The sequence below is a fragment of the Tachypleus tridentatus genome, chromosome 11 (assembly GCF_004210375.1).
Source record: "Tachypleus tridentatus isolate NWPU-2018 chromosome 11, ASM421037v1, whole genome shotgun sequence".
Lineage (NCBI taxonomy): Eukaryota > Metazoa > Arthropoda > Merostomata > Xiphosura > Limulidae > Tachypleus > Tachypleus tridentatus.
In genome coordinates, this window is record NC_134835.1 from 68097916 (window position 1) to 68170004 (window position 72089).

At 32.7% G+C, this 72089-nt stretch overlaps 1 protein-coding gene across 3 annotated transcripts; it reads left to right on the forward strand.

The window, feature by feature from the left end:
* Positions 1-31060: 31060 nt before the first annotated feature.
* LOC143232375 (uncharacterized) lies at positions 31061-54533 on the forward strand. Of its 3 annotated transcripts, XR_013017510.1 has the most exons (4): positions 31061-31338; positions 45025-46816; positions 51231-51399; positions 51652-54533. XR_013017510.1 is itself a non-coding variant. In XM_076467718.1 (3 exons), exon 2 carries the CDS (start codon positions 45045-45047, stop codon positions 46581-46583), a length of 1539 nt encoding a protein of 512 aa, XP_076323833.1. In that variant the 5' UTR covers positions 31061-31338; positions 45025-45044; the 3' UTR covers positions 46584-46607; positions 51652-54533. The 3 variants fall into 3 exon arrangements, 1 of the variants encoding a protein (XP_076323833.1); XR_013017509.1 differs by lacking the exon at positions 51231-51399; XM_076467718.1 differs by lacking the exon at positions 51231-51399 and having other exon boundaries at positions 45025-46607.
* Positions 54534-72089: the final 17556 nt, after the last annotated feature.

Consider the following 72089-nt stretch of genomic DNA (forward strand, 5'->3'; position numbering starts at 1 on the left):
CGGCGATGCTGTTAAATTGCTGAGGTGTTTTCAACATTCAAGTACCCATACACATGTCACTAGTAGTGTCAGTAAGAATTAATGGAGAGTTTGTTCTCAACACTGGCAACGAACTATTTCGTCTTGAGCGTGACGTAAAGCGAGTTATTCACGGCACAAATGACTTAGGTTCGTTTCTTTGCACTTTACCGCTGTTAATGGTCTATTCGAGTATTCCCAGTTGCTATATCTGCTCTCTTCCTGTAACAAGGGAATGCAAACAAGAAGACAGGACTCTTATATGCTCCTCCTGGACGGCTGCGTCACTCCGAATGTTTAGCACTTCCACACGTTTATTTTCTTTCCATAATGACATTTAGGCGTTAATGTAAACCTAACTTTTTGGTCCTTCAGTAACCAGTTAATAAAAGTGTAATTGTTCTTCAACAAAGCAAGTAGTTGAAAACATCCGTTGACCGTGTGCAGAAACTCAGGAGCGGAGAAACTTATGGTACATTTTAAAGACGAAGGAGTAAACTTCCACGGGCAGAACCTTAATAGTTCGTTTTAGTTATGTCATTAAATCACTGTGGTTGTTGTCTCTTCATAGTAAGAGTAATAACCTCTTTTCAAATGGAAAAAAAAAAATTAAAAACTCGTTGTACTTACTTTAAATTACTTATAAGCAAGAAATGGAATAATTTTCTAGCTGGATTTTTTATTTAAATTACGTACCACATTAACACGTATTATACGTATTACAGTTTAACAAAATTAGCATACAATAGGTGGTATATTGCTGTTTTAACCATTTATCAACTTGTTCTTTTCCACTTTACCAGAATTGAGCTCCTGATGCTAAAAAATCTCTTTTAATCGAGATAGAAAATAAAGTTGATTTAATTTAGAAAAAAAAAAACAATGTGCGTAATGCAAAAATATGGCACTTATTATGAACGGGATTGAATATCTTCAAACGTAGAAAAGTATGGCACTTGTATATGGACAAAAAGTATCCGTTATCATGTGTAGAGTAATTAGATATATAAGCTATTGGTTTATATAGCAGAAACCTTACATCACCGTGACACTTGTAAAGTTATTGGACTAAGTTTTGTTGCTTATAAAAATGTTTTACACGCGCAAAGCTAACTGTGTTAAAGGAGTTAACTAAGTAAGGATGTGATATAAAAGAAAATATTCAAATGTTATAGAAGGACAAGCTGTGTAAGTATATAGTGTGTAAGACAAATAAGAAAGAACGGGCGAATACTTGGCCTCCTTTTATTCAGTAAGCAACAATATGAATGGAACACATGGCTACTGTTTTTCATGATTGTTCATGAATGAATCATGTATTAAATATCTACTCAGATTTTACTGGTCCTGCGAAGAAATAAATTATCATTGTTTCAACTGGCGGGGGAGGCAATCAGTAAAGCACATACCTCCACTACACAGTTCTGATCACATTCCGCCCTCAAAAGATACAAAAATATGTCCGTACCCCCGTCGTTACCATTTTTAGCAGGATTGTTTTGTTTTGAATTTCGTGCAAACTACACAAGGACTATCTGTGCTAGCCGTCCCTAAATTAGCAGTGTAAGTTTAGAGGGAACGCAGCTAGTCATCACCACCTACCGCCAACTCTTGGACTACTTTTTTACCAACGAATAGTGAGATTGCCCATCACATTATAACGCCCCCACAGCTGAAAGGACAAGCATGTTTCATGTGACAGAAAGTCGAACCCGCGACCATCTGATTACGAGTCGAGTGCCTTAACCACTGGGCCTTTTTGGCAGGGTAATGAGGAATAACATTCTATCATAAGTCCACCACTTTATTGAAGAACAAAAAAGTATGAAAAATCGGTTCCCATATGAACAGCTAGGGAATTCCGTAGCCTTTTGTGACCTTGACCTTGACTTTCTAGAAACTAATCACTACTAAGTTTGGTCATTTTCCAAATGTACACCAAATTTTGTCCAAATCCATTCAGCCGCTTTTGAGAAATCTTGTTGACAGTGAAACACAAAATTAATTACACATGGTTGAGAGCATAACCTTCACCAACGCTGGTGGCGGAAGTAATAAATAGTTATTGAATGTTTTATAATAGTATTTTATGTTTTTCTATTTTTGGTTATTCATAATGTATTCTTATTTGGGTTTTTATTTCACTGTCATTTAAGAGTTGTATACCCTTTCTTTTTATCGATCTACTCAACGTATGTTCGTTAATTTATTTTATAGCACGTTGTTTTGCAATTAATAAGATAATTTAATCTTGTTTTATTATTTTTGAAACAGTGATGCGTTTATAACTCTATCGGACAATATGTATTGGTGTTGTTGTTGCTGTTGTTGTTGTTACATGATTATTAATTCTGCGAAAGAATTATTTAGATAAAAAATAAAATATTAACGTTAATAACTGTTTCATTGTTTCTTAAATGCTAGATACAAAATGCAAAAAAAAAGATATTTCACGTGTGCTATGTTTCTATATAAATTGCACTAGAATAAATCAGTATTACATTATTATTACAGCAGAAAAATTGTACTAATATCACAAAGATATTTTAATGAGTCAATCGCATGACATAAGTGACTTTTAATGTCACTGTTTTTTGTCGATTACGTTGAGTTTGAGTAAAAAAGGATAAAATCACAAAGCTATGACAAATCAATATGTCAATGTAAATTCAACAAATTTTAATATAATTGCAAGAAGTAAGAAATAACTGAAATTATCGAAAAACCTTTGAAAAAATATAACAAACATTATGATGATGTAACCAATAGTAAAAAAAAAATCGTTTTAACCCAGTTTGAAATCATTATAGTGTTCGTATCACGGTATGTATACGAAAATAAGCTGATAGAAACGGACAAGCTGCTTACGTTCAAGCTTGTTAAATTCAACCTTAATATGCTGAAATTAAATATTTCAACACAAATTAAGATCGCCTGCTGCATGTGTATGTGTGCTTGCATGTTTTTGTAATATGGCAAACAATTTATAACCCCGTAAAATTTTGCCTATTTAGCTACAGTAACTACTTAAAAATAAATAATCATTACTTCTAATTTTGATTTATTATTGGCTACTCTAACAAGCACAACAATATTTTATAGCTTAATGGGAAATACATTTCATTCATAATATAATTTAGAGTATTTAGCTGATGATACATTTTTGTGAGCTTATAATTCACAGATTTAGGAAGATAGCTACATATTATGGTCATTATATATCCAAGGTGTCTAATAACTAACTCTAACGCGTTTTCTGTAGAACACTGTGAGATGTTGAATTGAGGAAAAAATGTTTTAAAAAGTTTGAACAATTTTGTAAGGTCCTAGCATTTAAATACTATCATCTTTATAATGCTTTCTTATAATTATTATATATGAAATATAATTATGGGAAGTAAAGGGCATGCGATGTAATACATCATTCTAATGATGTTATAACCTTCTGCCACACATGTAATAAAATAAATGTTTTATTGAAATGATTATTTTTGGAGCCTAAGACATATTCGACGTTTTATCGTATTACATACAGCAAATCTCTTATTCTTATACGACAATCAGTGTGATAACCTAGATATAACATGTACAATCATATACATATATGGACTGTTCCATGTAAACGACAAACCAGTAATTTTCAATAACATTTTATCTGAAATTAATCTTCTGCAATTTCATTTTATCGTGACCAGATTTAGTTACTATTTTAAATATACTGAGTGATGTATTCCATAAAGCAACAATGAAACTTCATGTAATTCTTAATTATATCTTAACGTATATTTGTCTCCAGTAAGTATTTTCCTTATCCTATAAAAAATTACAGCAATGTTCTTCAAAGCCTACTTAGAGAACTTGCAGAAAAAAATAACAGAGGCATTATTGCCGATTAAGATACTTTAGATCTTATAGAAATATATATTTAAATTTTCATTGAAGAGCGCCACATAACAGTACAGTTGAAAAGCTCAGGAAATCACGTTTACTTTTCGTGTTTTTGTCAATATATATCGTTATAAAACGTTTCCAGAACAAAACGTCCAATACTCACGCCTCCGGTGACTTCTGTAGTTTTTCTGAAAAAGAAAGACACTAAAATGCGTCAGCAAATCCAGTGTTATCAACAAAATTTAACTCGTCACTACAACTAGTAGATTACAGAGTGAAGGTAACTTTCATCGATGTCAGCATTCTTTTAGTTTCTAGTGTTACTGAAGCACAAACAGAAGATTTGGTGAAAGAGAAATATATTTATTCCCAAAACTAGTCTAGGCAGTAGCAACACATAAAGCTTAAGTCGTAAGTGGAGAAAGAGAGAGAGAAAACTTACTTGTTCCCTAGGATATCAAGACTACATGATAATACATATAAAGTTGAAGAGGGTCGACATTTTCAAACTTGATACCTATTGAATTCTATTAACGAAGGTCAATCGTGACAAAAGAGTTACTTTTTTTTAACACTTCAGTCGTTTTTTTCCTGGAAGAAGATAACCCAGAGTATCAAACCTTGTGAAATAAAATTATTTCAGTTAATAAAAGTGATGTCACTATTTTGTTTTTTAGTGCCATATATGCAAATTACTTCGACAGAAGTTATGTTTGTTTTAGACTTATGGTCTCTTTTGGTTACCTTACTATATTAATATAAGTTAAGAAGTGGTTCTAGAATTCATATATTGTATGTTATTATTACCTTCCATCACATCCACTATATATGAATCGTAGTGTTCGTTAACTTCTGTATTTATATTAGAAAAATTTGCTATTTCCTTCCATCACATATTTCATATATATGACCAGGAAAAACTCATTTTATATTGAAAGTTGAGAGGAACGTATGTTAGTATAATGCCAAGGAATAATCCGTGCTAAATAGTACGCAAAAAATAATCAGTTCATTTTAACATTTTTCGGTTGGACAACTAGCAAACGTAATTTTTCTGTTATTTAGTTCACATGATTATTCCTAGGATCTAATATGTATGGAGAATGTTTAACATTGTGCACTGAAGAAATTACAGATGTTATTTGCGTAACATGTTAACATATCCTTAACTATGCGACGTACCTAGGAACAACAAATCTAAATTGTTCTGCTGTTTACGTTTCTTAAATACGCTCTATTAAATGTGGCTAAATATCTCAATACTTATATTCCGATTAATTTTGGCTAGAACCAATATGATAAGATCAAAGCTACCAACCAATATTTTGGTAAATGATTTTATTTTTATATCTACTTGAGTGTGAATATTAGGTTCTGAATTAATATAATAAGTAACAATTAATTTCATATTTTAAGATCAAGGATAATTTAGAAAAACCAGAACTGTATTAATATTTTAAAGTACAAAACTTATTTACAAACATCTTGTCATATTGTATATAATATTATAAAGAGTTAGCATATGAGTGGTGACACTGAAAATCCTATAGTTAAAATGTGTGTGTGTGTTTTCTTATAGCAAAGCCACATCGGGTTATCCGCTGAGCCTACCTAGCGGAATCGAACCGCTGATTTTAGCGGTGCAAATCCGTAGACCTACCGCTGTACTAGCTGGGAGGTGAGCATTTCCCCGAAGTTTAGTCAAGTGAAAAACTGGAGGGCTGAATAAAGAAATATCGTACGAATTTGTATACACGCTACTCAGAATTAAATACACTCTTGTGTATTTTAGTGTGTATACTGTCAATTCAGCTTGTCTGTAATTTGTTCTTTATTCTAGTCTTCTAATACTGGATTTATGTAGAAGAGAAAGATTGCGTATTTTACATGTTTACTTAATTTCGTTGTTAAAAGTATATTTTATTATAATTTATATCTTTTACGGTGAGTAAGATTAATTTTCAAAACGTGTACAATGTTTCGATCACTAGTACGATCGTTATTCTGTTACGTATTATAATTTATCTGGAACGAGTCTCCGATTTATTATGTTATGCACGTTACATGTTACGATATCAAACAGTCGGAAATTTTAATTTTAATTTAGGTGTCAACTAAATATCAATATCTATCAAATTTATGATATTTGCTAACAAGAATGATACACACAATTTTCGTTCTTAACGCAAATATACTTTAATATACAAACAACAATGCAAGTTACCACAGTTATTGCAAATAGTTATTACAAATAATAGTTTACATACAAGAGTTTTCTATCTGGTCTGGAACTGGATCTCTTATCGACGTTCGTGGAGAGCGAAATGAAGTATCCAGTTAGACACATGTATTAAAATTTCAAACAGTACAGAAAGTCCGAAACAACTGACATATCGTAGTTCATCGACCTGTGGACTGCTGCACATATTTAATAAAAGGCAAACGGGGATATTCATATAACTAGTCTGATTACGTAATCATGATGATGCAATTAGTGTTTTATTATAATTGTGTAAAATATATTATTTTATTGTTATTGTTATTATTAGAAACCAAAGTAGCATGGCTTTAATCAGGAAAATGACTAACCCTAATAAACCTAAGCACTTAAACAATGGCGCAATTACAGAGCACGAAGCCTGTTAACTGATGAAAATTCGAATAAAATGGGAAAAATATTTTCTTTTCAGATTTCAGAACAGTATACTTTAGAATTAATTTACCTCATTTTCATCAATATCATACAATTATCTTTTAAATTACTAATAAAGAACGCACTTACAATATGATCACAACTCAATACGCATAATATTAAATGGAATGTTACGCAGTTCATTTTTAAGAACTCTCTAATATTGTTTGCACTAAGAGTAATGAATGCATATTGCATACGTGCTCCCATAACAATCCAGTGAAACATTTACGATACAACAAATTACTTATGTGAAACATTAAACATTATACGTGTATTTCACGTTATCCGCACACTGTACCATCCTTATGCACGTTATCTGCAAATTGCAAGCCTCATTATATGCGTATATTATGGAAAATAGACAGGACTGTTATACGGTCATGAGAAAAAGAGAAGTTTGGCAGGTACATGTTGCCCATATTGTACTCATAAGAATATTATCGTGTGTTCTACACATTAATAAACTATGTTGGTAAGTCTTAGCCTTTCTTGATAAATGTAGTCTTTGTTCTTATTCAATTTTTATTGTATTCAGTACTCTAAAGAATCACCCTAATCCAACTGGTTATCAAAAAGTATATATTATAATTGAATATCACGTCTGATATCCATTAAGAAAAGAACAAATTAGCTGATGTATTATGTAAAATAAAATTGTATCTCCATTCAACCATTGTAACGTACATATGCAAGAGGATTTTTCAACTGTATTTGTTACATACAAGAAACCTTATGTACTGAAGTTCACGAAACGAGGTTCTAGACACACCTTAACTTACTGCCTATTTAAAGAGCAGTTTAAGAAACGTATACACAACTTAATTGTGTATCTCGTAAAGCTCCAAGAAGGGAGAGATAAACACCTTTAGACCACAAATTATTTTTAAACCATGCTGATGTATAACTTTAATTATGATCATTTTAAAACCACGCCATGATTTTAGACTAATATAATTTTATATACAAGATTGTTATTATAAACTACGCTTGTAAGGATAATTAAGTTACTTATGTAAATATATGTCTAAACATCAAATGTTTAAACATTTTGTAAATAATTTTTTTCGGATATAAAGTGATAAGAATAATACTGCTGAAGTTTGAGCACATCTTTGTAAACCACGGGACAATTCACAAATAGAAATACAGCCATAATTTTGCACAGATATTTTTCAATATTAAAAACACAAACACATTTTAACCAGAAAATTCACAAAAACGTAAGTTTAAGCTCACTTTAAATAATATTTTACAAGTGACCTAACAGAAGTTAGTTACCTAGAAGTGAGTAATAAGTGATACATTAATTGCACAGTGCAGTTGAAAGTACTGATAGGTTGGTCAATCTATGACTTTTCACGATTTAGATACGTCTCTTCTGAGCTGTAGGTAAATGAGTAAACCACTTACAAGGTTACTTAGTAAACCTAGCCTGACCTCCTTTACAGTGTCACAATAAACAAGATATTCTTTACAGGGAAAATTCATTCATTGTTTATTGTGCTTTTTAAACACACGAAATATATTCTGGTTATCTAGCAAACCATCACAACAGAAGTGTATAGAAAATATGAAAACAAAAGTAAAACATAAAAACACTAGCACACAAAAAGAATAAAACGAGTGCTAGAGAAAGGGGGACTTGGATTTGTTTCTCTGACAACCATTCCTTTCAGTAGGAAAGGTTTTATTCTGATATGAAAGTACTATAAGTAACTAAGTGATTCAACTGATTACATCACGTGTCTTTAAAACTCTTGCTGCTAGACTAGTCAGCAGTAATAAGATTCACATATATTGTGAAGAAACACTACACTGCTCGTCACGCACTAAAACACGTGAAGCTAAATATACTAGATTTAAAATCTTCTTATCCAAAAAAATACAAAACAAAAACAACTTACTACGACTATCCTAACAACGATTAAAAAGTTGTTATACCCGAGAGAACGTAGAAAGACAGAATTATGAGGTAAAAGTTACAGTATCAATTTTAAAGTAGTAGAAAAATTAGAAAACAAAATAATATCTTTATGTTCATTTAAAAGAGTAACTGCTAGCCATGTATTGGAACTCAAGGCTTATTTATTACATAACTGAAAAGTATAACAAGTAATATTTGTAATTCATATAAATATACTGATATTTTACCACTTTACACAGGCCGGGAATGACCAGGTGGGTTAAGGTGTTCGACTTGTAATCTGAGGTTTGCGGGTTCGTATCCTCATCGCACCAACTATGCTCGCCCTTTCAGCCGTATAATGTGATGATCAATCTCACGATTTGCTTGTAAAAGAGTAGCCCAAGAGTTGGCGGTAGGTGGCTAACTTAGGAACGATGAAATTCAAAACAAACTACTTTACACGCATGCGCAATATGTTCTTCGTATCGAACTGATTCGCACCTATAATTAAAGAACATGAATAATGTCATTGTCGTAATAGATGGGTAGTAAAATATACTGCAAATTTTCCTGTAAAAGTGTTGATTTTACAAAGATTTACAGATACAGTTGATATATTTCTATCAAATATATTATTAGTAATAGAAAAACGAGAAGAAGCTTCCGAGAATTGTGTTGATGATATGTAGTTTGTTTGTAATTAAGCACAGAGCTACACAATGGGCTATCTGTGTTAAGAGCCATTGAGAGGAGGTGATAATTACTGAAAGAGACACACAGTACATTTTGTTACCAAGCTTACAGTTCTCCACTGTTAAAGCGGTAAGACAACGGACTTACGACGCTAAAATCAAGGGTTGGATTCTCCTCGGTGGACTCAGCAGACAGCCCGATGTGACTTTACCATAACAAAACATACATACACATACAAAACATACATACACATACAAAACTTACATACACATACAAAACATACATACACATACAAAACTTACATACACATACAAAAGATACATACACATACAAAACTTACATACACATACAAAACATACATACACATACAAAACTTACATACACATACAAAACATACATACACATACAAAGCTTACATACACATACAAAACATACATACACATACAAGACATACATACACATACAAAGCTTACATTTAACTCAGGTTCCTTAACACATATTTTCTAACTAAGGATGATCACAAGTTGTCATAATGAATTAAGAGATAGCAGTATCAGTTTCTATACTTTAATGTTACAGATACTCGTAATGAAATGATTGAGTGGGCGATCTTTTTACACAACTTTTGTTTTCCAGAATGACAATAAGAAAAAGAGGAATTAGGTTCTTGACGCAGTCTTGATGAACTGAATTATTACTGTTGATGACCGCATAGAGAAGAATGTTCAAATTCTAAGTAATTCTGATGAATTGAATGAAAGTTAGATATCCAAAACGTTTTACTGAATTATTACTTCTGGTTATCGCAAAAAAGGAGAATGTTCAAATTTTAAGTCATCCTGATCAACTGAGAGATAGATACCCAAACTGTTTTACTGAATAATTATTACTGACTCGTCATATTGTGACTACGACCATGAAAAGTTACATGTAAAACATTCTTTTCAAGTTAAGATAAGAATAAGAAAATCAAAATTTAGAAGTTGTCTTAGTAAATAGAGATACAAGGGATAAAAATAGCACTATTGACATGAATTAATATTGACACAATAAAAAAAAGACTTTCTCAATAACTTTTGTGTAACAACATTTGGAAGAAAAGAAACTTGTGGAGGTTGTCTCGAAGAACAGAAATACAGGAAACACTACTGTTGATCATATTGTTATTGATGCAATAGAAAGATAAATGTGATTACGAGAAACTCATCTGAAGTAAAAATGTGTTCTCAAGATGGCTAGTAAGGGCATTAAAAGTTAATTAAAATAAAGTACAGAATAACGTTTCGAACATTTAGGTCATCTACAGGTTAACAAAGAGAGTTAAAGTATTAACACCTATACCAGCCGTCTTGAGAATACAGAAAGATAAATGCTTATTTTGTCATCAGTAAAGAAGAAATAGAAAGGAACTTCTGAAAATTGTTTTAGAGAACTACTCAGTACAAATTCCAAATCTCTTCGTTTTTGTTCTTTTTTATCAAACTATAGATACATGTTTTACTGTGGTATGTTGCAAGGTCACCCATCTGACAGCTTCTGCTGAGTTACAATAAGAGTTGATGATGAAAGTCAATAAAACGTGTTTAACTTAAAACACTGAACGCCCTCTCCCTACATCTAGGCGCGTGTAAAGCAGAATTCTCTTAAAACACAGGCCTCCAGACAGTAGGATATTCATTAACGAATATCACATTCACGTGTTAAGCACGTTTAGCACATAGAATATTTCGTGATTAATTCACAACAATCTCCTATCTTGTGTGCTCTTTACAATAAATACCAAAGGCGCACACTGAGCAGATTTCTTTGGTCAGCAGAATACAGACCCTTCGTCTTGTATTGCCTTCACTACTGAAAGCCAAGGTCGCGTGCTGAATGGTATCCTAAAGTCGTCACATATACGTCTAACGTGCGCCATCCATCTTCTATTGTTTATTTCGGAGATATAAACCGATTTCGTTTTTAGTTTGACATTTGGAACGAAGCCAAATTGGCAGAACCAGTTCTTAACACTTATCCTTCCTACCGTAATAGTTCCAGCTTCATCGAAGTTCATTGAATAACGACAACAAAAAAATCACACATAAAAACTGCAAGATGCATTACAGCCTTTGTTATTTAAAACGAAAGAGGGTGGTGATCAACACGTTAAAGTGTACATGCGGTGATTCGGTAGGTTGATTTGATTTATCGACTTCTTTGAAAATCCGTAGCTTTTAATCATAGGTGGCTTTAAATATCGTAGTTGTCAACGAATAACGTTTCAGAATACGATAAGCAAAGTTTTTCTCTTTCGTGATGACAAGAAACCCACTTGGAGTAAGAATGTATTATAATGAAACCCGTATTTCTTAAAATTTGCTGAATTATAGCACACACATAAACAGTCTTTCTTGTAAATTACTGATGATTTTATTCCTATATTTTTCTCCAACCATACAAGATTGCTGATTGAAATAAAGGTATGACAGTGTGCAGGATATTGCGATAAAATGAGCACTGACCAGATGATTCTTGCAGTAGTTTCACCCATTTCTAGGATTGATATGATGTTTGAAGATGACAGAAATCCTAATGAAAATATTTTGCAAGTGTTTTTAAACAACACTGTACCACGCCCCAAATTTTTTGTTAAATTTATTAGCCCTAATGTGACACCGATGAAATTAATTCCTTAAAATAACTCGTTTTTTTAAGACATAACAATTTTAAATGTGAGATTTTCTTTTTAATCACCATCTATATAGTCTTTTATTTGCTTCATGAGCGCCTAACGATTTGTATTTCAAGTCGACTCGTTTTAACATGGACGACTTAATAAAACACTTATTACTGCACAGGCTTGAACATTAACCACAAGCAGTTTGACAGGCAGCTGTGTTGAATGTAAATTACTGTTAAAATGTTCGTTCCATTGTTATTTTTTAACTTGTGCCATTATTTACTCTTAAGCACTAAGTCAACTTCGAAGCTGTATGTTTTGTTCCGAAAAGCTAAAATCAAAGCTTTGTTTCGGAAGTTGCATTAGTTATTAGAGAGGGCCTTTGTAGACAAAACAAGCATCATTTACACATCAAACTTGTCTTAACCATCAACAATGATACATAGAAACAAGAAAATGATATTCCAAGTAAGTAAGAAAACGAATTTGCACTATAAGAGGCCGTGGAAAGTAAACTAAGCTTTAAAATATTGACAATAACCTCATTGGCTCACGTGCACTCAATTCAGCAAAGAAACAGAAACTGATATAGCTGTTTGCTTAATACAGTAGTGCCAAAAAATAAAACACCATAAAAACACGCTTCACAGCATGTATTTACTTCTTAGGATTAGGGGTTTTACGTTGATTCTTCTGACACACCTTAAGAAAATTGATTTTGTGAAATTTTGCACAAAGCTATTCAAGAGTTATGTGCTCTAGTCGTCCACATTGTAAAGTGCTAGACTACAAGAAAATCAGTTAGTTACCCTCGTAAACTATTGGGGTATTTATTCTTTGTCATCAAAAAAACGGAATTGACTATCATATTATAACGACATCCTCACGACTAAAAAGGCAAGAATGTTAGGTGACGGATTCAAGTCCACAACCTACAGATTTCGAATCGAGGATTCTAACCAACAGACCTCACTTCCTATACTTTAAAAAATAATAAAAATCAGATTGTTTTTACATATCTCATATTTGAATTCTGAATGGACAATGGTCCGGCATGGCCAAGCGTGTTAAGGCGTGCGACTCGTAATCTGAGGGTCGCGGGTTCGCATCCCGGTCGCACCAAACATGCTCGCCCTTTCAGCCGTGGGGGCGTTATAATGTGACGGTCAATCCCACTATTTGTTGGTAAAAGAGTAGCCCAAGAGTTGGCGGTGGGTGGTGATTCCCTCTAGTCTTACACTGCTAAATTAGGGACGGCTAGCACAGATAGCCCTCGAGTAGCTTTGTGCGAAATTCCAAAAACAAACTGAATGGACAAACAAAAAACTGTGAAAACAACATCTGTGTTCTAATATCAAGCAGTTTGTTTCCAGTCTTTCTGTAACGTTTGCTATTGTATCTTTAAAAATCTAAATACAGAGAATTACTTTTAGATATTGTTATAAGTAATTGTTATTCTACAAGCGAGAGAAACAAATATAACGTTTATTTCTACCTAGAATTTTTATCTATAAAAACATTTAACATTGTTAAATAGTCTTGAAAATGGCACTAAATCTACGGCTAATGTTGCAACCAACCTTTCATTCTCCATTGGCTTTTACACTATCGATCTTTGTTCTTTGAAAAGTAGGAATCCCTATGTATTAACATATAATATTTCGTTATTGTTTGCCAAGTCAGTCTATAAACGCTGGTTAATGTAAAGTACATGTCGGGAAATTAGATGAAAACGACCTGAAAGTTCAAGCAGATCATTATCTTCGTGTTGACTTCTTTTCAATTTTAAGGGCATGTTGCCAAAACTTAACGATCATTTTACCAAGTTTAAATTCTAATCAGAGAAAAACTTACTTAAACTGAATCTATAATAAGAGGCACTTATACTTCGAATCGAAGAAGTAGACGGAATGCGAAAATAACATTTTTTTCCTGGTCATGCATAATGCATTAAAATTACTAATGAACTTCAATCCATCTGAAGGGCGTCTATGTTTGGTCTACGCATTAATATGAAACCTACGACTGATTAAGTTGTATAAGTCGTCAATATAATAAAACATTTTAAAAGGCGTGTACTTGCTGATATCTGCAGTAAAGTTACCTGAAAATCATTAGGGTTAGTTGAAAATTTAGAGTTGTCTTGACATCGGAGAATTTTCCTTTCAGATAAGACTGTATTGCTTTCCCATCGAAAATCATTACATATGACGTATATAGTGATCTTAATCGTTCAGAGTCTGTCTTAATGTCCAAGAATATGTTATTGATGTTTCCTAATGTGCTGGATGTTAGACAGGAGCGACAGTTTAGATGTCTTCTGTCTTGGATCCTCTTTACAGCTTAAACACGAGAAAAGTGTCTCTTAAAGAAGGGAGCAGAAGGTATTGTATAATGGGCTAGTGACAGCTTGCGCCGTTTCCAGGAAACAATCCCATTTAGATCCTTTCTCTGTATCAATAAGCTGGAGTCTCACATTACCCTTACTAGAGCATCAAGAGGTAAGACTCTACGAAAACGTTCACTGTTCCTAAACGACTTAGGAAAGCGCAAAAGAATGTTTTGATCGAGACTACCAAATTTCCTTTTTATTTAGCCAGCTTTTTTAAGTTGAATTAGTGACTTCTTGAGAAAATATTTCGTTTTCTGTCCTTCGATTCATATTTTAGCATATTACACAAAGTAATTCTAGTGTGTGCATGTGTGTTTGTTTTGTGAATTTCGCGCAAAGCTACTCGAGGGCTATCTGTGCTAGCCGTCCCTAATTTAGCAATGTAAGACTAGAGGGAAGGCAGCTAGTCATCACCACCCACCGCCAACTCTTGGGCTACTCTTTTATCAACGAATAGTGGGATTGACCGTTACATTATAACGCCCCCAGAGCTGAAAGGGCGAGCATGTTTGGTGCGACTGGGATTCGAACCCGCGACCCTCGGATTACGAGTCGGACTCCTTAACACACTTGGCCATGACGGGCCCCGTGCGTGTGTGTCATATACATTTATATGTTTATGCGTGTGTAGCTATACAGTTCTATCTATGCATATCTATATATATTCTTTTCTTTTCTTTTGAATTTCGCACAAAGCTACTCGAGGGCTATCTGCGCTAGCCGTCCCTAATTTAGCAGTGTAAGACTAGAGGGAAGGCAGCTAGTCATCACCACTCATCGCCAACTCTTGAGCTACTCTTTTACCAACGAAGAGTGGGATTGACCGTCACATTATAACGCCCCCAGAGCTGAAAGGGCGAGCATGTTTGGCGCGATGGGGATGCGAACCCGCGACCCTCAGATTACGAGTCACACGCCTTAACACGCTTGGCCATGCCGGGCCCATTCTTGTGTAGATATACAGTTCTATCTATGCATATCTATATATATTCTTTTCTTTTCTTTTGAATTAAGCACAAAGCTATACAATGGGCTATCTGTGTTCTGCCCACCATGGGTATCGAAACCCGATTTTAGCGTTGGAGGTTCGCAGACATGCCGCTGAGCCACTGGGGGGCATCTGTATATATATATATAGTTCTATGTATACATACACGTGTGTGTGTGTGAATATATGTATATACGTGTACATGTGTATAAAGGCATTTGTGTATGCTGAATTATACTCTATATATACACATACGTGTGGATGTGTATTTGTATATACGTGCGTGTATTATATTTTTTCTGCTGTTGTTGTTACACTTTTTAACAAATTTTCTTCAAGCCTTCTTTTTAATTACACTTTATTTTAATTGCACTAAAGTGACAAATCAAAATTGTTTTATTATTTCTTAAGTGAAAATTAATATATTTCATAAAATATTTTTCCTCTCCGGACTACTTTGAAATGTATATAAGTTATGTAATTAGTTACATACAGGTTTTTTAATAGAAAATAAAATTATCATAACGATCTTTTTTCTTTCGTATCTCTTTTTTTAAAGAATACGATATGAAAATTTTTGTTTAATATTTAATCAAGACTTTACTTTGGTTTTCGTACTGTTATCCTACATCGCAATCCAGAATGTTTCATTACAAGAGTCAATCCATGTGCACTAAACTTTTTAATTAAATACACATGTATAACCATAGTAACAGTGATCACGTAGATACAATTGTTATCGTAGCAACAGAAACGTCAGCAGACAGAGCAGCTTTGATCTTTACGTCAGGGTAATTTAAAACAAGAATCTGAAATCTACTGATCATTATTTTTTAATATTTGGTAAAACAGAAGTATGGAAAAAATTCCAAAAGCATTTTGGATTTTCCTCTTTACATTTTTAAAGCCACCAACATTCACACTGGAATAGGAAGTTAAGTACTCCTTCAGGAAATCTTTAGTGTAAGATGTTTCTTTTTGGTTCGAACTTTCAGAAATTTCCTCATTTAATACATTTTAGACCTAGGTGCAAATATTTCTTTTTAATCACAGCCTGTTCTCAAGTTTGACTTTTTTTTTCAAAATCACAGTTTGTTTCTATTGTAAAAAAGGTGGTCTGACCTGACCTTTGTGCTACATTCACAAAACCTAAACAAGTGGTTCTTGGAAATACTCAGTTCTTTATTTATATATATTTTCTCATTAAAATATTTCCGGTTTTATGAACTAAATTTTTAAAAATTGTAATAAATGTTTATTTATGTTAATAATAGGTTATTCATTACAATGTATGTTCCGTTCGTTGTCGATTTTTTCCCCCATACCTTCGAACAGTTTTTCATTAATAGGCTTGTTTCTAAATCTTACTATTAATGGTCCTAGAAATTTCCTAGTTGTGATTTTATAACCTGTTCTTTGAGAGGTTTCTACGTCATTAGGTGATGTCTGAAGTAGTAGCCACTATCTGTATTTTCTTGAGTTATTTAGGAGTCCAACGACTGCTGGATTTTGTAGTTCTACTTCGTTAATTCTATAAAGAGTTTAAACCACTTTCTCTTGAGTAAGATGAAAAATTATCTCCTATTCATTCCGACAGCGTCATCTGGTGGTAAATATATCGTTAATGATCAGTTTTTTGTTGTTTACTCCGAATTTATCAGTTATCAGAAAGTTTAAAATAGGTAGATCATCATAAGAAAGTAATAATTTAAATTTCTTTGATTTATCTTAATAGCAATACAAATAACTTCACTTTAGTTATAAGTAACTTAATGTACAAGACTAAATGATGAACTGATGCCAGAGGCTTTCTACATTCACTTAGATCCAAACTGGGTAAAACTTTGTTCCAGAATTTTATTGTATTCGTTCTTTATATGCACGGTTTTCATATAACATTGTATTGTTGTGATACCACAGGCACGTGTCGTGACTTAACGAAAAACATGTGTAAATCTATACATTTAATTCGCAACAATTTATTGGCCATTCAACAACACAATGTTACTATAGACACACTTATAGCTGAAGAAATATACTTAACACAACATTTCGATGAGCTTTTGCGATAGCTAAAGTTCCAACATTACATCTAAACCGTAGCAACCCAGTCATCCGCAGTGTTAAGGAAAAAATTCCAACCCAAATATCCATTAAAATGAACCTAGGTATATTCTTTAGTACTGTTAACATGATAAAATTAATCTAAGTATATCCTCTAGCACTGTCAACATGGTAATATTAACCTAGGTATATTCTATAGTATTGTTAACATGGTAATATTAACCTAGGTATATTCTATGTTACTGTCAACATGGTAATATTAACCTATGTATATCCTATATTACTGTCAACACGGTAATATTGACCTAGGTATATTCTACAGTACTGTTAATATGGTAATATTAACCTAGGTATATCTCTAGTACTGTTAACATGGCACTAAATAACTTGAAGTTCAGAGCCTCACAAGCTGAAATCTCACAAGTTTATAGCCACAACTTGAAATGCCCATTGATTTCCGCAGTAATCCTATCCAACCATGAACCCGTCAATTCTTCTGAGGCAGCTCGAATGTTGTTTTGTCCTTTAGTCCACTTAAAGGTTGCTTCAGATTTGTCAGGATGTGTGACCTAAGATTGATCTCGCTGTCAGTCGTTTGCTTATGGCCACCATGCTGAGCCTGTCAACGATGAAAATGTAGTTATGAGTGTAAAACGAACACTGGAACAGTGCTATTATAAGGTGCAGTTAATTGTCAATAATTTAGTCTTATTGATTTAGTTTTCAAATCTAAATGTACGAGTATAAAATAACGTATTACAAAATATGTTATGACCTCCATGTAGGAGGTCAGAACTAAAACCCGTTAATAAATCCTATATCAGACGGTTGTATCCGTTACAGCTACTAAGGATGCTCGGGTTACTATTATTACTATTTATTTTGAGTTACAGCTTCTAAGGATGCTCGTGTTATTATTATTTATTTTGAGTTACAGCTTCTAAGGATGCTCGTGTTATTATTAATTTTGAGTTACAGCTTCTAAGGATGCTCGTGTTATTATTATTTATTTTGAGTTACAGCTTCTAAGGATGCTCGTGTTATTATTAATTTTGAGTTACAGCTTCGAAGAATGCTCGTGTTTTTATTATTTATTTTGAGTTACAGTTTCTAAGAATGCTCGTGTTATTATTAATTTTGAGTTACAGCTTCGAAGAATGCTCGTGTTATTATTAATTTGGAGTTACAGCTTCGAAGGATGCTCGTGTTATTAATGTTTATTTTGAGTTACAGCTTCTAAGGATGCTCGTGTTATTATTATTTATTTTGAGTTTCAGCTTCTGAGGATGTTCGTGTTATTATTAATTTTGAGTTAGTTATTATTTACATCCACAGTTTTCTTATACTTGAATTCTTTGGTGAGATAATAGTGTTCAATGAATTTTTTCGTCAAAACATCCAAGTAACTCCATAACGTAAAAGAATTCGCCAGGAAGTGCATAATATCACTGAATTATTAGCATTTACTGTTTATTAACATTATATTTATAAACTGATATGTACTCTAACTAAGGTTCATGTTTCGAGTCCATCTTAATCTGTAAAAACTTCTCAAATATATATTACTCTTACACTGAACCAAAATATTTAGCTTTTGATTTCACACACCAATATTTTACGTTGATTCGATTCACACATTAGGTTCACAATTATAACTTTTAACCATAGCAAGCGTGTAATAAAAGCTGTATAATTTAGTTTCAGAATACAATAACTTTCTAAGACAAAAATTAAAAACTAAATGTCTAAACCCTTGAAATAGGATGGTCATGACTCTGTGATGATTAAAGCGAAAATGAATGTCACTAAAAAGTTTATAAGAACCTCTGATGAAAAATAAGCAATCTATATTAAAAAGTAACTCATGAACAATGAAACCTTTTCTATTTAACAAACTGATTAGAAGTATTGCCATATGCCACAAATCAATACATAACTAACAGAAACCCATGACGTTTATAATTCCGTAAACAATCATTTAGATACGCTTTATTAACTTTATGTTAAGCCGTTAACCTAATATATGATACCTAAAAAGTCTCAGCTCACTTCAGAGAGTTTTGTTATTTCTAAACTAGCTGGGGCCCGGCATGGCCAGATAGTATAGGCACTCGACTCGTAATACGAGGATCACGGGTTCGAATCTCCCTCACACCAAACATGCTCGCCCTTTCCTTGGTTAAAGAGCAACTCAAGAGTTGGCGCTGGGTGGTGATGACTAGCTGCCTTCTCTCTAGTCTTACACTGGTAAATTAGGAACGGATAGCGCAGATAGCCCTCGTGTGGCTTTGCTCGAAATTCCAAACAAACCAATCTAAAGAGAAATCTCAATCACTTAACTCCATAAAGATGCAGCGTAATGCGTTACTTCAAGCACCATTAGTTTTTCTCGAGTCAGGGCGGACTGAACATATATGGTTGAGAATTAATTACACAATTATCTTTTTCATCATAAGAAAAACAAAGATTTTCCCTTGTCTTCTTTACTAGGTATATTTATATAAGTGTGTCTTATAGCTTTGTTTCTCCTGATATTGATTTTATTTTATTTTTACTTTTTCGCTCTGAAATGTAGTGAGTCACACCGTTAATGCAACTTTTACTTTTGTGTTTTTGTGGCCTTTTACTTATAGCTGTCAACTATTAACTAAGAAGACCTGTAACCCAATATTCGAGCAATAAAAGATTGTTAGTTTCTTAACACTATCTTTTACTTCTGGTTGAAAAAACACACCTAGTATATCGATCAATTCCAGCGTAAGTCTCTTTAATCAGATTCAGGAACGTGACAACACGTTGGCACAATGGATAATCTGTTTCAAGAAAGAAAACAATGCATTATACATTTGTTCATTTCCATCTTTTATAAGCCATTACTACAGGTTTGAAAACTTACTTTTATTGCTTTTCATATTCTGGAGCAAATACTGTATTAAAGAAAATCGAATCTTCTCCCTATAATATGCTGAGACTGTGAAGAAGTATTTTTTTTCTATTTTAAAGATAACTACTACATAATAATATACGAGTTTTCGCTTATTACTATATATACGTGTGATACATGCATATGCTTAGTGTAATATTAATTAACTCCCAGAGAAATATTATATATTATAAATAGTCTTCGCTTCTGTATTTACGACTGTCATCACATATACTTATACTACTATGAAATAAGTTATTACTACAAGTTATTACGCAGAAGTAAATTTGCAAATCTCTCCATTTCATTGACCATTCAAAATCCGCATGTGACACCTTTCAGATTAAATCACATTGTTGAGTATTAAGCTTGTTTTTTGAATTTTGCGCAAAGCTACACGAGGGCTATCTACGCTAGCCGTCCCTAATTTAGCAGTGTAAGACTATAGAGAAGGCAGCTAGTCATCACCACCTACCTTCAACTCTTAAGTTACTATTCGTTGGTAAAAGAATAGTAGGATTGACCGTCATTTTCTAATGCCCCCACGGCTGAAAGCATGTTTGGTGCGATGAGGATTCGAACCCGCTACCCTTAGATTCTGGGTCGAGCACTTTAACTACGTGGCCATGCCGGCCGTTTATTCTTTGCCTTTATTTTCTTCAACCCGGTTCTCTCCGTGATGTATGTGAGCCTCCGTTCTATAATTGAGACATTTGGATATTTTGTAGTTTATTCTCATATACTGTATTATTTGTAATTTGTAACATGTTGTCCCCCAGTAGCACAGCGATATGTATGCGGACTCACACTACTAGAAACCGGGTTTCGATACCTGTGGTGGGCAGAACACAGATGGCCCATTGTGTAGATTTGTGTTTAATTCAAAACAATCAGTTAATGCTAAATCTAACGTTCCTCACGTCCCAGTGGCTCAAATATAAGTCTGAGGGCTGAAAGTCGAGTTTCGATACACGTGATATCAGCCCTGTGATAAACAATGTAGAAACAAGAATTTCATACACTTTACTGAATATACAGCCATACCTGCAGAACAGTCAGTTCGCAACTGAGCAAGCATCTAATGACTTCTAACCCAGTCGGTTGAATGTGCTTCAGGAGTGAGAGAAATACTGGTTTGTAGTAAAACCAACAAAACACAATGTAGCTAAAGTGTTATCTGTCTTTACTAGAACATGGAATTAGCCAGTTATGTACTTAAAACTACTGTCATTCTCAATAAATGAAACTGACAGCATTTGTGCACTAGTTTTAATTTTTGAAAAATTACTCGAATATGGTTAAAAGAAATAACACGCTTTACATGATTTGTTGGACAATAGGATCCACTATCTTTAGAAGACCAGGGATCCATCATAACTGATTTGTGAACATCGATATGATATTAAATATATGAAATAGCTTCAGATTTGTACCTGCAAAAAACTAAGCAGCAATTTCAATTTCAGTGAATCACTTTTCTCGAATTTCTAGAATTATAATTTTATTTTGAAGTAAAGACCAAACAGTATTTATTGCCTGCTTAAACTAAAAATACCCATATCATATTGATATGATGATTGCTTATTCGAATAACATATATATTTCAATATATATTTATAAAGTAGGTCTTATTTTGAAAATGGACTTCCGTTCCTACATAAACACGTATCAAAATACAACTTGATACCCAAAGTTTCGCACCAGTGAAATTTATAAATTGTAAACTCTTTACAAATCGTTACCAAATGTAAAGTGAGTTAAATCAGCATCCTTTTGCAAACTTAGTCACACAAATACAGAAAAAGAAACACATCAGAATCAACATCTTAAGAAACAAAACATAACTTGGAAGTTAGTTCTAGTATTTTTAGCTGTATGTTGTCGAACGTTTACCGTTAATGCAAATGTTCTGTTGAAATACATATATATAAACACACACTGTTAAACACCCCCTCTTTTATGCATTACTCACCAGGTTATTGAAGTATCCTATTTTCCAACAATTTTGTTTGAAAACCATTTTTTTTATTTCTGACTGTTTTTAAAGTTTCTGAACTTTACATTATAGAATGTTTATGTTGTGTTAATTTGACGAAAAGCTACATAATACGCTATATGCACGTTATTCTCCAGGGAGATTTCAGTCTCGGAATTTAGGGTTGTAGGTCCGTAAATTTATCTTTGACTTACTGGGGTTAGAAATCATTAAGATGTTCTTTTCAATATATATATATATATATATATAACTAAAACTTTAACTGTTTAATTGGTTCTCAACACAATCACAGTTGTATTTATCGCCTACTGAGCATAGGTTTAAGTATTTATTTCTTTTATTCTACAACGTTTTATCTTAAGATAAACCATGTTGCTATAATGTAAATAGTTATATTTCATAATGTTCTACGATTATCCCAGGTACGTGTTTGAAAACTGAAAAGGTCGGTAATTTTGTCCTAGTTCATTTAAAGTTTATTAAACCTCTTTGTCATAGAATGAACCTGCTTTGTTGCTGATAGAGATTGCCACTTGTACACTTGTTTTTTATTAGGTTAATCATAAAGACAACGAACCACTCACTGATTATCAGCTCTGTAATTCTGGAACCAATTTTATGCGCTGTTCCCAGGCAGACTTATAACAAGACACTGATTAAAATTGAAAGATTTAACAAAGCTAATTTGTCGTGTCATGTTTTGTTGAAACAAGTACTTTAATATTAAAAACATTTCTCTCTTCTTCATGCATAACATAAGGTGCATGAAAAATCCTGCATCATAATAACATAACTGTAGCTCAGAATGAAAGTTTGTTATCAGGGATGTATGGAGGAGATAAGGTCTGATGCAAAAATAATGAAAGCGTAAGATGGGTGATGTGGGTTATAATTATCAGCCCAGTCTTGACTTTTAAAGTTAATGCTGTCCTTTTATGTATGCTATTTTACCAACTAGTTCTGATATGTATATATATACCTTCCAAACATTTTCTAAAAAAAAAACAAATCCATTACTTTAAAAGAGTATGAAATAAGATTTTAATATTAACATACCACATGAACTTGTCATCATATACAGTTTATGGTCACGTAAATTGGAAAAATGAATCTGGTATTAACAACAAGGGATTTCCATATACAAACATTACAGTACTTAAGGATTTACACCAGAACAATCACACTCCAACTCACGCTTTTTGGTATTAATTCTGTGTAGAACAGTTTGTTCCTTTGTTGTTATTGTTTCAAAATTCAAAACTGTATATATAGATAACATTCAACAACTCGTAAAAATAAACATGTGTGTTTTAATTTTTATCTATAAGAAATATGAGGCATAAGAACACAAATGGAAATCCACATACCCACATGTATGTATACTTGTTTATAAATAAAATTATCGAAAGACGAGAAAAATGTTTTCCAAAATAATTAGTTGGTTGAACAAGTTATGACTATTTTATCAAATCTTCAAATAATTCATTTTTAAACCTGTCACACATTTAAATATTATTGTATTTATATTCATTTCCTTGATTCCGTATTACTTGCCTAGTGATCACGGATTGTAACTTTGCAACCCGTCCTCTCAATCAGAATTTTGAATTTATTAATAAATAAAACTGAACACGATAAACGTAACAGTTATAATTTGATACTATCTGGAAATTTTAAATTATACAAAAACTTCATCGTTAGAACAGCTTTTTGACATTAAGATTTAAAAAAAAAAAGATAAAGATTTTATTAAATATTTTAGCCGACTAATTTTAGCCATAGTTAGGGTTAGTTAGTTAGTTTTTATATTTCGCGCAAAGCTACACGAGGATTATCTGCGCCAGCCGTCCTTAACTTAGCAGTGTAAGACTAGAGGTAAGGCAGCTAGTCATCACCACACACCGCCAACTCTTGGACTACTCTTTTACCAATGAATAGTGGGATTAACCGTCACTTTATAATGCCACTACAGCTGATAGGGTGAGCATGTTTGGTATGATGGGGATTCGAACCCGCAATCCTCGAATTACGAGTCGAGCGCCTTATCTACCTGGTCATGCCGGGCCGTTAGGGTTAGTGATAGTAAGAGTGAAAAATGGTGGTAACTAAGTTTTCGCAACTATTCGGCTGAAATATCAAATAATGATTTCATCATTCATTGTACAAAAAAACATTTCTGTTTTCGACAGTAACATAGTTGCACAATGTGCCTAAAACTAAGATTCTACTTGAAAAATAAGTAGTACCTTACTTTTCTATTCTTATTTCTCAGTTATTTTTTATTCTTTACTTTGAAAAAGCAGTCACCTTCCCACAGCTGTCTGCACAGAGTAATATAGATGTGGGTCGTTGTGGGCTTGGATACCCACCCATATCTCGCTCTCCTAATTTCTATTTTTATATCTATTGCTACTCTTTTATTTTATTTCTTTATGTGAGACTGGCGAATATAGGTTAAGACTGATAAACGGTGAATTCCCACCGCAATGTAGGTCCTACTTCCTGAAATACCTTCATAACCTAGGGTATATTTTATATCCCACATTATAACTTGTATCCTAGGGTCTTTTTTATTAGTGCAGCGTGTTTTGTTTATTATTTATTGATTTATTTTTTGGCTTGTTTTTAGCTTATAACAAACTAATATGTATATATATATATATATATATTTCTTTTTAAAATACTATTAATAATTTTGAATTAAAGCAGATCACCTATACATATCAGAATTAAAACGAAGTAATCAGCTGGAGTATTCAAAGTGACGAAACACAAACGTCTCGTGATAAGAATGTGCTAGTTCATCCGGTAGTTGTCCTGACTACTAACAATATTTTCGACCGTGATTCCAATAATGTCTTACGAGGTTTATGCTTAACAACGAAAAAGCCAAAACCTTATCGTGTGTGTGCGAATTTTTAGCGTCATAAGTTCTCATATCTACCGCTGAGTCACAGTTCAGGTTAGGAGATTTAGGTTGGTTAAATCGAAATAGTAATGTAACAATGCAATATAATTGTAATTATCGATAATATAGTACTAATGAGAACAATAATTAATTAAAACATACATCATATGATAAACATTTTAACCAATACTGATTATGAATCTAATATTAAAGAAAGAGTAGAAGTTAATTTATGAAACTGCCTAAACTTCAGGCTTATTTATATCAACTTGTAGATAACGTTTATGATTTTATTAGGCTGAATACTCAGTTTTGACAACTGTATTTTTTCCAGATATTCTACTGAATTTAACACAAAAATACTACTATATCTAACACCCACACAAACCCACATATCACTTAGACCCAGGCATGAAAACAAGCATGCAGTTGACATACGATTTTTGTATAAATACCGAGAAACATATTTTAAAATCTATAGGCCTTCCTTTCTTGACAGTTGCTTTCTTTAATCTTTATTTGGTTATACAAATGATGCAGAATTTGTAATAAACTGGAATGTTTTCTTTATAATAAATACTTTTTTATTATAAAACTTACGCATAGTGGTTTCCATCAATATTGAGTATTTAATTTTTAAATACTTGAAAATAAATATTATAAAATATTTTTCAAATTCACAAATACTAATAACAGATAATTTATGTACAAGATGGCAAAAGAAATTCCTGGTTTAAAAAACAGATCAATGTTCTGAATATAGATTACTTCATTTACCCCATTTCTGCTAGACGTGAACAGCATGTCAGAACTACATTAAGTTAGTAGCAAGTGTGTTAGATTTAGATAAAAGGTGAGTATATTACAAACATCATTCGCACAACTGGTGTCCACTTTAACAAAATATATAGGTTAACGGTCAAAGTTCAAAGGATAATTTTATATTTCCTTTTATTCAATAACAATAATTACAGACCAAGACATCTTGTGTTTTTATTATGCTCTTTATAAAAGTATGTGACTATTATGGGAGCTCAACTGACAACTTCAGGGAATAAGTTGTACCAGTAGTCTGATAAGGTTATGATTTTAAATTATTTTTCATTACCCACCTGTTTATTTAGGAACACGTAACTTCTTATAACAGATCGCAGACTATGAATAATACCTTTAGATATCAGGCTTTGTGGACTTGAACACTTATATCTAAACGTATTTGTTTAGTTCTAATTTATTTTCACATGTGAGAAACTCGTACAGTCTGATGGATAATGTATCTCCACTCTCTGTGGAGTTTATACTCTTACAGATGCACCACTACTCTCTTGTTAGGGTACACTCTATCTTTTTTGCTATTTTTACTAGTATGTCTCTCACGAGCATTTTCTCTAGCCTAGATGAAATATAAATACATCATGAAATGATGATGTTAAAAAAAAATATTTCTGATTTAGTTGTTAAAATTAGCATAACTGTTGTGTTATGTTCGTAAATGCATATGTGTGTGTGTATAGAGAGAATATTAATACTGGAGAATTAAGTAAAAATAATTGTTATTAAGGCAATTTAAACAGCATGTCACAACTTTATGCGGATGAACACCTTATCACACATAAGGTCTTGTTGAGAGTCCGAAAACTGATAGTTACATTACACTTAATGGGCGGTGGTTGGGATTTATACTAGTTCTTTTTAGATAACTGATTTGGACAATTGATACTAGTATAATTCGTCTATTAATTAGTGACTTACCACCATAATGGGAGCTAGAATGTCAACTTCAGGAAGTAAGTTTTTTTCACTTACTCAACACGAAGTGGTAGTACCTTATTATTTTTTTATTTATTTTGCTCCCTTTTTTTTCTTTACTTTGAAGAGCAGTCACCATCCCGCAACTGTCCGTTGGCAGTGAAGGGTGATATAGATCTGGGACATTTTGGGCTTGAGCACCCTCATTTCGCTCTCCAAATTTCTATTTCTATTTTTTTATTTAATTATTCTTAACGTGAGACTGGCGATCGGAGGTTAAAACTGATAGAAGATGTATCTCCGCTGCAATTTGAGTCCTACTTCTCCAGTCACCTCCAAAACCAAGGATACATTTTATACCACACATTATAGCCTGTACCCCGGAAATCCTTTCAATTGGTGCAGTGTTTTTTATTTCTGTTTGGGCTTATTTTTGTCTACAACAAACTATATACATGCTTACACGTATTTACATATATCAAAAATAGAAATAGCTATGGAAAGATAATAAAACATCCTGAATGGCGAGTTGACTGTAAAAAAAATGAAGAGCATTTATCTTAATAAATGCATATGTACGTAGCCATTGTAAAGCATTACAATGGTAGAGAGCAACTATAACGTTGTCTAGAGGCTGTATCTTGAAATAAGGATTGTAAAAAGGAATTAATTGGACACTTTTCACCTAACCCACATAAGAAAATACCTTAATCCACAAATCGTCAGCGTAAATCAAATTTTCATAAAGTTTTATATAAGATACATTATGTTACAAATTACATATTTTATAATATATTGCTAACTTTTACAAGAAATAGTGTGTAATGAAAAAGTATTAAGACAGTTTTTGAGACTAGTGTTCAGGCTTTTAAAAAAAGAGTTCCTAAAAGCAAAAAGAATAATTCGTGTACAACAAAGAACAATAATGTTTTTCTACCGTGTTTCTCCGAAAATAAGACAGGGCTTATATTAATTTTCACTCCAAAATATGACACTAGGGCTTATTTTCGGGGGATGTCTTATTTTGATATATTAAAAAAATGAAGTTATAAAGTAAAACTATTAAACTAACCATTTAAAATAAACTATTATTAAACTATTAAACTAACTGATTAATACTTAAACAAATTAATTAACTAACTATTAAACTAATTAATAAATTATTATTTTTTTATTTCTTTCCTCTTCCTGCCACTCTTAACTAGGGCTTATATTAAAACTATCCCCAAAAATCACACTAGGTCTTATTTTATGGGTAGGTCTTATTATCGGAGAAACACGGTATATTTCATCAGTTTGTACACTGCTTAAGGCGTCTTTTGTATGATCTTATGTAAAGTATTCTCAACCATAGAATGTAATCTTCTTAACTTTACATTCCAAAGTTATCATATGAAACAAAATTTCTTAAGCTTCTTTTAAAGTTTTTTTTTATTTTTCCTTAAGTGGTAAACGCTTTTAAAACGTTTTTTATTCAAACATGGTTATAAGCAATTGGCTTTAAAATTAATATAAAGTGAATGTTAATAATACGGAATTTAAAAATGTATTTAACTAAGATAAGACGAAACAAAAGATAAAAGCAAAAAAACATCATCCTCATAGGTTCACAATTCGTTCCTTAAGCAGTTGAACGTTTCTCGCATTATTTTAATTAAATTCGATTATTCTATTAAACGTAATTAAATACACACTGATACATACATTAGTATATGTATAACAGGATAACGAACAAACAGAACATTTTTAGGTAAAAGGAGAGAGAGAAAAGCACATTGCCTCAAAAGTACACATAGATAACCAAATATTAAACCTATTTTTTTTATAAACATATATACAGGCAGACAAATAGAAAAACAAATATAAGCATACATTACCCGAAAACAAATAAATGAATAAGTGTTTAAATAAATGGACCTTACAAATGTGTGGTTTCTGTAGATAGATTGAGAATTTGTTTCTTAAGACTACTGGTAGGTGATCCAAAATTATGGTGCATTCTAGTGAGTCATTTTTATGTGTTACAAAATCCAGTTTAGTTTGTTTTGAATTTCGTGCAAAGCTACACGAGGGCTATCTGCGCTAGCTGTCCTTAATTTAGCAATGTAAGACTACAGAAAAGGCAGCTAGTCATCACCACCCACCGCCAACTCTTGGGCTAGTCTTTTACCAAGCAATAGTGAGATTGACTGTCACATTATATCGCCCCCACAGCTGAAAGGCCGAGCACGTTTGGTGGGACGGGGATTCGAACCAGCGACCCTCAGATTACGAGTCGAGTGTCTTAACCATGTCGGGTCAAATCTAGTTAAAAATAAATGACCAAATAATTACATGAAAGCATTTATTTTATACACAAAAAACATATGAAATCGAAACGTAATTAGATGGAATTCGTGTATTATTGATGATGTTTCTATTTAGATTTTTGTTGCTAACAAGATAACGAGCAATTTGATGGATGAAAGAAATTGATTTCAAAATATGTTTTAAAACCAGAGGAAGTGGTGACTGTATCAATGGTTTGAGAACTTTCATCTAAGTAAAGTAATACGTCACTGAATCACAGGTTTCGATTGAATACACGGCAGTTATTATTGTGACTTTTATTAGAGATAGACAGATCACCTCTATGTATTTCAAACGACCGATATCCCGAAGAGCTATAGTTCCGAAGGGTCGATATTCTGTAAGTCGAACGTGAATGCAACTACGCGTTCAAGCCTAATGTTCATGTAGGTTTTTGTATTACATAAGCAGTAGGATGTCTGTAATATTATATTCGCACATACGCCGAGAACATTATGAAGTTTGTTTGTTAGCATTCAAAGGCTGTTATTATTCTTACTCGTAGTTAAAGCTTTCTAATTTATGAAAGACTTATATCGAAATTCTTATAGTAATAACAACATTATGATTATTATTCGTGGAATATCGCATATTCTGACGGAAGTTTTTCCAAATATCAGTCTCACTCATTTCAAACATCGCACCTTACATAAAACCTATGGCTGTCTCTAATATTTAAGAAAGTCCTTGTGCTGTTATGTAAACATCCGACTGACCACTGTTGGTGGTCTACGTTGTAATTAAAAAAACAAAAGTAGGTAATTTTCAAACAAAATAATAACGTTTTCAATTTTTAATTAATTTTCGGAAATTATTTTTCTACGTCGCTATCTGAGAAACATTGGGGGACATTCTCTAATGAATAAATTGAAGAAATATTCAGAAACATTTCAAAACCTTTGAATTTTAGTCTTAAGTAAACTGATAGAAATGAGGTTCGAGGTTTTTCTGAAGACAGTAACACTTACACGTGTATAACCCATTATTTCATTTAAAACCTATCTCCTGATATAGGATCTATTGTGCTTGGATACAGGAGTGTAGGCGGAAGTCTATAAGAGGTAAAGAAATTACAGAACGAAACCATATTAAATAACTAGATATTTTCACATAAAATATCAACAAATAATTAATATATGATCGTAGTATATTGTTATCACCATACCAAAAATATATGCAAATACAAAATGATATAATTATTGAATAATGTAAAATATTTCGTGAGAGAAGTACAACTCATTTTACTGTCACGTGCTAATCAATTATTTAAAAACAATTTTTAGAACTCTTATATGTATACTGTTTCACATGCGATTGTTATAGACTGCTTTTATTATTGTATTTTATACCTATATTTTATGAATGACATCTTTAAATATTTTCGTCTGTAAAAGAAAAATTATTTTAATATATTCATCGATGGAAAACATACAGCTGCAGTTAAATTTCAGCTAAGAAATCTATTTAACATTTACATCTATTGCATTCAGTAATATATTTCGTTTACGTATACATAGTACCACTATTCATTTACGATGTGAAACAGTTTATTAATAGGGGGAAATAAGTGTTCCACTATTTATTTATTATTTAAAACAAATAACTTTGAAATATAAATAACAATAGATGTGTATAAAATTTTCGTGGTAGTCTTGGAAAACACTATTCAACAACTAGATAACATAAGTTATATAAAGTGAATGTTTTCTTCCATGTGAATCGACTGGTGGCAGCCAACAAACAGCGAACGATGCCACTACCCAGCGATAGGAGCTAAGGTTGGTCACGTGATTACGGCTTTTCCGTTTTAACACACGAACAGAAGGCGGACGCTCAATCAGCATGATGCTTGCGCACGTGCAGGATTGTGGGGAGCATGCATTGTTGCTCGTGTGATGACTTCTCACGCTAACTCACCGGTGTTGTAAGGAAGTGGAAAGAAGTACACAACTTCAGTTCTGCACGAGGAAACTAGAAAACTATCATGATTTTACTGTTGCGTTTAACATTAGCATGTAACTTATAACTAGACTTTTGACGTTGTCAAGATCTTTATTAGACGAAATGAAAACATTCATCTAAGAGATACTACCGCTGTTAACAAGTAAGTATGTTCAACTGCACTGTTTTAATATAAAAACAACAATGAAATTCCTGCTTTTAACCCATCTTAAGTGGATAAATTAATGTTTAAAACTGTAACCACTTATCACCAGTTCCTGAAATGTAATAATACAGTAAAAGCACGCCACCTCTAATATACATTCAACTTTTCGAAATACATTATGAAATGAAGCTTTAGAAGCAAGAAATTAACTTATATTAATTTATGACATTTGTAAGTAATTTAACTTCACTGTTTTATTCTTTCTGTGCAGTATTTATTTTTAATTTGCAATTGATTGAAGTGGTTTGACATGAATATTTAAAAATACAATTTTGCAGAACCTTATTTTATTTAAATACTTGCAAAGAACAGATTCGAGCTGTGAATTTTAATGTAGTTTTAATCTGGTAAAAGCGTACGATCAATCTGATATGTACGTGAAACTTTCGAAGGTATAGATAGATAGTGTAGAGTGAATCTTACAAATTATGGCAGGATTAAGCATGAGATTTTCTGACGTCACTGTCATGAAGGAAGTTTATTTTCCGATGAAACATGCCTGTTCGTTTCTTTAATAGTTCAATGAGAATTTGAATGAATATATTGATAGAAGAAACAAAACGCAGTTTCCGCCTTACATATTCGTGTTTTATTCATATCAAAGCTACATTCAGTGATGAACGTTGTATAGTTCGGAAGTGTTTTTTCCTCCGCCACTAGTAAAAATCGTCTCCAACCCTGTTTGACCAACATTGCGTCGTAAACTCAACTCCACTTTAATATACCATGGCCTGATGGTTAAGGCACTCAACTGGTAATCCGCGGGTTCGAATCCTCGTCCCACCAAACATGCTCGCCCTTTTAGCTTTGTAATGGGACGGTCAATCCCGTTATTCATTGATAATAGCAATCCACACTGCTAAATTAGGGACGTCTAGCGCAGATAATCCTCGTGTAGCTTTGCGTGAATTTCTAAAACAAACAAACCACTTTAATAACTAACAGGTAACGGAAGGTGACTTATTTTTGTAAAATAGAAGCCGAAAAAAGTAGTTTTTGTTTAAATTTGCATGAATTTAGAGTTAAATGAATGATTATTTTGGTTTTGACGAAACTCAGGTTACTAACTTTAAATTTTGGAAAGGTGACGTAATGAATCTCTTTATAATTCAATTTCAGTCTTTTAACAAGATGAAAGTAGCGAAACAGTTTCGTTTCAGATACGCTTTTGTCAATATTTCTGTGGTCTTACAGTTTATACTCGTTTCACAGTCGCTCACTATTTTACTTTAGGGCATCTGACAAAAGTTCTATCACGTTTTTTAAATTTATGTTTGTATATTAACTTTGACCATTGTGCGTTAATTAACTAAACAGTCTGGCATTGAAAATATAGTTGTAGAAAAATAGTATTATTTAAATATGTATGTATACATGTAAGCCTTTAACCCATGTTCATTTTTATAATTCAAACTAAGTGCATAGTTACTAATCGTAACCAAATTTACGTCGCAACACTAAAAATACAAAAGCTTAAACGAGTATAACTGAATCTTGCAAGTCACTTTGTGGCCAAAACACAGAAAAAATCCTATTTCGAATACACAAAAATACAATAGCTTAAACGAATATAACTTAATCTTGCAAGTACCTTTGTAACCAAAACACACAACAAATCTTATTTCGAATAGTACAAAAGAACTATGATTTTCCTCTTCTGAAGATAAATACATAATCTGTTGTTTTTTCTTCTGTTTCTTTACGTTTTATTCACGCCTACTGACGTCAACAAACTTCTTTGACTAGTTTGTTAATTGAGTTTAAGCTGCTCTGTGAAACGTGAAACTAATTCATACATTTATAACTTTCATCATAGCACCTGGATCTTCAATCATTTTGATTCTTTTTATCAAAGCTAGAAACATAAAATAAGATAGCTAGTTTATATTTTATTGCGAATTTGAATGTTCTATGAATTTGCTTCTCAAAGCAATGGTGCTGATAAGTCAATTTTCATAACGTGTATTAAAGTTTGACTTGTAATATCTCTACATCTAATATGAAATTAGGCTTAAGTTCCTGTTCAGAGGTAATGAAATAGTTCTACAAGTCGTTTCGAATCAGTATTCCTTCCATTCCATTAGGAGCCAAAACAGTTTTTAATTGTGTATATTGTAATTACGCTGAAATATTTTTTGCGAACGTTCATGAGCAGCACGTGCATCTCATTCTTTGTACAAATTGTACTGCAGTGAACAAAAGAATTCCAGATTTCATTACAACTTTTAAAAAGTTATTTCTTTTTCATAAGTGACGCTATTATTTAATCAATATCAGTAGCCTTAGTATAATCATGTAGAAAATGTTTTGGCCTAAATGTAATGAATAATGAAAATTAAACGTTTAATGCTTCCCTCGCTAGTCTTAGTTCTTGGAAAGTAAAGGAAACCTAATGAAACGCATAATAAATCGCATATGTTTTTCTCGCCACTCAATTTGTGACGTCTCGTGGCCCAGTAACATCACGTTGAAAAATTATGAACGCTCGATTAAGCATACTGCTTACGCAGTTAAATCTCGTTTGGTAACTCCGCCATTAAACACGTTAATGCTAATTTTGGTTACTCATCAGTTCGCTGCGTACAAGGCAACAGAGTCCTTTTTTTTTTAATCTGGTTCTTTTTCTGGATAGTCAAATAATAAAAAAATGCATATTAGCGTTTTAGAAAGCCAATTTGGTATTCAAGTACTTCAGTAAGTGTTTATTTGGAATCAATGTTTGTTTTTGTTGTTCATTGAAGTAACCCGTTTGTCCTTAAAAATAATTGTGCAGTTCACTTTAACGCATCATGTCGAAGAACTGACATTTTATGAGCATTTGATATAATAATATGCAAGTTTTAGAACTTACCTAAACATTTCTAAGTAATATGTAGGAATAGGTAAAGCCGTACTGACAGATATTATTAGAAACTACGTGAAAGTTTAGCATTATTTATTGATCTACGAAGTTAGAAATAATAGGATATTTATATTACTAGTGTTCTTAATATGCAAATTTAGTCAGTCACTGAACAAAATGCATATATTATTACGTAGATGAATACAAGTTCATATGTGTGTACATATAAGCCTTCCAGTGAGTCAGCGGTAGGTATACGGACTTCCAACGCTAAAATCTGTGATAATCAGAGAGCATATAGCCAATTGTATAACAAACTTATGTGTGTGTGTGTATTTTCTTATAGCAAAGCCACATCGGGCTATCTGCTGAGCCCACCGAGGAGAATCGAACCCCTGATTTTAACGTTTTAAATCAGTAGACTTACCGCTGTACTAGCGGGGGGCATCTTATATATAAAATGATGTTATTTTTCACTTAATAGTATTGAGACTATGTAGTGAGTTTGGTTTTGTGTGTTACGTTTGTGGTTATAATTCGGTGTATTGGCGATAAGTAATAAACAGAATAAAATAAACGACACAGTAAATAAACAGTCCACCATTTGGATATACGATGTAACATCAACCGTATAGAACATAGTTAACTATCCTTAAAATCTTCCAACTTCTATTTGTTCTTATTGGTTATTTCCATCCAACAAACATTACAATCGATAAACCTTATAATCTGTTCACCTGTTTTACTTTAAAATAGATGTTAGTTCAGTTAAACAAACCACCACCGTACGGGCCGTATTAACGATAGTGTCCATTAGGTTTTTGCAGTGTTGTTGTTGTTTTACGCTAGTTTATAAAATGGATTATTTGTGTTTTGTCCTCAATGGGAAGGAGTGTCTCGGATTTGGCCATTATAAGCCTTCAAACCTATAGCTAACCCACGAGAACTGATCTCTCTGCATTGTTTACGATAGTAAATGATACAAAAAAAGTACACACATATTTCTTTTTCCCTGAAACGCTATAGGAAATGTCGAGAATTTAACGTCTTTTGATAATAGGTTATCGTTCTCAAACTGCGTATCCAAGAATTCATGGTTCGGTCTTGTTGCAGCAACAAGATTTGCACTTTCAATGTACTGGGGAAGTGACCGTTGAACCCCACTATTCGGTCAACTGAGCAGCTCAAGAGTTGGTGATGATTTCTTTTGTCTAACAGCCTGTTCTATAGTCTATCAGTCCAAAATTAGAAATAACTATACACGCGAAAATAGCCCTTGTGTAATCTTCCGCGAAATTTATGACCAATTTTTTTATTTCTTAATTATTAGCAAATTATTTAATCTAGAAGTTTGCAAGCGCAAAGCTTAATATTTTTGAGTTTTATTTAATGTAAATATCTTAAGAATTTCAAATCAATTAAGCATGTAGAATTCTTTATTAATTATCAATAATATTACAATGGTATATTCATAGAACTCAAACGCGAATAAGACTTCAGAAAATAATATTAAATAAAGGAAAACAAAAATATGTCTAAACATATTTGCGAGTTGTATGATGACGGAAGCATTTCATAAATGAAGTACAAAAATAAGTTTGCTTGAAATAAAAAACAATTAATTTTATGGCAGATTGGTATGCTTTGCGTTTGCAGCGTGGTATCGCAAAGAGCATTTGCTCTTAGTCACGTATATCATGAAATTAGCGGTACCGTGCTTTCGTTCATTAGTTTAAGAAATGCATCTTTGACCTATATAAATCATTAGTGTAGCATTCGTGAAAATATATGTGTGTAAATACGTTTTCCTTGCTCTTGTTTCAAGAATATTAACTTTGAGGATTTTTATTGTAAAATCGTTTTCGTTTGTATTATATGATTAATTCAATACCAAACCACCCTTAATTGCTTTAACAGAAAATATGGTTAGTTAGAAAACGTATGAGAATAGTTCTGGCAGAGTACGGAGAAAATTCAGCTTTCTGACGAATACAGGAATATATGAATTTTAGTAGAACAATTCAAACACCCTCCACTTTCTAACTCACCAAAGTCTTCCTTGCTTTACATAAAAATGTACAACTTCTTCGTGACTAAGGAGGAACAGATGGTAAAGGTCACATGTGTATTTGATGTCGTTCCCAGAAATTCTTACTTTGATAAAATATCTACGGCTAAAAAGTATACAAGGTGGACCGTGAAGTCATGAAAAATAAGTTGTTCCAATAATTCTACAATACTGGCTAAAATTACAAAACTAAATATTTACAGATGCTTTGATAGACTAGCAGAAAAATATAGTAAAAAGACAATACAACTACAATCAAATTAACTACAGTTAATGCGTATTTGTATCACAATATATTCAAATATGTCTCCATTACTACATCTCTTTTGCTGTATTCCGAAAATTCAGAAGTTACAAAGCCGTGATGTTTACTTATTTCGGGTTTGGCATCAGCCCATATTCTATCAGAAAAATTTTAATGTGTATTTATCCTAAAGAAACGCACACTTGTGTTGTTCTTATACCGTATGAAAACATACGATTGGAAACAGTTTAGAATTTCAGCATAATTGACGTTTTCACTGCTGACGGGATTTTTAAAGGATATTGCTTGTTATCGCCGTGTGATTTTATCTTCCACGAAGAAGTATCGGTCGGAAAAAAAGAAAAAGTGTATCTTTATGTGTGTTGAACATTTTAAACTATAACTAATCAAAACCGTGTTTGGTTTCCAGAAACGGCACTTTATACGTTCACTAAATAGTAAATTGGAGTATAAACCAAATAATTCAGTATATAAGTTAGTAAATAAAGGTTTCATGTGAAAGGTATACATTAATTTGTCGTAAAAGAACAGTTGTTATTAGTCAAACTTCTAATGACTTATAATCTGGAACTTAGAACCAACTTAAAAGTTTCTTGCGCACTCTGTCCTTTTGACATGAACTTTGTGTCTTTTGATTTGTTTGTTTATTGAATTTCGCGCAAATCTACACGAGGGCTATGTGCGCTAGCAATCCCTAATTTAGCTAGCAGTGTAAGACTAGAGGGAAGGCAGCTAGTCAATACCACCCATCGCCAACTCTTGGACTACTCTTTTACTAACGAATAATGGAATTGACCGTCACTGTATAAAGCCCCCACGGCTGAAAGGGCGAGCATGTTTGGTGTGACGAAGATTCGAACCCGTGACCCTTGGATTACAAGTCGAGTGCCTTAACCACCTGGCCATGCCGAGCCTGTGTCCCTTGCATTCTTCGTCATTTAGTGTAAAACTTTCAATGGAAATTCTTTAGATGCATCTGGTTGTTCTTGTTGTTTTCAATTAAGCACAAAGCTACACAATGGGCTATCTGCGCTTTGCCCTCTACGGGTATCGAAACCCGGTTTTTAGCGTTATAAGTCCGCAGACATACTGCTGAGCCACTGGGGGGCTAGATGCATCTGGATATAGTTTTCTCCCTCAGGGAAGAAAGGGTAACTTGACCGTTGGCTGCTTTGTACACGAAAAAGAGCAACCTTTCTAAAAGCCTTCACACATTGTATATATGTTAAAAAACTGAAAATTAACAACAATACTGAAATCTTCCAAAATACAATATGAAAACTTACCATTTTAAAACTTGTCCATAAATATATTATTAAAACTTTGCATTTCAAGACCTTCTTTCTCATACATACATACATTGTTAAAACTTAGCACTTTAATCCTCTTTATATTTACAGTTTTAAACCTTTAAAACAAACAACATCATTAGAACTTTTTAGCATTTTCAAAGCTTTCCAATAAGTACATCATTAATCCTCAGCGGTTTAAAACACATAAATGAATAAACTATAAGAACATATTTTTAACATATAAAATGGTTTCTCTGAAACAGATTCATCAATACTTTTATGTGGTTTTTATGTTATTACCATGTTACAAAGTTATGACACTATCTGGTAGTCGCCACACAATTTTAGTTGAACTATCACTTGGAGGCCCGGCATGGTCAGGTGGTTAGGGCGCTCGACTCGTACTCTGAGTGTCCAGAGTTCGTATCCCCATCACACATAACATGCCCGCACTTTCAATCGTGGAGGCGTTATAATATTACGGTCAATCCTAATATTCGTTAGGAAAAGAGTAGCTCAAGAGTTGGCGGTGGGTGATAATGACTGGCTACCTTCCCTCTAGTTTTACACTGCTAAATTAAGGACGGCTAACGCGGATAGCCCTCGTATGGCTTTGCATTAAATTAAAAAAGAAGCAAACAAATATCACTTGGAATGTTGGCTGCGACATCACTGTTTAGAACTTAGTTACCAGGTTGTGAGAATCAGTCACCTCGGAGTTTGCAATGTTTTGTTCAGAACAAAGTTGATAACAATACAAGAAGAAAGGCTAGGTTTGAAAGGTTAAAGTCACGCATAGATCATATTTTAGAGGTCAAGTGTTTTGATGTGTTTTATAATTTTTTTTCTTTTATTAATCTTATCCATCCGTTTGTTTTTAGTGCGTATGACACAAAATTTTAGTGTCTTACATTGAAAAAAAATTATTGATTTGCTTGTTGTTTACGTTATTCCAATTAAAATAGCACAAAATCTTAGCTAATAATCCATAGTTTAATAGTATATACGTTTTAATTTCTTCTTTCTACAAGGTAATGTTTTAAAACGTCCTCAATTTCCCCTAGTGTGAACACGTCACACATTTTCTCTTAGCATGTCACCATTCCTATTTTATCCACCACCCCTTGAAAAAATACGAAAGTAACTAGCTACATGTATCTCAAGACTGCTGGTATGGGTATTAAATATTTTATTGAAGTAAAGTAGAGAAAAAAACGTTTCAACATTCTTAGGTCATCTTCAGTTTAACAAAGAGAATTTGCAACTAACTGTTCCTGGGCCCATATCTTACGGAGGAGAGTGTAAACGGGTACTGGACTGTAGGGGGAGTTGCAGTATATGTTAGGTTATTTAATTAGTTTGTTTGTTTGTTTTGAATTTTGCACAAAGCTACTCGAGGGCTATCTGTGCTAGCCGTCCCTAATTTATCAGTGTAAGACTAGAGGGAAGGCAGCTAGTCATCACCACCCACCGCCAACTCTTTGGCTACTCTTTTACCAACGAATAGTGGGATTGACCGTCACATTATAACGCCCCCACGGCTGAAAGGGCGAGCATGTTTGGTGCGACCGGGATTCGAACCCGCGACCCTCGGCTTACCAGTCGAATGCCTAAACATTGTATATGTTTCTTTATACTGGTTTAATTTTGGTTTTAGTTGTTGTATAAGTAAGGCTTATTTGATTTCGCGTCTGTTTATGCTTCTTTCTCTACTTAGTATCTGAGTGTTTTCTATGGTTATATTGTGTTTGTTTGATTTGCAGTGTTCAAAAACGTGTGAAAGTAATTTTTGTGTTCTTTGAATTTGGTTCCATTCTTTTGCCTGTTTCTCCAATATATAAGTCATGGCAGTTGTTCCATTGTATCTTATAAATAATGTTGGAGTTGTATTTGTCAGTGTAGTATTTACAATGTATGGAATTTACTTTTGTAACTACTTTTTGAATAAATTTGGTGTTAACTGCAGTGTTGTGTTTTTAGTTGTTTTTTTCCAACTGTTGGTTATTTTTTAGCTAATATCAGCAATAGGTGGCATGCAGTAATGTAAAGTTTCAAAAGTTTGTTGTATCTTGTTTGTTGTTGACAGTGTTGTTGATCTAGGTGTGTGTGTGTGTAATTTTTTTCAACGGCGTTTGGAGGAAATTTGTTATCGATTGATGAAGTGTTGTTTTATTTTGTTCATTTCATCGTTAATCAGGTGAACATAGTTTTGTGGCTGTGTTTATTTGTTTTCTTAATAAATTGAGATTTTGTTTTGTTTCATGTGCTGAGTCCCACGGAATGTATAGTCCAGTATAGGTGGGTTTTCTATGGATTTCTGTTTTGAATTGTGTATCGATTCTTATGATCTTGAGAAATGCTATTTGGTTATTTTTTTTCGTGTTCATAGGTCAACTTAATGTTGAGGTGTATTGAGTTAACGTGGTTGAAAAAACTGTGTTCTATAGATGTGAATCCAGCAATTGTATCGTCAACATATCTGTACCAGAAAAGTGGTGGGAGTTAGGCTGAAACGATCGCTTGAGTTTCAGTCTGTTATGAAAATGTTTGCTACAACTGGTGACACTGGAAAAAATATCAGCGAAAAAATAGCCAACATTTGGAAAAAAAAATTACAACAAAACGCAACATTCCAATAAACACCAAATTTATTCAAAAACGAGGTACAAAACTAAATTCCATACTAAGTAAAAACTACACTCACAAACACGACACCAACATTATTTATAAAATACAATGCAACAACTTTCACGACTTTTATGTTGGAGAAACAAGGAGAAAAATGATAACCAGATTCAAAGAACACGAAAATACAACTTCACACGTTTTTGAACGCTACAAATCAAACACGATATAACCATGGAAAACAGCCGGATACTGTGTAGGGAAAAACATAAACAAACGCAAAATCAAAGAAATCCTACCTGTATAACAAGTATAAAACGACTACACTTATCCGAATAACGATACTGACTATCACTGCTATAACCCACCTACATCTAAAAGTGCAAAGAGTGTTGAGTGTTTGGTTTCCCAGTCTGATATTGAAACCATAAATGCATGTGGGGGCCACAAAGAATAAAATTAAAATAACAACTTTTATCTCCTTCAGGTTTTGTTATCGCGAAGAAATGTTGTTCATGGAACCCGTGAAAATATTTTATTCATAAAGTTACCTACCAGGGAAACTCGAAATGATTCGCTTCGTCCTTTTTTTTTTTTTCCTTTTTTTATCTATATTTTATTTTAGACTTCAACTTTTCAGTAAAACTTGGTCACGAAAACATCTAATCAATAAAGACGTTTCACAATAGACCCCAGTATACATTACCTCATACCAGTATATTATAATATTTAATACAATGTACCTGCAAGTTTCATGCACCAAAGCTTCGTTCCTTATTTTTTCTTGGTACTTTGTCGTAATCTGTCTAATGGAAGATGGAAACTTACAATACCTTGGACGCTAATATCGCTTTCCTTTGAATAACTTCTGATAGCCTATTATTCCGCACTGAGATGTTGCTGGGTGTTTTCTTACAGACTTCCTTGCTTATAGATAAATACTGAAAACTGAGCTCCAATAGAAAGAGTTTTGTAAATAAAGTAATCTTGAAGTACGTCTATGTTTAATGGAGCATTTTCTCAAACGTTTGGGGCTTTTGAAGCAAATTGAGTTATTTAGTGATTGGTTACTGTCACTCCAGTTATGTTGAAAGCGAAAGTACTGTTGTATTGCAAGTACATTTAAGTTAGAGTGTTGTAATTCTAATATGAACTTATTTACGACCGCCCAACAGATTATTTAGAAATTTTAATAGTAATGTATATAAAGTTTGTTTAAACATTCTATATCACTTAGTAAGTCCAGTGAGTAGGAATGAATCTAATGGTTCTTCTCGTTTTCGAACTATGAATCATGATTTGCGTCTTTTTGCAAAAATACACTCCAATTTTTGGGGCAGTAGGTGTTTTAAAGATCAAATGCCATAATTCTGTTAGATGAGAGTAGCCCTAGAGTTGGCGGTGGGCTTTGTTGACTGTCTGCCTACTCTAGTCTTTCAATTTAACATTAGGATCAGGTATATACACATAGTCTTTGGGCGAAATTTTTGAAACAAATCGACACACATAATGACATTGATTAGCTTTCCTTAATTGTGATGCTATGTTTAATGCGTTATCAATAGCAAAACTTTTCTCACAGTCGATAATATTTGGAAGGATACATTTGGCAAAATATTTTGGCGAGTATTCAGATATTCAGGTGACAAGACCAATTCTCATAGCTTCGATCCCTCTTCTGTGGCCCGGCATGGCCAAGCCTGTTTAGGCATTCGACTGGTAAGCCGAGGGCCACGGGTTCGAATTCCGGTCGCACCAAACATGCTCACCCTTTTAGCAGTGGGGGCGTTATAATGTGACGGTCAATCCCACTCTTCGTTGGTAAAAGAGTAGCCCAAGAATTGGCGGTGGGTGGTGATGACTAGCTGCCTTCTAGTCTTACACTGCTAAATTAGGGACGGCTAGCGCAGATAGCCCTCGAGTAGCTTTGCGCGAAATTCAAAAGCTTACAAGCCTTTTCTGAATTTTTTTATGATCGAATCTGTAGCATTAGTTTTCATTTTCAGCTCAACATTAACCGAATATTTTCGTCTCAGTACTAATGTTGTTCGTGTTTCAAATATTAATAACAGAAACATTTCATTAACAGGCATTATTTTTATACTGACCGACTATTTCTCAACTCTGTGTTGTTCTTTGTCAATTGTAGGGGTTTTTATTCAATTTAACCTTTTATTTTTGAAATTCGCATTTTGATGGAGCAAGTCGTTTCTTATGATCGTTCACGAGAAGCATGTTTCATTCATTTTGTCAAATGTCTTATATTATCAAGTAAGCCTGAATGCAACGTTTCTTTGTGAGCAAGTACTGAACCTAAAGGAGTTTGATGTGTGAAACTTAACACACATTAACTTAATTTGGCTGTTTATTGACAGCTGTTTGTTTGTTTGTTTTTACATGTTTTTATTTTTGTATGCAGTATGCTATCACAGGATAATACTGATCGAAGCAAGCTTATTGCACAATGTTTGTGCCTCGTAGCCCCTCTCTGAAATATTGTTTTTGTTGTAGCATCCATGTTTCTATTCTAACATGAAACAGTTTAATCTGGTGAGATGAAATGTAATGTTAGGTGTTCCCAACCAGAAATTTCGGAAATAGCGTTGTAGTGACACGAAATGAAATATTTAATAAAGATCTCATCTTCCAAGACTTTTAGCCATGTAATTATGTCGCAGACACGAATAAATGTTGTTTAAACGCATTTTATATCAGAAATCTAGAGAAAACAAACAGCAGCAAAGATATAGAGAAACTTTTAGAAAATACTAACTGTATCTCAAAAATATAACAAGATAAAAAATAACATTGTTCTTTGTAATTAATTCCTTGTCATCGTTTGTGTTTACTGAGCAACGTGTTTTAAAATATGTTTGCATCTCCTTACTTCACTTCTTAAGCAATGTTTGTATTGTAAACCGTTTTAGATTTTTAATATTTATACAGCGTAATATTTTACCCTTCGTCACGTTGTTTCAATCAATGTATGTTTACTGTTTAAGCGCAAAGCTACACAACGGGCTATCTGTGCTTTGCCTGCTGCCGGTAACGAAACCCGATTTTTGGCGTTAAAAGTCCTTAGATTTACTGTTGAGCCACTCGGAGTCGTCGTTACTCTAAATAGTGCGTTTTAGTTTAGAGTAGAAGAAAGTTTGGTGGTAACGAATAATAAATTACGTTAAATACAAGTATGAATATTTGTATTTCCATACTATTGGTCATTATTCTGAATTTATTGCCATAGGGTTCAAACATGGCATGTATGTTTTATATTAATACTCAAAAAAACTGGCTAAGCGCGGTCCAGAGGCTACCTAGGTGGATTTCTGGTTTGTACCCCTTTATCGCCAAAACAAAATAGATAAATAAATAATAATCGTGCTCCCAAGTATGGAGCCGTTTTAGCGTTATAAGAGTGAAAGTTAAATCCCAGTATTCGATTACAATCGTCTACGTGTGGGTGGTGTTGATTTTCTGCCTTATCGATAGTCTGTCAGTTAAAAATTAAGGACAACCATCCCAGCTTGCCTTTGAATAGTTTTGTGCAAAAATTAACAATATGTCATAATTTTACAGAGCTAAAGGTATTGTTAATACCAACGAGAATTTATTACACTGAATTTGGTTTGTTTGTTTTTGAATTTCACGCAAAGCTACACGAGGACTATCTCAGCTAACCGTCCCTAATTTAGCAGTGTAAGACTAGAGGGAAGGCAGCTAGTCATCACCACCCACCACCAACTCCTGGGCTACTCTTTTACCAACGAGTAGTGGAATTGACCGTCACCTTATAACGCTCCCAAGGCTGAAAGGGCGAGCATGTTTGGCGTGACGGGAATTCGAACCTGCGATCCTCGGATTACGAGTCAAGCGTCTTAACCACCTGGCCATGCCAGGCCTCTGAATTTGGTTACTTGAATACAAATCTTGTTTTAAGTTTACTATCATATATTTCTACAATATGACGTGATCAAATGGCTTTTATTTATCTAGGAAACAGTGAATTAAAAAACAAGCATGTTGATGGAGACATATTCATGATCTCGTTCCTGCCATACTGTTTACATCTGTGTTCACTTATCTACTCTTTTGAATGCCAACAAAGTTTATTTTCTTTTTAATAAGAAATATGTATCTCTTCATCAGATGTCCTACGTGATCGTTCGAAAGGCATATAAAGTTTCCTTGTTATACAGCTGGGAAATATAAAGTAAAGTAATAATATAACAGTATTCTTTATTGTTATTGTTGTGACAGCTAGAAAACTCGACTGAAATGTGACATTCCCTTTTATGAAGTTTCAAAACGGCTTTTTTTTTCTAATATAGAACTAATAAAGTCCTCTGTGTTGAATGTAGTAATAGAACATTGGTAAAGTAATAAAGAAAGTAGTAAAGTAATGTAAAAGTAGTAAAGTAATGTAAAAGTAGTAATGTAAATGTAGTAAAGTAATGAGAAAGATATTATAACAAATATCGTATATATGCTTCTTTTATTGTAAGCTGACGTTTTTATTCTTATCTTTATTCAGGCTTAACCAAGCATACCATAATGAAGAAACAAGTCCTCATTGTGACGTGTCTGATCATAGCTATCAGTTTACGTTACACTGTTCTCGGCCTCTGTCCCATTCGCTGTCAGTGTAACGAAGAAAGATTAGTAGTAATTTGTGACGGAGCTGGTCTAGATGTAGTCCCTATAACTCTTAACCCTGACCTCCGAGAACTGCACCTCAGTAAAAACAGCATCAAAGGCATCATGGCAGCGTTTAGTGTCTACCACAACTTGGAATACTTAGATATGACTAATAATCAGCTAGTTGCTCTTGGCCGTAAGAATTTTCATCTTCAGGAAAAGCTACATATTCTACTACTGGGGCGCAACATGATCTCATCTTTGCATCGTTCTACATTTGATGGGCTGAGCGACCTTCAAATTTTGAAACTTGCCGGAAATTTCATTCGAGAGCTTCCCGACGGCGTTTTTACTGAGCTGGTACGCTTGGAAGTTTTGGACCTATCTGAAAATAGCATAGATACCATTTCTAGAGACGCTTTTATGGGATTAGAAAGTCTAAAAATCCTTTTACTCAAAGACAATAAACTTGGGCATGTTCCCACACCCTCATTTAGTACTATTTCACATGTGCTAAGCATAGACTTAGGCTTAAACAATTTCCCCATTTTACCAGACAACGGTTTTTTCAACCTTGTCAGCCTGGAAAAGCTGAAGTTAGACAGCTGTGGAATTCGAGAAATTCAAAGAAGTGCTTTCAAAGGATTGAATAACTTGATATATCTACTGCTTCAAGATAATTTGCTGGATTATATCCCAACAAAAGCGTTTCCATACCTTAAGAAATTACTGGAACTAAATATAGGGCAAAACAACATGAAAACTATCCAATCGAAAAGTTTCGAAGGTCTGAGTAATATGCAGACCATTACCATTAACAGCGCTCCCTACCTTGAAAGAATAGAAAGTGAAGCTTTCCTATTTAATACTAGATTGCAACATGTTATTCTTAATCACAACAAAAAGCTTAAATATATTGACAGAAACGCCTTTACTTCACTAACTTTGTTGCGTTCTGTAAGTCTTCGAGGAAATTACTTCCAAACATTTATTAAAGAAACTCTACCCTGGAGTGACTTGGAGCGTTTCGATCTTCGTGACAATCCATTAACTTGTAATTGTAGTCTTTCTTGGCTGCTACACCATTTGCAAAACCGAAATTACTCGGATGCTTTTGATGTGGATTTAACCCATATTCGGTGTGAAAACCCGCCTGTACTTCGTGACCTCACGCTGAAAGGCTTGACTATTGACGACCTTGGTTGTCACGAGCACCAAACTCAAAAGATTCTTACTTGGACATTCGCTGCAATCGGCGTTCTCCTGGTCGCTACGCTTGTCGTGGTGTTGTGGTACCGTCAGAGGTTTGCGAACGATTTGAAAATTAAATGTAATACTTCAATCCCAGAATCTCATCGCTATCGACTGGATAATCATCTGAGGGGAGCAACTTCGCCAGAACAGGAGTGGGTGGTGAAAATTGGAAGGGATCCCTTCCCTGGAAGGCTTGTCTAGAAATCGTTAATGCGTAGTTTACACGTAATAAAACCGTTCCATTCTTTATTGTATAATATATATTCGTTGTAAATTCAGCCAAGTTAGTTGTTATCGCTACGCTTCTAGTTCTATGTACATTTGTTCACAACGTGTCAACATACGAGCTGAGGAACTCCGTAATAATGACTATGAGTGATATATTTACTATCAAGAAGTATCACTAATAACGAATTTATTGTAAAAGTAGCCAGGTAAGTGTTGACCACTTAAGCCCTAGAATATATAGAATAAATAGTAATGCATTTGGAAGTTTGTAAATTATGACTATTTAGGCTCTTAAAATCAGACGCCATATATTGTGGTACACAAGAAAACGTGTTATATTAAAACTGTCTCACTGGAAAAATAGAGCCCGGCATGGCCAGGTGGGTTAAGGCGTTCGATTCGTAATCCGAGCCACGCAGGTATTCGAATCCCCGTCGCACCAAACATGCTCGCCCTTTCAACCGTGGGGCGTTATAATGTTACGGTCAGTCCTACTATTCGTTGGTAAAAGAGTAGCCTAAGAGTTCGCGGTGGGTGGTGATGACTAGCTGCCTTCCTTCTAGTCTTACACTGCTAAATTAGGGACAGCTAGCACAGATAGCCCTCGAATAGCTTTGCGCGAAATTAAAAAAAAAAAACTGGTATAAAGTGAATGAGGTTTTATACCATTCTAAAACATTTATAATGACGATTTTCATTTACTGCACAGAACGTCAGTTGATAATGTAATATATTGTAAGTAATTTGGTGTTTTGATCGTTTAGCGAAGATACAAGTTAATTAATCGCTATAAGTAAAGCACGTAAAAACTGGTAGAAGCTGTTAAGAGATTGTTTTCATTCTTTCTAGAAGCTTAAGTGTTTCTAAATTATTTAATTATCGTTTAGATTTTACCTATCTTAATCCAATAATGCAAATCGCGATTAATCCAATGAGGTTCCCGCCATTCTAATTAAGAACACACTTTAGTTTTTTAACTCAATGAGCAATTCTGAGACCACCCTTGGCTACTGTTCTGAATGATTAAACCTTAAAAAGAGCAAACACACACAAAAAGATTGAGAATGATCTTGCTGTTTTAAAGGCCTATCCTACATTATATAAGTCGTGTCATTATTATTTATGGTTTGTTGCTCCTTACAAACAACCATCTCTAAATGTTTGTACGTATTGGCTGTAAATACCGTCTTTGTTCACGATCGAATAGTTCTTGGTGAAAACGAATTTTCCTCATCTGCCGTCTGCATTTCTTGACTTACAAAGTAATTTCTGTTTCACACGCAGCATTGCTGATATATATAAATATCATTACAAAAAATTACAAATATTAAACTACATTGTTTGTGCCAATTCTGAATTTTAAATGAACATTAACAAAACTTAACCAAAATTACGTGTGTAATCAACTAATCTAAAAAGTGGAAAACATCATTTCCCAAAGACAAATTCAGAAATTCACAAGTTAGCCTACTTCCCGAAATGAAACGATTCACAATTCAGTTTATGTTAGTTGTGGAATAAAAACTGTTTTGGTGATGATGAATAATGCATAGAAACGTATCTTTATTTTTCGAAGAACAAGTTTTGACTGCTTCAGTTTGGTATGAATTTCAAAAGTTTTTACGTAATTGACAATTCTTTTACATAATATTTTCAAACATCATATTTACAAATTTTTGTAACCTTCAACATTATAGATGCAATAAGTTTGTTTTACATTCTGCATTTATTAGGCTAGAGTCAGACATCTAGATTTATTCATATAATGTTAACTTTATATAAACATGCCTTCAACCTATTCAATCTTTTCTAATTAACTTGAAGAAAGCACAGCACAGATTTTTGCTTTTTTGTATAAATACCCAACTCATTTGGTAAAGAGTAATTAGTAGCATATAATCGCTTTCTCTTGTTAGTTAGATTTTCTAATTAACTAAACTTTTTAATCAACACACTACGTTTCTATTCAAGCTACTCAAGCTTTTAAAGGTTTAAGCATTGATTACTGTTCTATATTATTATCTGCCTAACTTGACCTCAGATCTTGGATTTTATGTTTTTCAGTAAGTGTATTCTAAAAAGTTTAATGCTTACATGGCTTAATGGATTCTTAGCTAAGAATTTTAATGCTTACTTAGCTTAATGGATACTATGCTAATTCTGTATAGAAGTTTGTTTTTTGTTCATGTGGATTGTACCCTATTCTTTTCAGATACGCTTCCATTGTAGTTGCCCCGGCATGGCCAAGCGTGTTAAGGCATGCGACTCGTAATTTGAGGGTCGCGGGTTCGCATCCCGGTCGCGCCAAACATGCTCGCTCTCCCAGCCTTGGGGGCGTTATAATGTGACGATCAATCCCACTATTCGTTGGTAAAAGAGTAGCTCAAGAGTTGGCGGTGGGTGGTGATGACTAGCTTACTTCCCTCTTGTCTTACACTGCTAAATTAGGGACGGCTAGCACAGATAGCCCTCGAGTAGCTTTGTGCGAAATTCCAAAACAAACGAATCCAATGTAGTTAGTTTGGTTTTTGTTTTGTTTTTTCAGGTTGTGTCCACCAAAGTTACATTAGAGCTATCCACAAACAACTGGTACTAAGTTTAATGCAAGACAGGTGCAAGACAGATATTCAACACTGCCACCACGTGGGCTACTCTTGTATCAGCAAAGAGTGGGATTTTACTGTCATTCTTATATATACAAAACTTACAGCCGCAATATGTGGAACGTGTTTTTGTGTCAATGGGATAAGAACTTTGATACCTCAGATTAACAGTCTGGTCACACCAATCATTAGGCCAAGCCGGTACCAGTGTTTTAACACGAAATACAACTACTGAAATGTTGGAGTTGAATCCCTCTAACTTTCTAAAGATTAACAGCAAAAAACCAATTTTCATTATTTACAAATTATTATAATAGTTATAAATAAACAACTAATTAACAAGATGAGGCTATCATAGACCACTAATTATTATGTACCACATTCAGTAATCAGTAATCAAAAATACCTTACTGAATTATCTCATTCGTGTCTATTTACTTTTGTAATTCCTTAACTAATAGTTTTTGAGAGTCAAACGTATTATGAGTTCAAAGTCGAATTAAAAGTAACTACTCTTTCATTAAACTCCCATATTGAACGAGCGGAATGTTTACGAATGTACAATGTTAAATCTGTTGTTGGAGTCCATCTGGTGGACAGAGCAGATAGTCCATAGTGTAGCTTCGCGTTAAAATAAAGAAACGAACAAAATGAAACGTTCTTTGAAAATAATTTTTAATTAAACATAGCAACAAAAACTCATTTCAATGTTAATTATATAAACAAATTTTGAAGGAAATTTCTAGGCAAAGAAAGGATGTTTTATTTCATTTAAACATGATAAAGAATTGAAATATATGCGTGTAAAGACTATCTTTGTTGTTATGTATATTTTCTTTCACACTGTCTGTCATTCAGCTGTAAGTTTAGAGGCTTATAACGTCAAACAGTGCAAATAATTCGCCGTACAGCGTCGCGCTTCAACGAAAGCAGGATTTTTACTAAACCTTTTTTTGGTCTCATTGCCAACATGAACATGAAAATAATGCTGTATGAATATTCCACATAATGCAACGTGAACAATAATATCATCATCTTCTTAGAGCGTTTAAGAATTCTCAAAGAAAAGAAGTCACAAAATAAAGATAGTATAACTCTCATTCATTTATGAGAGAAAACCTAGAATCCAGGTTTCAACACCCGTGATGGGCAGAACACAGATAGTCCATTGTGATGCTCTGTGCCTAGCTTCAAACAAATAAACATAAAAATGATACATCCGATATAAGAGTTTTCATTTTAATCTGACAGAAACTGCTCTTAGCAAATTTAAATTATTTTCTTCGCAGAACTGCCTAGGATCACCAACATAGGATGCTTAATGAATAACACGTAGAAACACGTGTCTTTATTTCTTTTGAAAGTAATTCAAATAATACCGGTAAATACGAACAATTTTGGACTTTGGACTTCTTTGACAAAACAGCTAGAGTGAGTTAAAACATTCTTGGAGATTTTTTTTGTTATGGTCATTAAATCTCGCTTTCCTTTATCAACCTACTCCAACGTTACGTGTGTAATTTAAGATTTCTGGTCTATGGTATTTGCTTGACTTAAATGTAGCAGTCTTTACGTTCATGGGGAATGGACACGTTTCTTTGGTTACATATGTCTTGTATTGCGTGGTTACCGGTTGAGGAAACTTGGAATAGTTGAAACGAGACACACGGTAAATGACTTTGTCATCGATCCATCATGGTTTTAAGTCTTTATTCTGTGTATTATTATTCACAGTATAACTAAAACTGGGTTCTATTAAGTGCAGATGAGTTAGATTAAACATAATCCTAAATTACAAAAACACAACTAAAAATATGATGAGATCGTAAGTGTTATTTTGTAATACTTATGTTTTAACTCCTTTATTTCATAAAACCTATTCGAAGTGTACGTGTTTCTTAATTGGAAAAAAAACAGAAATGTTTGTGTGTTTTCTGTATAGTGTTGTGTATAATGAATTTTAGATTATTTTTTTGTCTAGAATTGAGACATTTCTTCCGTTTATTATTATTTGCAGTTTTTTTAACTACGATAAGTGAAAAAAGAGGACTCAGGGGTATGTTTCAGAAAAAAAAAACTCATATAGTGACGTCATAGTGTAAGCATGGAACGTCGGAGCTCGTGACGTTCTCGGGTTGGAAAGGAAAGAAGATTCTCTCAGAAATGATATAGTTTGTTTTTCTGCTGTTAGTTATATTTTCTTTGGAACTTTTTATTTCATTTAATAACATCAAACAGCAAAATTCAAAATTAAATTTTTGTTCGCTATCACTGCCTTTAGGCAGTAGTTTCTAATTGCTCCTTAAAAATCCCGAACTTATAAAAATAAAAGACATTAGATTTCTCTTATCAAAACTTAACTTCTGTTTACTTTATACTAAATGAATTACTCCACAAGAACAAACTGATTGACATTTGCGTATTTTTTTTTCTATTAGATGCATTCCGAAGACGGCGAATTATGATCGTGTTTTACAGAAGTGAGAAAAAATAACGTACGAGAGTCCAAATACAGAATTTTCCCTCCTCTTTCTTACATTGAGTTTTCCTTGATTTGTTAAATTTTCAGATGCACGCCTGTAACAAACCATTTTGTTCACTAAACACGCTCATGATTTTCAACTTTGTGAAAACGTAAACAAAGTAAGAAATGTACAAAGAATTCTCACCTTAATGCTACAATATAAGTCGTATAGTGTTCGGAATAAATAAATTTTTACAAACAGTTAGCTCTAAAAAAACGTTTCGACATGTTCGTAACAACTACAATCTTTCCAGAGATATAAGCGTTTGCAATAACAGCTGTTCTTCTTGTTTCATCGTAATGCTTTAAACACCAAACAATTGATGAATCAGGAGTATTGCGCTCACAAAAATCAAAAGCTGAAAATAGATGCTTCTGCCATAAAAACATTATTTTAACTGTTTAGAGAAATGCAACTCTCGTTATACTATTACGTTTACTTAGCCTTACGTATTGTTACATTGCATTCAAGCTCTCAGTAAATGTATCATATGACAAAACCCGGTTAATTTCACATCAATAGCTCATCTCTACCACAACTCAGTCACTTCATTTCTAATAAAATATAAAAACTTCTCAAAAGTTATTTACTACACATGCATGAAAAAGTACTATGTGAAAATAATTTCTGATCTGTTATTATGCCAGCTTGAACTTCGATTATGTAAGCACTTTTAGTCATAAAATATAGTTACAGTGCCTTGCAAAGGTATTCATTCAACCATTAATGCCACATTTTGTTGAAATACAAATAACGTAAACAATTTTCAATGATTTTTTTACTCAAAGCTCTAATGATCAAATGTGTGAAAAAGGTTATATGTCAGCGAAACCTGCAAAGAAAATATATTGATTAAAATTTGCTGACTGGATACGTATTCAGCTCCCGAAGTTAGTACTTGTGGAAGCACCCGTGGCACCAATTACTGCTGCAGTTCCTTCTTTAGATAGGTCTCTATCAGCTCTGCACTATGGGAGGATGTAATATTTGTCCGTTCTTCCTAGCAACATTGCTCCAAGTTCATTGGGAATCACTGATAAACTGGAATCTTCAAGTCTTGCCATACATTTTTATTGGAGTCCAAATAGGACTTTGATTTGGGTAATTTAGGATAGACACTTCCTTCTTTTGAAACTTCTCCAGTGTGGCTTAGGTCATGTGCTTTGGATCATTGCTGTGTTGAAATGTGAACTTTCGACTCAGTTTTAGATTCTTAGCTGACTGACGCAGGGTTTCCTCTAGGATTCGCCTGTACTTTGCACCATTCATCTTCCCTTCACTCCTGACAATCATTTCAGTCCCTGCTGATGAGAAACATCCCTATAACATGATTCTGCCACCACCATGCTTAACATTTAGGATGGTGTTGACTGGGTGATGTGCTGGATGTAGACCAAAAAGCTCAATTGTTTCTCTCATCTAACCACAAAACCTTCTGCCACATGTCTACAGTATCATTAATATGCTTTATTACAAACTCCATTTTCAGTAATGGCTTGTTTCTTGTCACTCATCCGTACAGGCCAGCTTTGAGTGGAGACCGGAATACTGTCGAGGTATAAACACTGACTCCCATCTCGAACATGGAACTTTGCAAGTCTTTCAAAGTCACTAGTGGCTTCACAGCGGTATCCCTAACCAGTTTTCGGCTTCCCCAGCTGCTTAATTTGGAAGAGTGGCCTGATACGTGTAGTGAGTGGGTAGTATGAAACACATTCCACTTCTTTGTGATGGACTTTAAAATACTCAAAAGGATAATCAACGACTTTGAAGTTTTCTTGTAACCTTTTTCTGTATTTCTCTATCACTTTATCCCTGACTTGGTCTTCATGGTTAGTTTGTGGTATCGTTTTGGCAGTTGTGGCAACAATTGCATTTACTCTGAAGACAAGTTAAACTACCTTGATTACACAGATACAGATGTTTTCTACCTGGACTGATTGAAATTATCGCAGCAAAGGGTTGAATGCTTATTTAATTGAAAATATTCTAATTTCATTTGAAAACTTAGCTTACTTACATAATACCAGTTCGTTTGTTGTTGTTGTTTTTAGTTTCATGATTACAAGCTTAGAGAGTAATAAAATGTTGAAACTTTGCAGGAGAGTGAATACTGTTGCAAGGCGCTCTGGTTCGTAATGTATCTTTGTTTTCAATATTCTTATGGCATTAGTAATCAAGAGGATTGTATGTCAACAATACGACGTAATAAATAATTCTATTAGCTTCAAGGGTGGAAAGAATTAATTTCGAAGTTTAATCATCTTAATGGCTCATGCTCACAAGACACAGTAATAACGGTATAACAAAGTAAAGAGACGAGAAATCTTTACTCTGTCGTAAAACGACCTATGTCGGTTGTATAGAATTTAGGAATTTGATGAGCGCAAAACAGAAATGAAATTTAATAAATCGTGAAGCAGGAATGTGATTATAAGCTCTATAGTAATGACACAAAGAATTACAGTGTAATTACAAACTACAATAGAAAGTATGCAAAATCACGAAAATTTATAGTTGAATGTATTTGAAACCAAAATAGAAAAACAATATAAAGTCAATGAATAAAACAGGGTATTTAAAAAGCATTGTAGAAACGTTATAAATGCTACTGTCACAATAAACGGTTTTGTTAAAATGCCATATATGTAGCATAACTTTAAATGTTCTACAATTGTTGTTAAGTGGTTGTTACCCGTACTGTAATAATTGTGTTTGTCTGTAGCTTTATATTCTCTGTACTTTGGATATCATCAAGGCTACTATACGTGTAATAAAGGAAAAAAGTTGAAAAAGGTGGTTGTGTTATTTAATTTTTGCTTCCCACATAAGTAAACTAGAAAAAAAAAAAAACTTTCACTATAAATATAGTTTTTAAGGTTTACAACTTATGCTGTGACGAAATGAACACCAGCGTTTAATGATTTACTTGGAAAAGCTGCATATCAACTAACGAAGAAACGTACAATAACAAGGCATAAATATATGTTTATGGATTAGTTTTATTGAAACGAAAAAGTTTGAGATGCGCAAATTTCCTTATCTGTTGTTGCGGCCACTGTTAATGCTTATGCTTATAAAACACAGTGACCATGTGTACAAATTAACAGACTGAGATGCCTCTACGCTTTTATAACTGCGTTATAAAGTGGAAAAGAAAAAAATCGATTTCAAAAATAAAGGCAATTTGGTTATTAAGTAATAATTTAACATATTTTAAATTGTGTTCTAAAAACGATAATTACTGGCATAAAATGCTGCCCAGCGGGTTAGAAATAAGTTTTCGTACTTACCATAACAAAATAAAAGGTTCAATTCTTTGACTGGACATAGCGTAGACAGCCTATTGTGTGGCTAACTGCTCAAGAAACTGGTGTTACTTCTACTCATAGAACATTCGTCTTGGATCTTTACGACCTCAATATATGAGTTACATGACATTAATGTATCGTTAAGTGTTGATGTTTCATAAATAATTTGATAAACTAACAGATAATTTACATCTAAATAATCTACTGATACTTTTTGAATGAATACTTATTTTTTCTTTACACTCTATATTGTATTTCAGTTTGTAATAGTATTAACCTAGGGCACCAGAGGAACTAATTCTTTTATATGTTGTGTTGATATACTTTCCTATTTACCTTCACTCTCACGTTCTCAGAAATATTTACGTAGAAGCATCGAAATTTAATAATGATATTCAAATATCGATCGTTTCTCTACAACATTAAAACTTATTTCTAGAACATTCGTCTAAACATTTTAAACATTTATTTTTTGTTCCAATTTGTCTATGTTCATGAGCTCTATTTTCAATTATATATATATATATTAATGGCACAAGGTGCTTTTAAAACGTAAGTAATTTTAACGAGTTTCTAAATTGTTAAACATTAACTTCTGACCAGAACTAGTTACCTACTTAGGTTATAATTAAAAATCCCCCCCCGGTAATAAGCATAGTTAATTAAATATACTTTTTTGACGTTCTGATTTATAATGATTAAAAATGCATTGCTTCGACCATAAGTAATACAATATATCATGAGGTTTTGTCAGCTTAAGAAATTTAAGTTTGTTTTATGTCCATAAACTTAGCTAACAATGCAACACAAACTCTATAAATAAATATAATACAGGACTAAAAATAACAAACTTTTAACTGTTTGTTGTTGAGCACAAAACTACACAAAAGGCTTTCTGTGCTGTGTCCACGATGGGTATTAAAACCCTATTTTTAAATATGTAAGCCTTTATATTTATCACAAGGAGCAAAAATAATAAGACTAGATATATTAAGCATTTAACCAGAATTGTTAGAGAAAGAACAGAGTAGTTTGCTAACCTGTCAGATCATTCGAATGGTGAGATATATGAATAATATTAATAACTGATGCTGAAATAAATATATAATAATGTGTTATTAATCTCCCACCTGAATTATGGTTTGTAAATGGCTCATATAAAATTAATAAAAAGTTATTCTCTTCATCTTAATTTAGTTCACATCATAAAGGTTGTTGTTCACGCAACATGATAAAATAAATAGTGTTTCAAACAAGCCGGTGCCTGTTGTCTCATGATGTACCAGAGAATGGACGAAAGGTCTTGTTACCATTGGATATGGCAAATATAGCATGAACTGACAAATATTTTTCTTTGCGTTCGCTCTTAATTTTTTTAAATTACAAAATATTCAGACATTAGTTATTGAATGTTTAATATTTCAGTTACTTTTTTTCCCAAATTAGAAAATATGTCATAATTAATCTAACTTTTCTCCTTTAATTTGCAAAAAAAAAAAAAAAATCAATAACGTTTTGTATTAAATAAATGTTCCCTAAATTGTTTAAAATAACTTATTTCATTAACACCATAACTACTTAACTGAACCTGTAAAAGTTACTAAGGGAACCGATACAGCACAAATTATGTAATTCTTGAAATACAGTTAAACTACACGTTATTATACGGTTTTACTCATACCGTATAAAACTCAAGACATACAATCGTGTTAAGGCACTTGACTCGTAATCTGAGGGTTGCGGGTTCGAATCCCTGTCGCACCAAACATGCTCGCCCTTTCAGCCGTGAGGGTATTATAATGTGAGGGTCAATCCCACTCTTCGTTGGTAAAAGAGTAGCCCAAGAGTTGGCGGTTGGTGGTGATGACTAGCTGCTTTTCCTCTAGTCGTACACTGCTAAAGTAGGAACGGCTAGCGCAGATAGCCCTCGAGTAGCTTTGCCCGAAGTTCAGAAAACAAAAACAAACATACAACAACAAAAAACATATAATTAAGAATTTTTACAAAAGAAGTTGTTTGAAAAATTGTTAGCTTTAATTTGGTTAATACTGATATATTTCTCAAATGTTTGATTGGAATATTTAATCCATATCGTAAGGCGACTCAGAGCGAGAGCCGTTTAGGTTTTAGTTTTGTATGATGAATAATTAATGTCATATTTGTTATAAAACAGAACGATATTAGTAGGTTTAGGCCTAATATACGTGCAGTTTTAATAATTTTGTCCAAAAGATCATGAAATTTCCATTTAAGTTTATGATAAATGATATACATCTTTGTTTCGCTTATTTGTCATAAATTCACTCTAAACTCGGACACGTTCTTCTGATTTGTCTCATAATTACTATTTATGTAGAATAGGGCATTGTCTAGTAAAGTAAATATAGTACTAATTCAAATATAACAGGATCTCATGCTTTAACCCTAGCTGACACTTTCACTCTAACGATAAAGAATGTGACTGGATTTCAGGACTTTCTTTTACTTTTTTCATTTGTTGTTGTTCGCGATAAATTTCTTTCTCTTCTTCTGATATCGACAGTTTTACAGATGTGGTTTGAAAGCTTTTTTTAAGAAAAAGAAATAGTTCAAGTAGTACATTTATACACCATTAAAAATGGAGTGAAAATAGTTAAAAGCAGGTGAGGTTTTTGCCTATTTAAAAAAATAGTAAAGCTTATTTTTTACTTTCAAAAATAAAGGTTGATAATTTCTTACAAATTACATTAATCTATAGAGAGTATTACAAGAATAAACATTATTTTATTTTTCTCAGAAACATGAATATTCTACTTAAAATCGAAATATGCGTGACCTAATGGCAAACATGTCGAACTGCGAATACGAAAGTCAACTGTTCGCATCTCTTTGCCACAAAATTGCTTTCCGTCTTTTGAGTGTGCATGTATGTGTAACTTTATAAAAAAACGGTCACATTCCATTATTCGGTTCCTGTAGTCCATGTATTGGCGGGAATGATGTCAAACAGACGTCTTCCTTTTACTTTTACCCTATTAAATAGAAATTAGGGGGTGGTTTATCACGAATACCCAGAAGAAACGAAAGATTCTTAAAAGAATATTGTAAATACAAGTATATCTAATCAAAAACAACTTAGATGTGTAAAACGTGCAGCCCAAGAAGGATTGAGTGGGCAAATTAAATGAAATCTAAATTGGCGCCCAAATTTGTAGCTACACTTATAGTACTGATAAGAACTTTACAGCGAATATTCATTCATTAGTTAGCTAGGCCTCGTTTTTAGTTTAATTTAGGTTATAATGGGGGGGGGTAAAACAAAATACGCGGCATAATTAACTAATGAATGAATATTTGCTAAAAAGTTCTTATCACCACTATAAGTGTAGCTACAAATTTAGCTGCAAATTTTGATTTCATTACTTTATGTCGACGTTAAATCCTTTTAGGGACGCACCTATTTTTACACCAACAACCCATATCAAGAAAGAAAGTGACATTCGATAGCAACCCTCATTAGCTTTAGGATCGTGACCCTATTTAGCGGAAGAGGCTTTACTTTATAAAACTATAAACGTTATTTAAAATATATGATAGTAGTTTTTCTCTCCAAAACAGCTTTAATAGTTTCCTTTATAGTAATGCCATGGAATTTAGATTAACAGCTTTTTGTCATAACCCGCATGCAATTGGAACAGCCGTGTCAAGCATCAGTTTTATGCTAATTGCTTCAACTAGTATCACGTGACGCCAAACATTCTCTAATTAGGATAATTTTGTACTGAAAAGTCGTTAATTAATAATGAATATTAACTGTCCACTCCTATGATTCTTTTCAAAGTCTAGCATGAAACTACTAATCTGGTTTGCTTGGCCTGATTAATACTTGTGTACTTACGCGTCGTTGCACTTCATAGTTTTTCAGCTCTAAATCAGCCGTCTCTCATCCGAATGACAAAAACTAAAAGTGTTCCACTATTATACTTAGTTGAAGTTTTAGTAAGAACTTTAGACTAATAGTTCACGTGACATTCGTGTGCCTAGGCATTCGCGAAATGTTTCGTAAAATTTGAGCATTTTTGTTGAATAACTTTTCACGTATGGCTTGTAATTACACCAGACGATACTTCTAATTATTGGTTGAAAATATCTGTATATGTACCAACTTTTAAAAAAGTAATCCAAACAAGTTAAATATGTTTTTTAATGAAATACAGTTTCTATATTTTTGGTGCGAAGAACAAAAACAAAGGAAGAAACTGAATCAAAATTTTAGATGTTATATGCTTTAAAATTTAGTATTTGAAGTAAGAATCCAGTAGCACACATTATTGAAAATATGTGACAGTTTAGATTACCAGAGTCAGAGATAATAACACACAATGTCCCGCAACGGGTTGTTTTGGCCGTACGACATACTACTGTGTTTGTGTCTTGACATTTTCTTTTGTTAATACCTTTTCAACAGTTTCTGGAAAAAAAAAAAAAACATAATAAATTAGTTCAATCTTTGTAGATACTATTCATCGGCTTCAGTAAAATTACGCATATACAAGACCATTGCAATAACATGATATCGAAAAACAAGTTCGACAACAGGCTCATTTCACTGTTTCACTGAATCATATTTATAGCATTAATCTATCAGTTCAAAATTATGGACGACTATGCTCAGACAGCACTTTGTATAGACCTGTGCTAAGATTATAATACACGCAAAGAAACCGGATATTTCCATGCCTTACTGATTATCAATGTGTGTGCATTATGTACCCAGATTTAATAGTGTCAGAGAATGTGTACCATTTCATCATTTAAAAATGTTATATAATTTGTACAAAATAGACACGTTATTTATCAAAACAATTCAACATTTCGTAATAGTTATATTAATATTTTAAAAGTTAACTTTTTTCGCTTTTGAGAATGTCTTATATTTAAACTTATGTGCTAAACTTCGGTAGTTCTCATAGTTCATAATCTCTTCAACGGTTTTAATACCACAGTTGTTTTTCAACTTCCACGTGGAGTGAGTTCGATAACTAGAACGTTTCGGTGCATTTGAAGAAACACTGTAGTTTCCTTCTAACCAGCTGTTTCTAGAGTTATTTGCATATCTCAGAAGCAAGAATCTTCTAATAACGTGCACCAATTTACACCAATAGACAACCGACCCATATTGAAATGCAAAGCAATCTTTTTGTATAAAAAGGTTTTGTTGCTTAAGTTTCCCTTGCTATTAATTAGAAATTCTTTATTACTAACGGTGGTTTTAATTTTTTTTCCGAGTTGAAACGAAATACGCCCATTTGAAGAACACAAAAGGTCAAGAAAGCTTACATACTTCATTTGATGATTTGGAGAAAGAATTCTTCAGAAGTGATATCTAATTAAAAATATAAAAACCTGAAGCACAAACAGATGTTTCGGCCCATCTACACGTGTCTCTACGTTTTTGTCCACATGTAAATCAGACAGGCAGACTTGCATCAAGGATTAATAGTGAAATGTATCTATCTTTAAGGAGAAGATTCCATTGAGCTCTAACGTCTTTGATCTTCATTTAACTCGTTATATTTGTAATTGTTTTAGATACGTCTTTTTAAACGTAACTATAGAGTTACGATCAGTGCTATTGGTATTCGTATCTTATTAAAATATATTTTTTTGTATCCTAATTATCTTATTAATTAAGGAATTGTGCAAGTACAGAATACAATCTAAATTTAATACTAGTTACGCTATCCTTTCATCCAATACGGAGAAGTAAGAAAAGCTTCATGTAAGACGAGAAATGTATCGGTCTTTACAATTTGTGATAGTCCAAAAGAGTGTGTTTTTGTGTTTTTCTTAAAACAAAGCCACACGGGGCTATCTGCTGTGTCTACTGCTAGGAATCGAACTGCTGATCTTGGCGTTGTAAATCCGTAGACTTACCGCTGTCCCAGCGGAAGACAGTTCCGGAAGTAAACAATCTGATTCACATTATAGCAAGATAAAACCATAATAATCTAAGTTCGTTTCTTATTTAGCCCTAATTTTAATATAATGAAAAGTATTGTAAAAAATATGCATACTTATGAGAAGAATACCGTTATTTAGACCACTATTGTTCGTTTACGATGATAATTCTCCACAAATTCCTCGACTTGAATCTCCAATCTTTCAACATTGAACATAGAAGTTCACATTCTATATTCTATACTGTAGACGATGAACCTACCAAACTTTCTAAAGCGTCTTTGTGAGGAAGTGGTTACCATGGCAATCACAGTGTACTAATGTCGATTTACAACCATGTGTACGCCCATTTGTAATAACGAATACGTGTTTTTCTTTACCAAGCCCTTCTTCTTTGTAAATTAAGTAATTAATATTGCATTAATCATGGAATTATTTCAGGTCTGCTAGTCGTGCAGACTAGACAAGGACCGTTGGATAAGCTTTAAAGCATTTTATTTCTGGAAGAAATTTTTAAAAAATTCACATAAACTACCAGGAATATCTTACGTTCAGACCAATTACGTAATATTTAATGAAATTATATTCTTGCATTTCTCCTTAAATTAAATTCCTGTTTCAAACTATTTCCATTTAAAAAAGTAAAAACATAAACAATGTATTGTACGAATCCACTACAAAATAACAAATGTTAATGATAATTTATTTCTAATATTTCATTGATCAACAAGTTTTGCACAAAATTTTTTATCGCCTTTAATATTTATTTATCATTAATTTACTAACTACAATTTGTCTAAACACCAAGCATGAGGTTGCTACTGTATTAAAAAGAATATTTCTATATTTTGTTTTATTACTAAGTATAGATATTTAACTACAGGCCTCTTCAATACCAATACCTTTTCGTTCATCAGCACCAAAGCTAAGGATATTAATATGATCTGTTTTGATACTAAACAATGAAATTACAGAAATCTGTTTCAGAATAAGAGTTTATGACACCATTATAAATCCTTTCAGTACCAAATACATGGACTGTACTATAATCACTTTAATAACAAACTATATATACTACTATAGTCACTTTAATACCAAAACAAACAATACTGTTATAATCACTTTAATACCAAAACAAACAATACTGTTATAATCACTTTAATACCAAAACAAACAATACTGTTATAATCACTTTAATACCAAAATAAACAAAGCTACTGTAGTCACTTTAATACCAAAACAAACAATACTGTTATAATCACTTTAATACCAAAATAAATAAAACTACTAAACTCCTTTTAATACCAAAATAAACAAAACTACTATAGTCACTTTAATAGCAACAAATTATATTACTATAATCACATGAATACCGAAACAGAATATACTACTACTAGTCACTTTAATACAAAAACAAACAATACTAGTATAGTGACTTTAATACCAAACAAAAAACGCCATTATATTCACGTTAATACCAAAACTAACAATAATAATATAGTCACTTTAATATGAACAAGCTACACTATTATAGTCACTTTCAGACAAAACACTGGTATATATAATATATGCGAAGATAAACGAAACTACTATAATTCATTTGAATAGCAAAGTTCAGAATAATACTGCATTTTTTAACACTAACGCCAGTTACACTAATACAGTCCCTTTCAGTATCAAAACGAAGGATTATTCTATAACTGAATCAAGAATCAAATCTAAGGGCACAGTACGATCTATTTCAATACATAATCTAATAACGTCACTTAATTCCTTTCTACACCAAAGGCAGTATAATACTATATAATTAATTGTTTTCAATGGTTGGAATATTTACGCGAACACATTTATTCTACACCGTCATTTAATTACTTCTTAAAATATAATTTTTTACATATCAAAATATACATCATTAATTTTTTATGAAAATTAATTAAATAACTTGAGAAACCTAACTTCCAAACTATATGTACTGGCACCATTTTATGGAGCTGCAATCTTAGACAAAATGGTATGTTAAACATAGCTTTAAATTGTTTGAACCTAAAAATAGAGTTCGTTTTTCTAGAATTATGAAATCGGATAATAATTACATTTTATATAAAAGTTTATTACGGAATAGGTTAATAAATTATTATACTTAAACACTGCGTGAAGGCAATATGAACAGAAAACCAGAATTGTACATGTTCTTATCAAAGGTAATAACAACCAATATTTTGTTTTTATTTAATATGTTACACGGTATAAGTTGATGTTGGTGCCTCATACAAATTGGCTAATTCTTGTGACATATTCATAATGTATTATATTGTATGTTAATTTAAATTAGAAGTAAAGAAAAAGAGAAGTTAACTGGTTAATTCTTAACAAACCAAAGTAAAGCTTTTATGAATTCCTTGACAAACGTTTACTTTTAACCAAACTTGTTCAGAGTAGAAAATATCTCAACTTAAACAATTTACAAATGCAACATTCACATTTTGCATATATTATTCAGTACATGATTATATTTCTTAAAAACAACTCTCAAAAACGTTATTAATAAAAATATATATTAAATTAACTTTTGTCTTAATAATGTAGGAAAAAGGAGAAAACCAACGTCGAATTCACTCACTCGTAAGTATCAGGCCTTCCTAAGGGTCAGAGGTAAGTTTATGAGCTTCCAACGCTAAATACTGGGGTTAAATTCTCCACGGTAAACAAAGTTTAGATATCCTATTGAGTGTCAGTGAACTAATTAAATGTATAACGTAGTTTTATAGTGAAATGTTTTACCAAGAAAACTCACTAGTATTACAAAATCCTTAAGAAAAATACTATAGAATTTCCTTTCATTAATATTATATATTACGAATAATATTCACTTTCAGAACCTAAAACAAAATAACATTTGTAGCAACACACAAGCTTAAATGGAAGTCCTGGATGTATAAAATAAAATATTCTAATGTGCTATTTGGGAAACTTTCGGTATAACCTAAATAAATATGTATTGAAGAACGCCTTCTTAATTTTTTCCTTCAAATGTTCACATTAACTCACACAATAATGAAGATATTATGCGATTTTTTTTCAAATAGTTTCTAAATGTGTATGCATTAGCAATATAATCATTTGAAACATATCCATACTGACTTTCGCAATTCTCAATCACATACCTTTTGTCAATATATTATGCAAGGTTGTTAAATGGATTTATCACTTTTAAATATATATATATATATATTACGTTTAATAACTACATTTACTCTAGATGAATGCTTTTTATGCCATAAGATACTAAAATATCTTAGTTGTTGAATGTACACCTTATAAAAAAGTAACCAGAAAATTGTAAAATAAAAGCAATTGAATTGTTTATAAAATATATAATTTTTCACCAAATGTCACAGCTGTGTAGGAGAGTGTCATTTCTTTGTAAGCACAAACATATACAATGGGCTATCTATGCTCTGCCCACCAAAGGTATCGAAACCCCGTTTTTGCCTGATAAGTCTATAGACTTACCACTGAGGCACTAGGCAGCGTAAAAAGTCAAACAGGTTGTGAATGTGTTCTACTTATAAATAGTTCTTTTCAGTTTGGAAAAAAAAAAAACCAATAAAATTTGATATACTTAAAAATAGATATACGAAGTTATTATTCTCACTTTATTTTTAAAAAAAGTATTCATATAAGTATAATCGACAACTGAACAATGTATGATGCCAGCCATTATATAACACATTTGAAACTAGGTTATTATTTTTTTACAGATTCATGTTTGATCATCCCTATCACCAGAATGATAGATTGAAAGAGATGATATTCTTGGGAGCTGTAGAACGAAATATAACATGGATAGGTACAAACATTGTTCAGTTAATAATTTGGCAATAGTCTTTGTAAACATTGTAACAAGGTAATTAAGTTTTCAAAACAGTTACTGTTTAGACTATTGGTGATAACAAGACAATAAAAGAGACAAGAAAGGTAAGTTATTATATACAGAATATAATGATTTCCACGGTATATGACTGCGCAAAACTTACTTTGACAAGAAGCATAATAGCAGATGATTTCTGATTAAAAGTAAACGAGCTAAACAAATCATAATAAATATAATTTTAAAGTAGTTTAAACATCAAACAGTGATTCTGACCAATTTTATATAAAAGAGCTTCTTGCATTTACATTCTACACGAGAAATTCTGTACATAACTCAATTGAATATACTGAAGTCCAGATAAATTTTATATTCTTGATTAATCATACGTTGATTGTCAACTTCACGTGTTAATGAAATTTGTGTGAAGAATTTGCCTTGGGTAGTACACGATAGTTTGTTTCTCCTTATATATTTATTAAAAAATACATCAAAAATCTAAATATATTTCTGGTTACATTTTTCGTTAATTATCAATTATAAACATATCATTTATAAACGTTTCATTAATACTATAATACCATAATAGACTTACATCATCCAAACAATACACGTTGGAATAAAGTATAATACCATAATAGATTTACGTCATCCAAACACTCATTGGATTAAAGTATAATATCATAATAGATTTACGTCATCCAAACACACATTGGATTAAAGTATAATACCATAATAGAGTGACATCATCCAATCAACACTCATTGGATTAAAGTATAATACCATAATAGAGTGACATCATCCAATCAACACACATTGGATTAAAGTATAATACCATAATAGAGTGACATCATCCAATCAACACACATTGGATTAAAGTATAATACCATAATGGAGTGACATCATCCAATCAACACTCATTGGATTAAAGTATAATACCATAATAGAGTGACATCATCCAATCAACACACATTGGATTAAAGTATAATACCATAACAGATTTGTCGAGATGTAAACTGAACGTTAGTTTTTCCTGATAGTAAACAAATCTATTTGTGGAAACAAGTGTGGATCAAGTTTACGATTTTCTGTATAGAGAAATATTTCCATTAATCAGTGAGCAGCACAGTGGTATATCTACGTATTTACAACGGTAGAAACCAGAGCCCCATTCTTGGGGTGGGCAGAGCACATATACCCCATCGTGTAACTTTGTGCTTAACTTAAAACAAACTTTAAACTTTTGACTATTGAATGTAATAAAACAAAATTAAGACATTTTATAAACTAAGTAAGATGTGAAAGTGTGAAGAAGTTCCGTTACTAACTCTCTTTGTGGTTATCAAATAAATAAAACTTACATGTTTAGTAAGTCATTTAGTATCAATAATGACTTCTACAAAAAAGGTTGATTTAGTCCTTAACCTTCGGACTGGTAAACTTTCCTTTGTCAGGGGTTAATATGTGCAAAATAGTCATAATATAAAGCTTATATGTTGTTTATTTTAGGTCTTCTAGCCCCTGACGAAAGGCTAGCCATGAACCCGAAAGCGAGGAAGGATCTGAGACAAACAATTTTGTTCTGTTTGCATTCGGAACTCGATTACGTTTGCTTGTCTTCCTCAAAGGAGTTTTATTGACGTTAGAACTAGTTTTAACATCGGATAATGAAAAGACGCAAAAGGTAGAATAAGCTTTGCGGGAAGAAGTTAATGAAGAGTTTATATTCGAACCAAAGTATGTGTTTCTGAACTAGGTGTTTAGCGGTAAGGTCAAAGTAAGCTTTTAGCACCAGAAATCGGTTTTCCGTTACTCGCGATAAGTACAGCCCACTGTGTAGTAGTTTTGCGCTTGTCGACGAACAATACCAGATAAAGATCTGAAACGTAAATGTCCCGTTCGAGCATCCTTTAGATTTTCTAACCAACTTTTACAGCTGCGATCCATTTCTGTTCAATAATATCGTCCTAGAGAAAATTAAACTGCACAGACTTATTAAATTAATATTTTTCAGCTTTATTACACATGCATGTATATAATTAATACCCTCAACCAAAAACACACTAAAAGCCAAAATGGCAATATGAGATGAGAACCAGAGTTACTCTAAGAATAAAAGAACCTGAAAATTTGCCTCTTCTGCTAAGAAATAAGCCATTACCCTAAATCTTTGAGATATTCAAACTCAAGTTACTGAGTGACTACTAATTTCTTTCGGGGTGGGGAAAAAAGTACATATAACTCATTGTGTATTTTGGGGTGGGGAAAGAAGCACATACAACCCACTGTGTATTTTGGGGTGGGGAAAGAAGCACATATAACCTATTGTGTATGTTGGGTGGGGAAAGAAGCACATATAACCCATTGTGTATTTTGGGTGGGGAAAGAAGCGCATATAACCCATTGTGTATTTTGAGTGGGGAAAGAAGCACATATAACCCATTGTGTAGCTTTGTGCTTAACTTCAACCAACGAACTTATTTAACTGTAACAATCAGTTCTTCAATTTCATGTATAGAAGTACTTAAATATCTTATAAAAATATAATATGTGTTGAACATTTTGAAATTGTTAACGTCTGTCATCGTGTATATAAGCAGAAAAGCCATAGAGATTTAACCACTATAACATTTCAGTACGTTCAAGAGTTATAAACACATCAACCAAACGATACCATGGTTTGGATATTATTTAAAAAAACGTAATAACATATTTTCCCCAAAATTAATTTAAAAATATAAAATAAGACGTGTATATATATATATATATATACATACATTTGTACACGCAAATACAAAAATATTACAATACAAATGATATATTTGAATAGACGTTTTTCATATTCGTAATATGTTAAGAGTTGTGTTCTGAGATATAGCTATAAAATTAACCTTTCTTACTTCACCAGAATACCTGTGTTGTGCTAGTTTATTACCCAATAAAGAAAGCGATGGAGTATTTTGAAATCAGAACATAATAACCTAAAAAATGTGATCGAATTAACTTTAATTTAATGTTATTGTGTATTTGAGAATAACTGTAGCATATTTTATCTTCTATTATTAAATTTCATGTGCCATAAATGAAAATAAAACACGAGGATGTCGTGCGTATGATTTCAACCTTCTAATAATCTATTAATGGCGTTTTCGTGATTTCTATTGAATTTAAATTATTCTCTTACATTTTTCTCAAGGAATCGTTATTCTTTTCATGCGACTCTTAGAGAAGTTAACTTACAACTTACCGACTTGTCTTTATATTGTTCACTCTTCCTACGAGAATCTATACATATTATACCATACCGAATAATATGTTTTTTCTCTGATACAACACCCAGAGTAAAGAATTGACGAAAAAACAGGATTAACTTCCTTCTGCTCTTTGCAAAATACACCGGGAATTTCAGCAATAATTATTGAAATTGTTGTGTGATTCAGGAACATTCATTAAAACACAAATCGAAGGTTTCGGTTCGTGTTTTAGTGAATGCTTCTGAATAAGCTCTAAAGAGAAACGTTGAATGTTTAATTAAACAAAAACAATATAATAGTGTTATAAGATCATTTATTTCTAGTATTAATATGTCTTCTATACACCAATATGCGCTACAGGAATTAAATAAGGATTCCTAAGTTGTTAAGGTTTCTGTAACCAACAACGTCATATTCCATAAGCCACTTAATATATATATGAAGAGATGAGAAAAACATATTTACAAATCGATGAAAATTATGGCCCCATTTGTAATTCTAATGTCAGATAAGTAAAAATAAATAAATCAAAAGTTTACCCTGACACCAAAAAAACGTTTTCGTTTTTTTCAGTATCTTATATACTGTCGATAAGGACTAGTGGTTTCTTAAAACCAGTTTTTACGCAATAAGTTATTTGACTTCACATTTTAAGGACACATATTCATCATATGTTTATGTTGAAAGTATTTCAAACATAATTAAGAAGAATAAACTACAATATTTTAGATATTATTACGACCAAAACGTCACTAACTGCAGATGGTCGGTGGTGTTCTGAGTCATGCTTACCATCATGTATTAGATTAGAGCTAATCCTGTACAAATAGATTAAGGTAAAACCCCTGTGGTAAAGGGGACGTCTAGACGTCAAAATTAGATCAATGTACAGCGAAGTCACGGTAACCTGAGCATATGAGAGAGAAACATGCCAACTATCCTGGAAACATTCCAGTACCATTACTACAGATTTCCACTTGGTGTAGCAGACTACATATAAATACTTATTAGACTGTATAGTTATCATTATCCAAGTTTGATATTGTTTATCATTGAACTATATTTAGATGACCCATAATGTGAATAATAGAATGGCAGAAAATAATTTACAAGTTATTTGTTTATTTAGAATATCGATTTCACAAAGAAATGTATTTTTCTTGAACAAGACGTGTAATTGTCATAGAACCCTTACTTAATAACGAATTGAACTAGTTTTTCTGTAATGCTATCATGGAGTGGACAGTATTTTATTCACTTGTACCTCATATGTTCAGAATTATTTCCTGCATTTAGTTCACACTTGTCGATAAAAGAACATGCTGATGAATGTGACAGTCAAGTTCACTCCAAAGATGCCTAGTCTGATTGAGATTTGGAGGCCGTATTGAATGAGTGAAATGACTGAAATCACTGATATATCATTCAAATTAGTTTTGAACAGAAAACAAGATATCCCATAACATTGTATCGCCTTCAGTAGCTTGCTTGTATTGTAGGGAATCACATAATCAGAGTAAAGGTTCATATAGTTTATTTTCATTTATTTACTTTACCACCAGTAGAGAAAACGATGAAACAAAGGTCATTAAGCAATCACAATCCAGCTGTTCACTTGATAACATGTTTGCGTGGTTGAATATATGTTGATCATTGGCTCTCGTGTCCCAGTAGTTAAATTCTGACCATAGTTAAAGGAATCGGTTAAATGAGGCATGCTCTGATGACTGTTACACGTTATAAGTCTGTCCAGTGGTTGGTGGTCATAGGTTTCTTAGTAGCGAAAATGGTTATTTTCCATACCTACTGCTGATAGATATCTTGAAACAACTGATGAAATAAACTTTAGATCTAGATAGGTGCCCACTATAATGCTTATTTGACAGTATCCGAGATCTTTGATTCTACTCATTGTCTTTGCGTTTGATCATGATGCATCTATGAACTTATAAGGGTCAAGCAGTTAACTAACATGTCACATTATTCTATTTTACACATAAAATATACGACATATTTTATGAGAGCGTAAGAGTCTTAAGAATATGTTCAATCAGTTTTAATTTTTATGCAGTCACTTACGATAAAATCATATCCATTTGTATATGATTGTATACGATTTGTAAATTCTAGGCAATATATCATAATCTCATTTCTTTTATCAGGCATTGGAACATGTAAGAAATGTAAAGTTTAGTATTAAAAATAAACGTTCTAAGAAATACAATTAAAAACTTTTACAGGAGCTTCTTAAGCTATGAAGGTATAAAGAGTAGTTTTCCAACTCAACTGATAATATAAGGATTTCAAGGCAAGTGTTTTATTAGAGATGTACTTCGTACCGAGAGACTCAAGTAACCTAGCATTGGAGATGTTTTATGATACTACACCATATATGGAATAATGTTCATAATGTTCTTATAAACACCAAAAAAGAGCAATAGAAAAGGTATTAGTAACTATATATATTAGCGACTCTCTAATGGTAATGCTCCCTTTGTCGGTAACATTCCATTCTCTGTTGGAAATATTTCTTATGTTGGTAAGTTTTGAAATGGCTCAGTGGTTAGTCTATAGCAGAAGCCTGGTGTTCAAATCACGGTAGAATGGGAATTTTTATAACTTGTTTTAGAACATAGTAAAGTGATATTAGAGAAAATCAGAATAATATGATAGTTTGAATTAGGGATATAAATTATTTAAGGTTCGGTTATGAAAACTGGATATTACAGTGGTTATACCATAGGATTAGCATCCACAAAATTCGTATTCAAATTCCCATCGAGTCTAGATTTAATGTTACTATTTGTTTGTTTCAATATTTATCCTTTCAAATAGTTGGAGTCATATTTACAGCAAGATCTTTGAATATTTGGAAAAAATACGAATAAAATCAAGGATCACATCATCTTATATATATAAAAGCCAAATGTCTTTTGATAACGCTCCATTTGTCTGCGTTGCTTACCAACACAAATATATATATTATATATTAGTTTTGAACTTTAAAATGCAAGAAGAACCGTCTTAACTATATATATAGGTCACATCAGCTTACAAGGGTAAAAACTATCTTAACTGCCTTCCCTCTAGTCTTACGCTGCTAAACTAGGGAAGGCTAGCGCAGATAGCCCTCTTGTAGCTTTGCGCGAAATTCCAAAACAAACAAACAAACTATACTACTCCAGGTAACTGGTCTAATATATACAAAATATATTTACTAACTATTGTGTGTCATGCTCATCCTACGTGTCATTTGTAATTTAAATTGTTATTGATTTATCGACAATGTACTAGAAAATTGTTATGATTTTCTCACTATGTTATGTTTGGTGAAATGTGTGTTTTTCTTATATCAAAGCCACATCGGGCTGTCTGCCGTGTCCATCCAGGAAAATTTAACCCCTGATTTTATCGTTGTAAATCTGAAGATTCACCGCTGTTCCAGCGGGGCACAAGTTTAGTAAATAAAGTTCTTTGTAGAAAGGGCGTGGCTTTCCGGGGGTTTACAAAAACTCTACCCCTTCATTTTTTGACGGGTCGGGCGAAACTCGTTAAATAACTAATTAAAACGATACTAAGAGATATGTACAACAGTGTTACACAGCTTCAGATTGGCTTGTGGTGACCTTTAAAAAAACTATTGCTGTAGTAAATGCTCTATTTTGTACATTTTCCGCAACAAATCAGCCTCAGTAATTGTCATTATATATTAAATCCTTAATAAAGTTGTATTTGTTATGAAGATGAAATCAGGAAAGAAAATATTTAAACAAATCTTTATATGATTCGAATTTTGTTACAGTTATAGTACTTCAAAATTTAGTAATATTCAGTCACACTTTGTAATATTCGTCAATTTTACATTTATATCGTTAGATAGGATTTCAATATAACAAAAGGTTTCACAAACTAATGTTGCGAACTACATGATTTACAAATTAAACGTTTCAGATATGATATTCCAAAATAATTTTA

What these genes read in the sequence shown, in the direction of transcription:
- LOC143232375 (XM_076467718.1), top strand. Translation starts at nt 45,045, where the DNA reads ATGAAGAAACAAGTCCTCATTGTGACGTGTCTGATCATAGCTATCAGT.